Genomic DNA, 72089 nt, shown 5'->3' with positions numbered 1-72089 from the left:
GGGCGTTGGGGTTAGACATACTTTTACTTTCTAGTTTTACCGCGTTTACTGTTAGTAGAAGACTAGGTTGTTGACTGACAGCGTAAGCCTCTAAGTACTGAGGGAGCCGTCGTTCGCGCTGCGGGCGTTGGTTAGGAGGATCGTTTCGTGGAGTGTTCATCATAGGCCATTTCAATATTAATAACACTATATTAATATTACACTAATTACCCTCCGGCTCGAAGGACCAATTGTAACTGAGGGGTACAATTCCCTGACTGTATTACTAGATATGATACTTACTACCACTACCTTTGTACTTAATATTCGGCCACCCAGTACTCGGCATAAATATATTATGATAAACACTCTCACGTAGATGAAACGGATCCAACACAAATGTACGAAGTCGAAGTATGCGTTTATTACTACACAGCAATGGTGTGTAGAGCAAGCACTTAATCACTTAATTACATTTATGAATTGAAATAGTATGCACTTTTATGGCAAAGAGTATTCGTCGGTATATCAATAGAGAATGTCCAATCTCTGATGGCGCAGGCGGTAAATATACAACCTGGAATATTTAAGGAATAACAGCAATGATACTTTAATGATTATAAGACTGGATACACTAGGGGGGTAATCCGGTCGCTTGTAAGACAACAGGAGTAGGAGGGGGGGGGGGGGGGGTAGAGTCTGGCTGCCTCGTCCGGCCAAGGGTATCCTGGGTGAACCCACAGTTGTGCAGCTCGGTGCGCCAGCGATCCTTGGACCACGGATGAAAGCAGTTGGACTCTCTGTGAGCCGGCTCTCTCCGGTCCACGGGGGAGAGACGTGAAGCGACCTCGTCTTGCAGAGCGTCTCCTCACCTTGCGTCCTCTCCAGGGGGGGGGGTTCCAACACACGGCAGTGTCGGGGGTCTTTATCCATGGAATAATCACTGTATACAAAGCATAATCCGTGCCTGGGAAGGCGGGCTGTCGTCGGTAGAATAATCCGGTATACAGGTCCACTCGCTCGTCGGCTCTGGGGCTCCTCAGATGCAATCTCACATGGGGTCGACCATCCTGGATAAGCAGCCAGTTCTCTGCCCGAAACGATGGGGTACTGACTACGGTAGTATTCTCCCCGTACGAAGCACTATATATTAACAGACTATTATTAGCTTAATAGACTACGTCCAACTCGACGATATAGTGCCAAATATGACTATTCAAATATTAATATACACGATGTCTCAATACCGATGGTAGGCCGAACTTGGCCTTACTCCCACACGTGGCGTCGCGGGGAGGCTTTACGTCTGTCACTCTATTGGAGGGTAAGAAACTGGACTGAAAAAGGAAGTCCTACTTTAGTAGCGCAGTATATATACGCACTATGAACAAATAGTACCGTTAGTGGTGCGGTAGCCAGATTCCTACGCGGAACTAGGACTTGTTCGTACATGTTGAGCGGTACGTTTGAACTGGGTCTGGGGGGTATGGCAGCCTGGCACCAAGGTCTCGACCAATAGTAGAATGGGATGTTCAGTAGGCTAGAATGGATATTCAATGCATATTGTACAAGGAATATACAAGGGATATCAGGGAATATTAGAGAATATACAAATACAATTAAATATATATATATAAATAAATATATATATTCGGTTTAATCTGGCCCTTCACAACAGGTACCTTTCACATTTGAACCGATACGATTTGAACTGATACGGTACCGGTACCTGTGAATCGATACCGGTAACCAACGGTACCTTTTTTCTGTACTTTTGTAATTTTATTTACCTACCTCAGTTGTGAAAAAAATTATCCAAACTTCAAATAACTACAATTTCGACAGTTTTCGGCTTGCCATTTCTCCGACTGCTTTGTTGTTGAATCAAGTCAAATCCTAGGTAAGCATATAATTATTGTGGGTGTGAACGTTGACATGAAAAGGAAAAAAGGCAAAAAAAAAATAAAAAATGTCTCCGGTATCTCACTTGAATCGATACTCGGTAGTACCGACGTGTTTCGGTTCGGTACCTCAAAAGTACCGAATTTGGTACCCATCCCCACGCTTCTAGGCCTCTTTTCTTTTGGAAAGAATGATAAAAAAATATATAATAATAATATTTGTTTTATTTTTGTATATATTCGACTAAGAGGTTGGCCAGTCGACTACGGCTCCTTTCGACCGATTAGTCGACTAATCGACTAATAGGGGTCAACCCTAATATATATATATTAAGGCTGTTAACGCACAATTCTTTTAACGCCACTATTCTTTTTTAACGCAAGATTAGCGTTTTCTTTTTTGCTTTTTTTTTTACTAGACTTCACTCAGGTGTATTATTATTTTTTTGAGCCACTTTTTCTCCCATTTTCTATTTTTCTCCCATCCCAATTTCGTATTTCCAATTCTACCCTCCCCTGTCTCGAACGTTGTTAGACCATGCTTCCCACTGGTCGGCTGCAGTGAGGACCAGGCCTTGCATCACGTGCAGTGGTGCAGTCGTAATATGGGAACTGGTAACACGCCATGCCACGTGCGCGCGCGGGTACGTGCATGCGCACAGAACAGATTTTTTTTTTTTTTTTTAAATAGAGAAGCTGAAAAAGGTAGCAGGATGTAGCCTTCAATATATAAAGAAATTATATTGTCAACAGATATGGTTGAAAAACAAACAATGTTTTAAATGTAATAGTATGTTACAATTTCTTTAATTGAATCAACTTAAACTAGAAAAGTAAATACAAACTAAATTAACAATGTAAGTTACATTGTTAATTTAGTTTGTATTTACTTTTAGTTTAAGTTAATTCAATTAAAGAAATTGTTTTACACACAAACACAAAAGCAAACTTAAAATAATCAGACAACTTGTGTTTACTTGAAGTTTGTGTGTGCATGACTCCTAGTGCACAGCAAGGGAGGTTTGGTGATGAACCTGTGGTGCGCTCACACCCACTATACACACACACACACACACACACACACGCACGCACACACACGCACACACACACACACACAAGCGCATATACGCAAGTGCAATCTTTCTATCATACACGCTGTTCTTGCTCTCTATTTGTGTGAATGTGCGCGCGCGAGAGCAATTGGAAAGCTGGCGCGCAGCACAGCAGACGCTTGATTCAATCATAAGCAGGTAGACCCCCATCACGAATTCCGAGCCACATTAGTATTCACCTCCACTGCCGTCACACAGAATGAAGATTGATTGATTGATTGATTGAAAAGTTTATTAACAGATTGCAGAATGGGTACAGTACAGTACATCTCAATACATACAATTGTTAAGGGGATGCAGACCAGAGAAAGACTTTCGTCTTGTTTCCACCAGGGTCCCCCATTTTCAATTCATCATAACATATATGACATACATGACATACAGATAGACAGTACTGCTACATCTATACATTTATGACATATCAGATTTGCAAATACAGTACTGTTTGTGATACAAAAGTGTCCAGAAAAGGAGTGTATATACATTTGGCGTAGAAACTGTACATTGGAGGAGGTTGGTGGGTGTGGTGGTTGGGTGGGTTGGGTGAGGGCTGTACATTGGAGGTGTGGGGGGGGGGGGGGGGGGGGGGGGGGTTGGGTAGGGGACACATACACATTTTACACTGTACATTGGAATGTTGACAAAGCCTTACTTGGTCATTTACTGCACAACTAGGTTAGGACATTTGTAGGGGCCAGTTTCGAATTGCAAGTCTCACGTAGGTGTTTTTTGAGAGTGTTTTTGAAGGTGGGTAGTGATTCACATTCCTTTACAGCTTTAGGCAGGGCGTTCCACATTGATGTGGCATAATTGCGAAACGTGTTTAGTCCCTTGTTTGAGCCGAATCTGGGTTTTACATGATTTGTGGAGCTCCCTCTGGTGTTGTGATCGTGGTATTCACTGACCTTTGGGAAGTATTTTGACATGTACATGGGTACCTTGGTCGCGTAGTGTATCTTGTAGACCAGGCCCATTGCAAGTTGCTGTACTCTGTCGTCTACTCTAAGCCATCCTAGGTTGTCAAAGTGGGCAGGGGTGAGGTGGGTTCTAGGAGTCAGGTCAAGTAGTAGTCTGACTAGCTTGTTTTGAGATGTTTGTAATTTGTTTTTTAGTGCCTTTGTTTCAAGTTTCAAGTTTCAAGTTTCTTTAATAGTTGTCATACAGAAGTACAGAATACTTTTGTACAAAATGCTTCTTACTGTTGCGCTCCAGAGACTGTGCATGACAAGATAAGTATGAAATAAAAACATAGTAAAAATTAGAAGAAAAAAAAGAGGTCACAGTGTTCAGTTTAGACATATGTACAATGTTCGTAGACGTAGTTACCATACAATATACAATACTGTGCAGTGTACTAATATACAATACTATATAGTGCAAGGCATAAATGGACAAGGTGCAGTTTAGGTACAATTCACAGTAGGTGTACGAGTTGTAGTGCAAATCCTTTATCAATAAATATAAAGTGTAAGTGTGTTTGTGTGATCTAAAGTGTGGAGAGTGGGTGCTGCAGTGTGTTGTTTGTTTGAGTGAGTGTGTGGTGTGCGTGTGGGTGTGTGTGTGCTGTGTGCATTTGATGGTTGTTTGCATAGTGATTATTGTTCGTTTTAGCGATTATTGTTCGTTTAGCAGCCTGATGGCCTGGGGGATAGAAGCTCCTTCTGAGTCTTTCTGTGCTCGCCATAAGACTCCGGTATCGCTTGCCTGACGGCAGCAGTTCAAAGAGGGCAGTTGTTCGGGTGGCTCGAGTCCTTAATAATTCTCTTAGCCTTCCCCTTGCACCTCAAGCACCGCTTGAGGTGCTTTGGTACCATGAGGTGCAAGCATAGTCGTAGTACCCTTGAATGAGTGCTTCAGGGTATTCTTGTTTACCAGAGAGGAGATCCGGTACAAGAATCGCGTTCGTTGGTTGACTTTTTTTATTACATTGGATGCCATTTTGTCACAGGAAAGATTAGCCTCTAGGATGGAACCCAGGTAGGTAATTTCATCTTTCCTTGTGACAATATGTCACCCACTGTAACCGAGAAGCCGTCAGTCTTGCTGAGTTTGTTATTTGAACCGAAGAGAATGGACTCTGTTTTGCCCATGTGTAATGATAGTTTGTTGTCGGCGAGCCATATGCAGATTTTGCCTAGTTCCGAGCTGAGGCTTTTTCAACCTGTAACTTGTTCTTGTCAGAGACCAGCAGGGCTGAGTCGTCCGCAAACAGGAACAAGTTGCAGTCACAAGCTGACGACATGTCATTTGCATAAATTAGGAATAGTAGCGGTCCTAGTATGCTTCCTTGTGGAACACCACAGCTCACTGTGAGGGGGGGGGATAGGGTACCGTTTACTTCCACCATCTGTTCCCTCCCCTCCAGGTAGGATTGTATCCAGCTCACTGATAAACTATCAAAACCAATTGCTTTTAGCTTGTCAATCAGAATGGTGTGATTGACAGTGTCGAAGGCCTTTTGTAGGTCCAGCATGACCATGCCGCAGTATTTGCCCGCGTCCACCTCTTGTTTGATGTGGTCGTTCAAGTAGAGAAGGCATGTGTCAGTGGAGTGGGATGTTCTGAAGCCAGATTGGAATTCGTAGATTAGATTTTTTCCGCGAGGTATTTTTCGATCTGTTCGTATACTATTTTTTCTATGACTTTCGAGATGGATGTAAGGATAGAAACAGGGCGGTAGTTACCCGGGTCTAATTTGCTGCCCTTTTGTGCAGGGGGAGATGCATTCAGATAGCCAACACCCAGACACCTAGTCTATACCTGCGCTTTTTGTTATGTAAAACGGTGGCCGCCGGGTACTTAGTCACAACGAATGGATACAGCGCATTTTTGTGTGCGCGTACACGCAGTACACATCCGTGCGCGATCGCACGTACTTAGTTCTGCCTCAGTGATCTGGTAACACGCCGTGTAACCGCGTGTGACCACGACTGCACCACTGATCACGTGTCCCCTCCGGTACACGAGGAGGCATCTGTCGCATCTTTTCACCTGAACAGCGCAATCTCTCAGTGGCGAGGAGTAACGCGTGGGAGGCTCACGCTGCCCCCGATACTTCCTGATTCTGCTGTACAGGCGCACCAACCGACCTGTAGGAGTCGCTGTCCACAAAGTCCAATCCCCACCCACCGGCTTTCCACCCTCTAACACTGTGTTAGTATGACAACCAGCCAAGCCGGTAGCAACGCCGAGAGCTGGGCTCGATACCAGCATCTCCTGCGTTAGTGGCAAGCGCCTTGCCCACTGCGCCACTCAGCCGCCCCACTCAGGTGTATTATTGATACTATGTTTGATTATGACTCAAAGTGTGTGTGTGAGAGAGAGAGAGGAGAGAGAGAGAGAGAGAGAGAGAGAGAGAGAGAGAGAGAGAGAGAGAGAGAGAGAGAGAGAAAGAGAGAGAGAGAGATGAGGAAGGGGCAAGAGAGAAAGAGAGCTGGGAGAGTGTGTGTGAGAGAGGGAGGGGGGTGTGAGTCCTCAGCCCTTGTGTGGGTGAATGTAACAGTTCCTAACGTTTTCTTTCCCCTATTATTTCATGCACACTTTATTCATTGTTTAACTTTGAACTATTACTATTTCTTTTAAGTTATTTGTGCATCACTTTGTTTGAATTTGATGCAAATTTGCAATGCATGAGGGTCATCCTTTTGTGGTAAATGGCTGCATAAAGCAAGCATGTTGATAAGAGTATTAAAACTTGAAAAGATCAGTTTAACACTTTCTGCGCCAAAAACGCTTTACAGCGATATTGGCCGCCATGCGCATTCTGCCAATAACGCTGTCCAGCGATTTTGAGATCAATATTTCATTTTTTAGCCATGGCATTCATAATTAATATATACACCCGCAACGCTGCAGCTGGACACTATAGGTGACGACAACGACGGCTCAATACCGCCGCCTGGTGGATGGTCGGGCGAGTTACACTCGCCTACAGGATCTGGCTGATGTGCGTCGATTAAACTCATCCGGCCGTCACATATCGTTGCAAGACTCCCGACAGACACAATGTACATAATGGATCGCTTTCTAAACTTAATAATCTATATGATTTCGGCGTTTATTGCGACATACAAACCGGAAATGGACCTAGGCGATCGACGTCGTATACTTGGAATCTTTCACCGCCAGTCTCTTTGACCCACGGTAAGAGGAATATAACGTTATTTTAAACCCAATTGTGAGTTTCCTTGTGAGCAAACCGATCTGATCAATATATCACCCAACCTACATAAAGCATTTACTGATGATCGGGGAATTATAAACGACCCCCCCCCCCCCCCCCTTCCTTCACGCATGATGAAGCATAACGTATACCGATCATATACAGTTGCATTTTTTAATATAGCGTGTATGGGGGGGAAACGGCAATCGATAATCTATATATGCGTTTAGGCCTATAACTCACGTTCTAGGAATTACTGCAGAAAACGATAAAAACATACTTATATTCTAGAAGGTATTTTTGTATGAATGTATGAATGAAAAAATATAACGTTCCCACATCCTGAACGATAGATAATCGATGTTGAATGGGCCATAGTAATGTCAATTTAGCAATACAATTAAAAAATGTATAGCCCTGCAAAGAAGGTGAGCCACTCCATAGACTTATAGCGCTGGCAGAATGGGTACAGTGATGGGTACAATGGCTGGCAAGGAATGTGTTAAGGTAGACTTAGAACAGATACAAAATATGTGATTAATTTGCGAAACAAACATAGTATCAATGAGAGTATCAATAATACACCTGAGTGAAGTCTAATACAAAAACAAAAAAAGTTAAATATTTTTTTAAAGTTAATCTTGAGTTAAAAAAAATAGTGGCGTTAATAGAATCGGGCGAAAACGCGTTAATACCGGGTTAACTTTGACAGCCTTAATATATATATATGCATACAGAATATATATGTCTACAAACTATAACTTCCCTCCCCCCCCCCCCCCCCCCCCCCCCCTCACTATTGGAACTCCACAAAACTGATTTATCCTGTGCCTGTGAGCTAGCTTAGTTTACTGTAGTTAGCATCTAAAAATAGTTAAGGTTTTTACCGTAACGGGCATACAGGAATGGTGAGGATGTCATGTTAGACGCATTTATTGGAGTCGTTGCTCGAGTTTACATAGAAACAGCACGACTCGCAAGAGGAGTTGTCACAGGCTGTAGAACGCAGGGCTGAAGAGTTAGATGTCATAGCTTCTAAGATTTATGGTGGGGGTATCAGGCTCAGCCCTCCCTTCCAGCTGGAGCGCACTGTGACTGTCGAGTCCTGCGGCTCTAGGCAGAATCACGAATAGTGGTTTAAGAGAAGTTATTTATATATTGAAGGTGATTCACTGCACATTAGTTAGATTACACGTTGCGCATGTTATGACTTTGAACGACTGCCATTTCCAACACAAAAGGGACATACAATTAACAATACCATGCGTCGATCATGAACATGCAAATCGGCGAAATTTCATAGTCGATGACGTCGACATGGGCGACGAATCGTGAAAGCCCTAATCTGATGTCTTTTCTAATGAGAACAATGAGACACAAGAGAGAGACAAAGACAATACTCACTTGAATTTGGTCTCTGGTGAAGTATCTCTTCTCCGTCACCTATAAAAATGGATGTTAAAGTTAGACAATCAAAAATAATTTACATTTAGTCATTTAGCTGATGGTTTTATCCAAAGCCACTTAGAAATTGTGTAAAACAAGTCAGCAGGAGGGGTGCACCTCTGAACAACAAGTCAGCAGGAGGGGTGCACCTCTGAACAACAAGGCACCTCTGAACAACAAGTCAGCAGGAGGGGTGCACCTCTGACCTCTGAACAACCAGTCAGCAGGAGGGGTGCACCTCTGAACAACCAGTCAGCAGGAGGGGTGCACCTCTGAACAACCAGTCAGCAGGAGGGGTGCACCTCTGAACAACAAGTCAGCAGGTGGGGTGCACCTCTGACCTCTGAACAACCAGTCAGCAGGAGGGGTGCACCTCTGAACAACCAGTCAGCAGGAGGGGTGCACCTCTGAACAACCAGTCAGCAGGAGGGGTGCACCTCTGAACAACAAGTCAACAGGAGGGGTGCACCTCTGAACAACCAGTCAGCAGGAGGGGTGCACCTCTGAACAACAAGTCAGCAGGAGGGGTGCACCTCTGAACAACAAGGCACCTCTGAACAACAAGTCAGCAGGAGGGGTGCACCTCTGACCTCTGAACAACCAGTCAGCAGGAGGGGTGCACCTCTGAACAACCAGTCAGCAGGAGGGGTGCACCTCTGAACAACCAGTCAGCAGGAGGGGTGCACCTCTGAACAACAAGTCAGCAGGTGGGGTGCACCTCTGACCTCTGAACAACCAGTCAGCAGGAGGGGTGCACCTCTGAACAACCAGTCAGCAGGAGGGGTGCACCTCTGAACAACCAGTCAGCAGGAGGGGTGCACCTCTGAACAACAAGTCAACAGGAGGGGTGCACCTCTGAACAACCAGTCAGCAGGAGGGGTGCACCTCTGAACAACCAGTCAGCAGGAGGGGTGCACCTCTGAACAACAAGTCAGCAGGAGGGGTGCACCTCTGTACAACAGGTCAACAGGAGGGGTGCACCTCTGTACAACCAGTCAGCAGGAGGGTGCACCTCTGAACAATAAGTCAACAGGAGGGGTGCACCTCTGAACAACCAGTCAGCAGGAGGGGTGCACCTCTGAACAACCAGTCAGCAGGAGGGGTGCACCTCTGAACAACCAGTCAGCAGGAGGGGTGCACCTCTGAACAACAAGTCAACAGAAGGGGTGCACCTCTGAACAACCAGTCAGCAGGAGGGGTGCACCTCTGAACAACCAGTCAGCAGGAGGGGTGCACCTCTGAACAACCAGTCAGCAGGAGGGGTGCACCTCTGAACAACAAGTCAACAGGAGGCGTGCACCTCTGTACAACCAGTCAGCAGGAGGGGTGCACCTCTGAACAACAAGTCAACAGGAGGGGTGCACCTCTGTACAACAAGTCAGCAGGAGGGGTGAACCTCTGTACAACAAGTCAGCAGGAGGGGTGCACCTCTGAACAACAAGTCAGCAGGAGGGGTGCACCTCTGAACAACAAGTCAACAGGAGGGGTGCACCTCTGTACAACAGGTCAACAGGAGGGGTGCAGCTCTGAACAACCAGTCAGCAGGAGGGGTGCACCTCTGTACAACCAGTCAACAGTAGGGGTGCACCTCTACAAGTCAGCAGGAGGGGTGCACCTCTGAACAACCAGTCAGCAGGAGGGGTGCACCTCTGTACAACAAGTCAACAGGAGGGGTGCACCTCTGAACAACAAGTCAGCAGGAGGGGTGCACCTCTGAACAACAAGTCAACAGGAGGGGTGCACCTCTGTACAACAGGTCAACAGGAGGGGTGCACCTCTGAACAACCAGTCAGCAGGAGGGGTGCACCTCTGTACAACAGGTCAACAGGAGGGGTGCACCTCTGACCTCTGAACAACAAGTCAGCAGGAGGGGTGCACCTCTGTACAACAGGTCAGCAGGAGGGGTGCACCTCTGAACAACCAGTCAACAGGAGGGGTGCACCTCTGAACAACCAGTCAACAGTAGGGGTGCACCTCTACAAGTCAGCAGGAGGGGTGCACCTCTGAACAACCAGTCAGCAGGAGGGGTGCACCTCTGTACAACAAGTCAACAGGAGGGGTGCACCTCTGAACAACAAGTCAGCAGGAGGGGTGCACCTCTGAACAACAAGTCAACAGGAGGGGTGCACCTCTGTACAACAGGTCAACAGGAGGGGTGCACCTCTGAACAACCAGTCAGCAGGAGGGGTGCACCTCTGTACAACAGGTCAACAGGAGGGGTGCACCTCTACAAGTCAGCAGGAGGGGTGCACCTCTGAACAACCAGTCAGCAGGAGGGGTGCACCTCTGAACAACAAGTCAACAGGAGGGGTGCACCTCTGAACAACCAGTCAGCAGGAGGGGTGCACCTCTGAACAACCAGTCAGCAGGAGGGGTGCACCTCTGAGCAACCAGTCAGCAGGAGGGGTGCACCTCTGAACAACAAGTCAACAGGAGGGGTGCACCTCTGAACAACCAGTCAGCAGGAGGGGTGCACCTCTGAACAACCAGTCAGCAGGAGGGGTGCACCTCTGAACAACAAGTCAGCAGGAGGGGTGCACCTCTGAACAACAGGTCAACAGGAGGGGTGCACCTCTGTACAACCAGTCAGCAGGAGGGGTGCACCTCTGAACAACAAGTCAACAGGAGGGGTGCACCTCTGTACAACAAGTCAGCAGGAGGGGTGCACCTCTGAACAACCAGTCAGCAGGAGGGGTGCACCGCTGACCTCTGAACAACAAGTCAGCAGGAGGGGTGCACCTCTGAACAACCAGTCAACAGGAGGGGTGCACCTCTGAACAACAAGTCAACAGGAGGGGTGCACCTCTGTACAACAAGTCAGCAGGAGGGGTGCACCTCTGACCTCTGAACAACAAGTCAGCAGGAGGGGTGCACCTCTGTACAACAAGTCAGCAGGAGGGGTGCACCTCTGAACAACCAGTCAACAGGAGGGGTGCACCTCTGAACAACCAGTCAACAGGAGGGGTGCACCTCTACAAGTCAGCAGGAGGGGTGCACCTCTGAACAACCAGTCAGCAGGAGGGGTGCACCTCTGTACAACAAGTCAACAGGAGGGGTGCACCTCTGAACAACAAGTCAGCAAAAGGGGTGCACCTCTGAACAACAAGTCAACAGGAGGGGTGCACCTCTGAACAACCAGTCAACAGGAGGGGTGCACCTCTGTACAACAAGTCAGCAGGAGAGGTGCACCTCTGACCTCTGAACAACAAGTCAGCAGGAGGGGTGCACCTCTGTACAACAAGTCAGCAGGAGGGGTGCACCTCTGAACAACCAGTCAACAGGAGGGGTGCACCTCTGAACAACCAGTCAACAGGAGGGGTGCACCTCTGTACAACAAGTCAGCAGGAGGGGTGCACCTCTGAACAACCAGTCAACAGGAGGGGTGCACCTCTGAACAACCAGTCAACAGGAGGGGTGCACCTCTGAACAACAAGTCAGCAGGAGGGGTGCACCTCTGTACAACAAGTCAGCAGGAGGGGTGCACCTCTGAACAACCAGTCAACAGGAGGGGTGCACCTCTGAACAACCAGTCAACAGGAGGGGTGCACCTCTACAAGTCAGCAGGAGGGGTGCACCTCTGAACAACCAGTCAGCAGGAGGGGTGCACCTCTGTACAACAAGTCAACAGGAGGGGTGCACCTCTGAACAACCAGTCAGCAGGAGGGGTGCACCTCTGAACAACCAGTCAGCAGGATGGGTGCACCTCTGAACAACAAGTCAACAGGAGGGGTGCACCTCTGAACAACAAGTCAGCAGGAGGGGTGCACCTCTACAAGTCAGCAGGAGGGGTGCACCTCTGAACAACCAGTCAGCAGGAGGGGTGCACCTCTGAACAACCAGTCAGCAGGAGGGGTGCACCTCTGAACAACCAGTCAGCAAGAGGGGTGCACCTCTGAACAACAAGTCAACAGGAGGGGTGCACCTCTGAACAACCAGTCAGCAGGAGGGGTGCACCTCTGAACAACTAGTCAGCAGGAGGGGTGCACCTCTGAACAACAAGTCAGCAGGAGGGGTGCACCTCTGAACAACAGGTCAACAGGAGGGGTGCACCTCTGTAAGACCAGTCAACAGGAGGGGTGCACCTCTGTACAACCAGTCAGCAGGAGGGGTGCACCTCTGAACAACCAGTCAGCAGGAGGGGTGCACCTCTGAACAACAAGTCAACAGGAGGGGTGCACCTCTGTACAACAAGTCAGCAGGAGGGGTGCACCTCTGAACAACCAGTCAGCAGGAGGGGTGCACCGCTGACCTCTGAACAACAAGTCAGCAGGAGGGGTGCACCTCTGAACAACCAGTCAACAGGAGGGGTGCACCTCTGAACAACAAGTCAGCAGGAGGGGTGCACCTCTGACCTCTGAACAACAAGTCAGCAGGAGGGGTGCACCTCTGTACAACAAGTCAGCAGGAGGGGTGCACCTCTGAACAACCAGTCAACAGGAGGGGTGCACCTCTGAACAACCAGTCAACAGGAGGGGTGCACCTCTACAAGTCAGCAGGAGGGGTGCACCTCTGAACAACCTGTCAGCAGGAGGGGTGCACCTCTGTACAACAAGTCAACAGGAGGGGTGCACCTCTGAACAACAAGTCAGCAGGAGGGGTGCACCTCTGAACAACAAGTCAACAGGAGGGGTGCACCTCTGTACAACAAGTCAGCAGGAGGGGTGCACCTCTGACCTCTGAACAACAAGTCAGCAGGAGGGGTGCACCTCTGTACAACAAGTCAGCAGGAGGGGTGCACCTCTGAACAACCAGTCAACAGGAGGGGTGCACCTCTGAACAACCAGTCAACAGGAGGGGTGCACCTCTGTACAACAAGTCAGCAGGAGGGGTGCACCTCTGACCTCTGAACAACAAGTCAGCAGGAGGGGTGCACCTCTGTACAACAAGTCAGCAGGAGGGGTGCACCTCTGAACAACCAGTCAACAGGAGGGGTGCACCTCTGAACAACCAGTCAACAGGAGGGGTGCACCTCTACAAGTCAGCAGGAGGGGTGCACTTCTGAACAACCAGTCAGCAGGAGGGGTGCACCTCTGTACAACAAGTCAGCAGGAGGGGTGCACCTCTGACCTCTGAACAACCAGTCAGCAGGAGGGGTGCACCTCTGTACAACAAGTCAGCAGGAGGGGTGCACCTCTGAACAACAAGTCAACAGGAGGGGTGCACCTCTGAACAATCAGTCAACAGGAGGGGTGCACCTCTGAACAACAAGTCAGCAGGAGGGGTGCACCTCTGAACAACAAGTCAACAGGAGGGGTGCACCTCTGAACAACAAGTCAACAGGAGGGGTGCACCTCTGAACAACCAGTCAGCAGGAGGGGTGCACCTCTGTACAACCAGTCAGCAGGAGGGGTGCACCTCTGTACAACCAGTCAGCAGGAGGGGTGCACCTCTGAACAACCAGTCAGCAGGAGGGGTGCACCTCTGTACAACCAGTCAACAGGAGGGGTGCACCTCTGAACAACCAGTCAGCAGGAGGGGTGCACCTCTACAAGTCAGCAGGAGGGGTGCACCTCTGTACAACCAGTCAGCAGGAGGGGTGCACCTCTGTACAACAAGTCAACAGGAGGGGTGCACCTCTGTACAACAAGTCAACAGGAGGGGTGCACCTCTGTACAACAAGTCAACAGGAGGGGTGCACCTCTGAACAACAAGTCAACAGGAGGGGTGCACCTCTGAACAACAAGTCAGCAGGAGGGGTGTACCTCTGAACAACAAGTCAGCAGGAGGGGTGCACCTCTGAACAACAAGTCAGCAGGAGGGGTGCACCTCTGAACAACAAGTCAGCAGGAGGGGTGCACCTCTGGCGGCTCAGGGTACGTGGCTTTGTTATTGTAGTGCTACACATAGTAGATAGTAGGGCTGTCCCCGACTAAGGATTTGGATTGGCCGAAATTAGCCGATAGTCGACTATGAAAAAAATAAATAAGTATATATATATTTTTTTTTTTATCATTCCATTTGGGCTGTGGGGGTGCTTAACACTTTGGATGCCCAACCCGAGTTTTCTCGGGTTTACCCCCCGCGGGTTGAATGCCCATAACGAGAATTTCTTTCGTTTTCTTTTTTTTATTAGCGATCTGAATTCATATTTCATCAACCAAGTCTACCGTTGGTAAATCAGCCACTCCAGGCGATCAGATGTGAAAAAAGCACCCCCTATCGTCTCCCAGATGGTAATTCACCCCTTTGGATTGGACTCAATGAAAAGGCATGAGACAAATTTGCATGGCCAAATGCAATCATGTGGCAAGATTGTGTAGCTGGGATTATAAACATTGCACTTACAGTGTAATGTACAGCCCCCACCCACTAGGGCGGGCCATACTTTTTTTTTTTGGAAAATCAATCGAGTGGGGTATCTAAAATATGTGTTTTTTTGTGGGGAATTCAAATATGGGATTATTTTTCTAATCGGATAACTCCTACCTACATTGTTTTGGATTTCAAAATGGCCGATTTGACCATTTTTCACCCCTTGGCCATACATGGATGCCAACATGAATCTGAAGGAAATCCTAACATGCAAGGTGTCTAAATGATGTGTTTCTTAATGGGGAATTCAAATATGAGTTCATTTTTGGGATAGGATAACTCTAATCTACATCATTTTGGATTTCAAAATGGCCGATTTTACCATTTTTCACCCCTTGGCCATACATGGATGCCATCATGTATCTGAAGGAAATCCTAACATGCAAGGTGTCTAAATGATGTGTTTCTTAATGGGGAATTCAAATATGAGGTCATTTTTGGGATAGGATAAATATAACCTGCATAATTTTGGATTTCAAAATGGCTGATTTTACCATTTGAACCCATTGGTATTGTATTACAAAATTGCAAAGATAAAAAATATATGGGAAATCATTTATAATGACAAAGCCATCAAATTTATTAACAAGTGAACTGTATATAACTGGATACAACTCCAAAGATCAATAATAATACTAACAATAATAAATTGTATTTGTAATGCACACAAACACCTAAGTGCTAAATCTCGATCTCCTGACTTCTTGAACTTTGCCAGGTTCCAATATCTTGATTGGACTCATTCTTGGATGGCAAGATCTCCTACTGTACTGCTTTAGCCACCAACCTACAAACACAAACTTAAAGTCAACGTCAGCCATAAATAGGTGAGCTCTTTCCAGAACTACTCAGCAGAAACCTCTGTAACCATTTTAACAAACGTCTCAATGTATTGAGAAAATCCATGGGGCTCCATCAATCCTCTATCTTCTTAAAACATTGGAAAGGCAGGGGATGGAAAAGAAGGCAGAGAAAAGGAGAAGGGGCAAAGAAGAAAGCTTTGCAGCAGCAGACAAGGTTGCCAGGAAGGATGTTGAAAGCTTCCTTACAGTCCCTGAAGTTGAGCTCATTCCTGAAACTGACCCTGCAGCTTCAGCAAAGCTACGGAAAAATTATGATGAGATTCCAAACATCGCCCTTGCTAGTGTAAGGTATGGCATAGGTCTAAGGCCAACTGCAGCTATAGCAACTGCAGCTCTGATTGATGCAGGACTCATCTTAGAAGATGACACAAGTAAAGTGATTGATAAGAACAAGGTTAAGAGAGCACAAGAAAAGTTGATGCAAGAGCTGGGGGAAGAGTTTGAGGAGAAGTGCAGGGAGGAGGGGGGGATCTCCTGTATCCTCTTTGATGGGCGGATTGACATGACCAATGTGATGATGGAAGCTGAGGGCAGTGACCAATCTTTTCCTGCAAAGATCAAGGAAGAACACTATAGTGTTGCTAGTGAGCCTGGCAGCAACTATCTGTTCCACTTTACACCAGAGAAAGCAACTAAAGAGGAGTCCCATGCAGAGAAGATTGCTAAGGTCCTGTTTGCCTGGCTGAAAGAGAGAGGTTCTGATAAGACCTTGTGGGCCATTGGAGGAGACTCGACCAATGTCAACACTGGAGTGAAGGCAGGTGTAATGCGGAAGCTGGAGCTGCACCTGGGGAGAAAGCTGGTCTGGTTGGTGTGCAACCTGCACACTGGTGAACTTCCACTGCGCCGTCTCATTGTTGAAGTTGATGGGGCTACTCTGTCAGACAACAAATTGTCAGGGCCAATAGGACAGCTCCTTGATTCTGTTACAGACTTGGAGATCAATCCTAACTTCACCAGGATCTTTCTTGGCCCTCCGCTGATCAAGCTGCCTGAGAAGATCATTCAAGATCTCTCAACTGATCAACACTATGGCTATAAGCTGGTCTGAGCAATCAGGGATGGAGTGCTTTCTGCAAGGCTGGCTCTGCTGGAGATTGGACCGGTAAACCACAGCCGCTGGCTCACCACAGCAAACAGACTCCTCAGGCTCTGGGTGTCAAAGCATCAACTTAAAAGAAAGAACCTGAATAATCTACAATGCATTGTGGAATTCATCATTGGAGTGTATTATCCATGTTGGTTCAACATGAAGGTCAAGCACTCCTGGATCGAAGGGCCTAGGCACATCCTGTTTCAGCTGGACTGCCTCAAGTCTCAGAGGAAGGAGGTGCTGGATGTTGTGATGCCAACTGTGAGAAGATCTGCTTGGTATGCCCACAGTGAAGCCATCCTCCAAACACTGCTGTGCTCTGAGGATCAAAAAGAGAGAATTGAGGGAGTCGAGAGAATCCTGGCCATCAGGGGAGAGGGGGATCCAGACACTCAGCTGGGAGACTCCTGTGTCAGGATCAGAAGAACACCTCACATCAATAGTGACGCTTCCAGCATTGGTGGCTTAATCAGCTGGTCAGAAGATTTGTCAGAGCCACCTCTCACCTGCTCCCTAAGCACCTCCGAGGTGAAGAACTTAATCAACACCCCCATGGAGGTTCTCGACTGGCCTTGCCACACACAAAGCATCGAGAGGGTTGTTAAAATGGTGACTGAGGCCTCTGCTAAGTACTTTTCACAAGAAAAAAGGGATGGAGGGATCAGGGCTCAGGAGACCAGCAGGAGGCTGATGTCCAAGAATGAATCCAAGCAGGACTTGTGCAACCTGATCAAATTTAAGAAGATAGAGGATTGATGGAGCCCCATGGATTTTCTCAATACATTGAGACGTTTGTTTAAATGGTTACAGAGGTTTCTGCTGAGTAGTTCTGGAAAGAGCTCACCTATTTATGGCTGACGTTGACTTTAAGTTTGTGTTTGTAGGTTGGTGGCTAAAGCAGTACAGTAGGAGATCTTGCCATCCAAGAATGAGTCCAATCAAGATATTGGAACCTGGCAAAGTTCAAGAAGTCAGGAGATCGAGAATTAGGTGTTTGTGTGCATTACAAATACAATTTATTATTGTTAGTATTATTATTATTGATCTTTGGAGTTGTATCCAGTTATATACAGTTCACTTGTTAATAAATTTGATGGCTTTGTCATTATAAATGATTTCCCATATATTTTTTATCTTTGCAATTTTGTAATACAATACCAATGGGTTCAAATGGTAAAATCAGCCATTTTGAAATCCAAAATTATGCAGGTTATATTTATCCTATCCCAAAAAGTACCTCATATTTTAATTCCCCATTAAGAAACACATCATTTAGACACCTTGCATGTTAGGATTTCCTTCAGATTCATGTTGGCATCCATGTATGGCCAAGGGGTGAAAAATGGTAAAATCTGCCATTTTGAAATCCAAAATGATGTAGATTAGAGTTATCCTATCCCAAAAATTAACTCATATTTGAATTCCCCATTAAGAAACACATCATTTAGACACCTTGCATGTTAGGATTTCCTTCAGATTCATGTTGGCATCCATGTATGGCCAAGGGGTGAAAAATGGTCAAATCGGCCATTTTGAAATCCAAAACAATGTAGGTAGGAGTTATCCGATTAGAAAAATAATCCCATATTTGAATTCCCCACAAAAAAACACATATTTTAGACACCCCACTCGATTGATTTTCCAAAAAGGCCCGCCCTACCCACCCACCCACCCCACCCACCCAACCTCCTCCAATGTACAGTTTCTACGTCAAATGTATATACACTCTTTTTCTGGACACTTTTGTATCACAAACAGTACTGTATTTGCAAATCTGATATGTCATAAATGTATAGATGTAGCAGTACTGTCTATCTGTATGTCATATATGTTATGATGAATTGAAAATGGGGGACCCTGATTTAAACAAGACGAAAGTCTTTCTCTGGTCTGCATCCCCTTAACAATTGTATGTATTGAGCTGTACTGTACTGTACCCATTCTGCAATCTGTTAATAAACTTTTCAATCAATTCAATCAATCAAATCCTGCAGGTAAACACTTTAGTCCCCGCCTCCCAGACAGACATCTGTCATCTGATTGGTTCCAAAATAACTAGTTCCTCTTCAGCGAAAACATGACAGAAATATGCGTTATTTCTAAACCTAGCCGCATTTCTGGCAGACGCTCTCTGATTGGCCACTGACGCGTTTGCCCAATCGCGTGACGAGCTGTGTCTTTGCCCATTTCCACGTCAAACAGCCTGCAAACTACCTGGCGTTCTATCGCCATGCTCTAAGACAAACTCTAACCTTAACCAACTTCGAAAGAGTGACTAAGCTTAACCGTCGAAAGAACTTGCCGTCACGCTCTAAGACAAACTCTAACCTTAACCAACTTCGAAGAGTGCCTAAGCTTAACCAGTGTAGAAACAGTCGTCGGCCAATCAGAGAGCGTCTTGCCAGAAATGCGGCTAGGAAATAAAATAACGCCCCTCCCTGAGGGAGGGGACAGAGACGGGAAGTGATGTCACCCTGAGGGAGCAGAGCCATCTATGAGCAGAGCCCTTTAATTGAGGGAGGGGACTGAGACAGGAAGTGATGTCACCCAGTGAGGAGACAAGCAGCCTTGAGCCACTGGAGCAGAGCTGCAGAAACAACAACAACTAGAGAGCGTGTTGAGTAGTGAGTGTCGTCGTTACATTATTAATGTTGACTCCGTGGATCATTGTAGCTACTAATGAAGAATGATATAAGAAAACAATAGCGTTCGTTTGTTTTAGACTTTTAAATTGAGCTAACGTTAGCTAACGAAGAAAACAATAGCGTTCGTTTGTTTTAGACTTTTAAAGTGAGCTAACGTTAGCTAACGTGTGTTACATTAGTCATGTGTTAGTTAGTTAGGTCGTTCACTAACGTTACCTATTATTCCACCACCGACTAATTACCTACTTAATACTGCAAACTTAACATACTTCATACCACCTGTTACTTTATTTGTGTCTCCATATTGCTAGCTAGTTGGTTAGTATAATGTATATATTCTCTTTATTTTTATTTGTTTTAATCTCTTTGTAACACAAACAGTACTGTATTTGTAGATCTGGTGTGTCATAAATGTATAGATGTAGTAGTACTGTATATATGTATGTCGTGTATGTCATAAATGTCACTATGAATTGAAAATGGTGGACCCTGATGTAAACAAGACGAAAGTCTTTCTCTGGTCTGCATCCCCTTAACAATTGTGTGTATTGAGCCGTACTGTATTGTACCCATTCTGCAATCTGTCAATAACATTATCAATCAATCAAAGCCACCACCAGGCAACAGGAAGGCAGTGTATTGCTGTATGACAGCTCAGTCTGGCAAGCTCAGCTGGGCCCTATTCCCCGTACCTGGTTCAACTAAGTCGATCAAAAGTCCCATTATCCAGATTCAATTAACCTGATGTTTGAATCTGCGCTTTCCCTGTTCCTCGAAGGTGGATTCAGTCTCGTTAATTCAAACCAGACTTGATACTCAGGATAAGTGCGCGCGGCCGCCTCAGCTGAAAAGACAGCAGATGTCGATCGCAGAAATCTTGATTTTCTAACTGCATTGATTGATTGATTTAAAACTTTATTAACATATTGCAGAATGGGTACAATACATACGGCTCAATAGCCTCGCAGACAGGTTAAATGCATAATCTATAGGCTAATGTTGTTAAATCCCTCATTACCCCAATCAATCAGATTATATTTATTTAAATGTGCCTAATGGCAGTAGGCTTAATAGAATGAATAATCGAATGAGATCTATTGCTAGCGAAAATAATTAGTTAAACTCTTTCAGAATAAGTAGATACAAACAAGCCCAAAGAGTATATAATTGATAAGAATTAATAGATGCTTATGAGGATATCTGCATTGTATGCGCTCGGCTTAGGTAACATGTACTTTATATATAAATACAGTTTTCAAGGCGCGACCCCCGAAATAACAGAGGCTTGGAGCCGGCTATACAGTTTCACTATTAATCAGGTTTTAATCTGTTTCGGACATAATCCATATGCATTGAATTGATTAACCTTTGGTTTATACCAGTGACGCATGTTCATCATCAGATAACAGTGCTTGAACAGATAAATGCATTTTCTCAAATGCAATAGGGGTGGACGGTATGGTCTAAAATTTATATCACGGTATAATTTGAAGCATAGACGGTAACGGTATATATCACGGTATCATCGTTTTTGATAAAAAAAAATTTTATTTTATTTTATAATTTTTTTTTTTATAAAATATATATATTATATAATTAGACTTGTACTTGTATTATCTGCGAGACATCACCACCACGCAACAAGCTCCACTGTCTGTGTGTACTCTAGTAGCCTCCAGCTACGGCCAGGATTCTCCGGAGCTGCACCTGGACCTATACTCGAGTAGCCTCGAGCAGAGCTACGGCCAGGATTCTCCGGCACTGCACCTGGACCCTATTGGCATAACGTTACTTAACTGTGCTCAGCAAGCCCTCAGCTCGAATACGCATCGAATCAGTGTTATAAGACATTGAAATCTGTAGCTACTGCTAGCCGGATATATAACGTTAATACAACGCCTCAGTGAATTATTTAGTTCAATGGGACATTTCGTTTTGAACGGTGAACTAACTTGCGCTAACGTGAGCTAACAGGTAGCATACACGTCTCTAACCCTAACCCTCTACTAGACTTTGTGGAGCGTTTGTTGATGTCAGGAGCTATCGGTAGCTGGCCGACTAGATACCGTTCGGTTAGACAATGCCTCATCATGTATTAAACTAAAAGTGAATAGTTGACTGGGTCATTTTGTAACGGTAGCTAAGCTAACGTTAGCTCAGGGAGACGCCGCCGTCCTCCCACTAGACTACTAGACCCGTGTTTACATGCGTGCGGTAGGGGCTGGCACGCCCACTGCGCGAAGCCTCCTAAATAACTTTTTCCAGTTCGCACATATCTATTATCTATGACTAATTCTATCTATTTTTAGGGGCAAATGCGAGTGAAATAGTCGCGCTGTGGTTACATGACGTCATTGCTATTTTAGAGCTGCCCTACCGGTTACACGGTATAGTCAAAATCCATACCGTAGAGCAAATTCATACCGTTTATACCGTATACCGTTTATACCGTCCACCCTTTAATGTGACGTCAACGGCTCATTCAATTGCTCAAATCTGTCAAACAGCGCATCTCATCAGACATTTTAATCACAGTTACAATATCACAATAACGTGTGAGTGATGATACAATTCAACAATCCTCAGATTCCTCGTAATTCATAATCCACAAAGACTACAATCCACGCATAGACACTTCAATTTTATGCTTGAATGAAACACAATTCGGGCGCTCCGTTAAGCAAATCTACAGCGGAGAATATATGAAACTAATCAGAGCCAAACGGCCGATAGGTTTCATTCATTAAAAATATCCCAGCGGCAGGGGAGGAAATTAGGCCACTTTACTCGCCAAATGCGAGTATTTTTTACGTTTGGCGAGTGATTCATGAAGACCACTCGCCAGTCTGGCGAGTTGACAGTGCCACGAGAGCACTGCACAAGACCCGCGGACATATATAATGTTTAATAAAAGTTCCCGCAGTACTGGCCAACCCGCGGACATATATAATGTTTAATAAAAGTTCCCGCAGTACTGGCCAACCCGCGGACATATATAATGTTTAATAAAAGTTCCCGCAGTACTGGCCAACCCGCGGACATATATAATGTTGAATAAAAGTCCTGTGGTACTGGCCATCAGTCAAGGAAGCACTCGCAAACAGATAACGTTAAACACAGAAGATGGAAAACAGACAGACTGAGCAACAGGGAACTGCATCCAACCCTAGTACAACTCTCGAGTCCAAGGCAAGGACACATTTAAATTACAGAGGTGTATGTTAGTCTATTGCGCACCCGACTACGACGTAAGGTTAGACATTTTATTTCATGCTCAAAAGCCCCTGGCTTGCACATCGCAGTCACGAAAGGGGATAGCTCAACCAGTGCACAACAGCAGAGCAGACCAACCCAACTGACTTTACCACAACACTTGACGGTACTTCACAGCACTGTCGTAAGGCCACCGTGCCGTCTTAAAGGCACAGTGAACACTCGGATGCATACACATTGACGTGGCTTGACAACCGAGGTTCAAAGTTAACTTGATTGACTGATTGAAAACTTTATTAACAGATTGCAGAATGGGTACAATACAGTACGGCTCAATACACACAATTGTTAAGGGGATGCAGACCAGAGAAAGACTTTCGTCTTGTTTACATCAGGGTCCCCCATTTTCAATTCATCATAACATATGACATACACGACATACAGATAGACAGTACTGCTACATCTATACATTTCACATCTATCTATCTATACACTTCACACAACATACTTCGTTTTTTTTCTTTCACTGCCCAACCCAGTCCAACCCAGCATCTTTCACTGCCCAGTTCAGCCCAACCCAGTCCAGAATAGATCCCTCTTTCATGTTAATATGTGTTATGCTAATATTGTGAAGAGTAGAGACTGTTATTAATGTTTTATGCTAATAAATATTTTAAAGTATAGAGACACGGTGTGATTATTACTATGATTGAAAATCAATTTAGACGAAGACATACAAAGAAGTAATTATCACAATTAGCGATTTTTTTTGGCTGGTAAAAAATCAGTTTGTCTGGTAAAAAAAATCAGATACTCGCCAGTTGGCTGGTAAGCCAAAAAGTTAGTTTCCTCCCCTGCCCAGCGGGATTCACATTTGCAATACGCCGTTATTAAAATAACCACATGCAGTGTGTATCGCGACTCCGAGCGCCGTATATGATGTGCATTCTTTTATTTAGGACAAAGTAAATCTATAGGCTGAATATGATTTATTATCAGCATTTAGGTATATTTTACATTTCAAAAGCCCCCTCTAGGAAAACGAAGCACAAAAACATCATTTAGAATGGTATAATGCAGATCTACACTGGTAATTATTTCAGGAAGCGAGCTGGCACTTCTTTGCGAGGGTGTGGCCATGGTTCATCCAGCTAACTGAACTTAACCCTGCTCTGGAGTAGGGGTGGGACGATACATCGATCCAGATCGATATCGATCTATTATCAATAATCAAATAGGATCGATGCAACGTAAAAAGATCAATTCATATTGCGATACTCTTATTTTGAAAATCCCATGTGTCGTATCCGCTTGGCTCGGATCAACAGCACACAGCAGTAGCGTCTAGAGCAGGGGTTCCCAAACCTTTCAGGCCGGGACCCAGAAAATAAGGCGTCAGAGTAGGGCTGGGCGATATGACGATATTATATAAATATCGGGTACAGTTCATTAACGATACACTTTTTAAACGTATCGTGGATATCGTGATGTTTTGCCCTCGCGTTAGAGGCCGCCGCGGCTGAGATGAGACTTACAAGCTCAGTGCTAAATGCTTTCCTCTCCCTCTCGCAGAAAAAAAAAGTCAGTCACACACACATATACGCACGCAAGCGCACACACCTAGCCAGAGACAGAGAGGCGGTGGCTCGGTGCTAGGGCTGCACCCTGAAACCCAGGAGTAAACTCAGACGGTAACGGTACTGCTATCGGTAAGTTAGTCTATGAGCGGATTAGCTACGGAGCTAACAGAGTGTACCATCCATCTGCGACGCAACAGTGGCAGCAACAGTGGACACAGAGTAATGTTAACGTTATGTCGAGTTCATACTACACTACACGTATGAACTCGACATAACGTTACTCTGTTTCCATGAAGTGTTTAATTAGCAGCAATCTGTTGTTGAAAATGTAACGTTAACCGGAAAACCGGAAATGGAATGAGAGGACAGGAAGCCGTCATGAAGTCGGCTTCTGGCCCTTGTAGTCATATATATTGTAGTCTTTTAGTCTTATTAACTAAAAGATTTTAACAAAATAAAAAGCAGCAGCACTATTGGATAACTGAAGTCATGTTTGCTATGTATTTCTTTCTTTAGGGGAGTAGGACATTTGTTTCACAGTTTTAGCATGATGTTTTATAGATGGCTATAGGTTAAACACAGGTTTTTGTTTTTAAGAGGGGTTTGATTTGATTGAAGTTTATTTCAAGTATGCAACACAACAAACAAACATCAAGTACAGATATAGCCTTAAGCTGTTCAAATAATAAATGTATACATACATGTAAATAAATAAATAAATAGTTACAATATGTAATCTAATCATCTAAATCTAATCTAATATAAAAAAACAAAAGGCTAAAATGCTAAATATATAATCTAAGAATCCAATCATCTAAATATAATATATAATATAAAAATGCTAAATGCATGAGTCTTTTGTCTTTAATGTTCGCTTGCAAACTCAAATACTGTCTTGGTAAGCCTCATAATGAATTGTTTGGGGAAAAAAGGAAAAACATCGTGATGTGTATCGCCGAAAGGTCAGAAAATATCGTGATATCATATTTAGTCCATATCGCCCAGCCCTACGTCAGAGAGCCGCGGCCCAATGCACATCGTCAGGCTTTTTTTTTTCTTTTCTTTTTGCCAGGCGACCGATTTTTTAAGCCAAATATCACTTCAATCTAGGGCTGGGCGATAAAACGATAACGATAAATATCGTGATAAATTATTTCCTCGAAATAAACATGAAACGTGGTCGCAAAGTTTCGATATATCGATTTTCCAAGTTTGGCTCCGCTCAGCCTCTGCTCAACACACTCACTAACAACAACCAACGTTACGTGATGACGTGACGTGCTTACGCACCACAGCTCCAGATGCGCCACTGTTTTGGTTTAGGACTCAAGGCTGGCGCTAGGATAATTAGCTTGCACAGCTCAATGTTATATATTTACGTGCCGTGTATGCGTGTGACGTGAATTCTGATGCCACGGTTATATTAGTGTGTGGTAGGGGTGGACGGTATAAACGGTATACAGTATAAACGGTATTAATTTGCTCTACGGTATGGATTTTGACTATACCGTGTAACCGGTAGAGTAGCTCTAAAATAGCAATGACGTCATGTAACCACAGCGTGACTATTTCAATCGCATTTGCCCCTAAAAATAGATAGAATTAGTCATAGATAATAGATATGTGCAAACTGGAAAAAGTTATTTAGGAGGCTTCGCGCAGTGGGCGTGTCAACACGCAATTGTCATTTCATAATAAACACATATCACCGCGGCGCACAGCAAGTTTCAATTTCAGTTCCTGGCATTTTTAACCAGTGGAGAAAGGTAAGAGATGTCCCTATCGTTTTTCTTATATGAATTATTCTACGTTAATAAAACATACCTAGTGGCTGGATCTGCGCTGACATGGCTGACATCATGCCTCAATGACTGCTCCTACCAAGTGTCATGGAGAGGGACTCTGTCGGCCACCCGCCCCCTCCGGACGGGTGTCCCCCAGGGCTCGGTCCTAGGACCCCTTCTCTTCTCCCTCCACACTAAATCACTGGGTAACATTATCACCCTCGACCTAGCATACCGTGCGGCAAAGGGAACCGCTCCCGCCTACCTCCGGTCAATGGTCTCTAACAGGGGAGGAAACTAACTTTTTGGCTTACCAGCCAACTGGCGAGTATCTGATTTTTTTTACCAGCCAAACAGATTTTTTACCAGACAAAAAAAATCGCTAATTGTGATAATTACTTCGTTGTATGTCAAGCCGCGTCAATGTTGTGTATGCATCTGGGTAGGCACACTGTGCCTTTAAGACAGCACGGTGGTCTTACGACAGTGCTGTGAAGTACCGTCAAGTGTTGTGGTAACGTCAGTTGGGTTGGTGTGCTGTTGTGCACAGTGCACTGGTTGAGCTAGCCCCTTTCGTGACTGCGATGTGCAAGCCAGGGGCTTTTGAGCATGAAATAAAATGTCTAACCTTACGTCGTAGTCCGGTGCTTTTTTGGAAACATTATAGTCATAACAGATACACCTAGCTGGCTGCTTTGAGCACATGGGGCTAACGTTAGCTAGCAAGCAGCTATAGCTAAAACGCTAACTAGAAGCTAACCACTGTATACAGTTCCAGTAGACTAACATTACACCTCTGTGATTTAAATGTGTCCTTAGTAACTTATACTCGAGGGTTGGATGCAGTTCCCCGTTGGTCAGTCGGTCTGTTTTCCATCTTCTGCTGTGTTTAACGTTATCTGTTTGCGAGTGCTCCTGATGGCTAGCCTAGTACTGCGGGACTTTTATTATTATTATATGTCAGCGGGTTGGCCAGTACTGCGCAAACGTTTATTAAACATTATATATGTCCGCAGGTGGTCTTGTGCAGTGCTCTCGTGGCACTGTCGACTAAAGCGAACACTCAGAAAAGACGCGCACCGTTTGCCAGTGCAGTGATTGCAGAATGTTTTATTTTTTTGTATACTCGCCAGCAGGGGAGGAAACTAACTTTTTGGCTTACCAGCCAACTGGCGGGTATCTGATTTTTTTTACCCGCCAAACGTAAGAAATACTAGCATTTGGCCAGTAAAGTGGCCTAATTTCCTCCCCTGGTCTCTAACTACACACCCTCAAGACCCCTACGCTCTGCATCTTCTGGCCGCCTCAGATCTACTCCTATCCAAGCTCCCGGAGGGTCATCAAAGAGAAGCCGCCTATTCTCAGTCCTTGCCCCACAATGGTGGAATGAACTACCCATCCCAGTTAGGACAGCCGAATCCCGTCCAATCTTTCGCCGTCGACTAAAGACTCACTTCTTCAACCATTATCTGAAATGATAAAAAAAATAAAAATAAAATAATCTAACCCCGACTAACCTTACTGTCATGCACTTGTCCTAATAAACTAACCTACACTGTAACACGCAACACTTTGATGAACATTGTTACTCAGCTGATAGAGTTATACCCTTCTTGCTGTCTTGTCGCACAGAACTTGTAAGTCGCTTTGGATAAAAGCGTCAGCTAAATGACTAAATGTAAATGATACCTGGTGATCAACTACAGTTTGCTGTAAACATTATGATATGCGTGTAGTGTTATGATAACGACGGCTGCAGCGGGAGCCGGGAGGTCGGCGGCAGCAGTGGATTTGCGAATAGCATGCAGCTGCAGAGCCGCAGAGCCAGCGGCGCTTTCAGGTCAGGTCCGCTCAACAGCGCCCCCCCACCCAACGGCTGAAAGCTGTGACCAGACCTGAAAGCGCCGCTGGCTCTGCGGCTCTGCAGCTACATATGCTTCTAGCAAAATCCAGCATCCAGCCCGGCTGTTTGCAATGGGAGCAGCACGGACTCGGGACTTATTTTATTTGGAATATAATGACTTTATACGGAAAAGTAGCCTAGTTTTAAGTTAAAATATTATAAATCTACATGCCTTGAGGATGTCATTCTTTATATAGCCTGCCTATCAGGCAAAAAAATTATTCTAATGGAAACACTGATACCGTGATATATACCATTACCGTCTATGCTTCAAATTATACCGTGATATACATTTTAGACCATACCGTCCACCCCTAGTGTGTGGTATACGGTGGAAGTCGTTGCAATGTATTCTGGCGGAACAGAGTATTTTAGGGATATTTAGGACATTTGGATACATGCGTGGCTAGGATAATTAGCTTGCACGGCGCGATTTTATATATTTACGTGCAGAGTATGTATGTGGCGTGAATTCTGATGCCACGGTTATAGTAGTGCGTGGTATACGGTGGACGTTGTTGCAATTTATTGGGGCGGAACAGAGTATTTTAGGGATATTTACTAGTACATTGTCATGGGATTGTCTCGCTCTGGCTAACTGCTATAATGTGTGCGGACTGATGACGACATCAACTCGAGACATTCGCAGCAGAAAAACAAGTCCATCGGCGCCGGGCATAATAAGTTAATTAAACTTGACAGACATTATATCGACGATAATTATCGATATCGAGTTATATGAAAATAATTTTATAATTTTATCGCGATAACGTTTTTGGCTATATCGCCCAGCCCTACTTCAATCCTATTAAGTTAGTTCAAGTTAGTTATTCATTTATATGTGCTATTTATGAGAGGGCTAACTTGTTGCAAAATAATAATGATAATAATAATAGCCTCATTAAAATACTATTGTTGCTTCGGTTGTTTTCAGCGTTTTATGTGCATAGTCTGTTATTTAGTTTGAAATGTTTGTTGAAATAAGTAGATTTTTTGTTTTTCTTTATTTATTAAGTTAATATAAAACCATATACCGGTAGTCACATTTTAGAATACAATAGAATAGATTTTTTTTAATTTTTCTTTTAATCATCTCGCGGCCCTCCCGTGGCTGCTCGCGGCCCATCCTTGGGTCGCGACCCCGACTTTGGGAACCACTGGTCTAGAGCGTCACTAGAGCAAGACTAGTGTGCCTATTCTGTGACCCAAAACATGTCCCTGCTGTTTTATTCCGCAACGGGTCCAATGCATCTAACCTGCTTTGCAATTTTTTTTGTTGATTTAAATGTTACTGATTGTGTTAAATGGGCATATAATATCGTCTCATATCGATCGCAGGCACCTGAATCGAATCGTATCGTATCGTGGCAGACTGTGTGATATCGGATAATATCGTATCGTTGTCCAAAGAATCTATATCGTATCGTATCGTGATGAAACTGGTGATTCCCACCCCTACTCTGGAGCAGGTTCAAACTTTCTGATCTGTTACCATGGCGATTTAGAAAATCCGACGTCGGGGAACAGAAATGTCTGGCTTAAGTCAAGCTATGCTGAAGATTATCCGGCTAACTCAGTTAGCCAGGTACGGGGAATAGGGCCCTGGTTCATATAATTATGTCACCATCAGTATGTTTGTGTTATCTTGCAAAGCTTCAGGTCTAACCTTGAATGATGAGCCTCTTATTTTATATTTACAGATTGGACAGAAATATTCGAGGAGGTTGGACAGCAATCATCAAGGATATATTCCCACCCCTACCTCCATACTTGCCCCCCCCCCCCACCAGTTCATACTGTACCTCTAAACATCCCTCTATCTTTCAAGCCACACATGCTTTTCTTCTTTGGTCTTTTCTTACCCTTAGCTGACCTTTACACGTTTAGGTAAAAACCCCTTGTAACAACCACTGCTCTTCAAATCATCCATCCATCCTGCGACTGACAACCCTGAGGCTGCCTTCCAGCCTCCGCCTTGGTACCGCACACTGACCAGCCTGAATCTTTAGCAGGAAGATGACCGAGCCAGAGCTACTGACCGAGGTCCCCGCGTCGCTGAAGCGTCTAGCCAAGCAGGTGGTCCGGGGCTTCTACGGGGTGGACCACGCCCTGGCCCTGGACGTGCTCATCCGCAACCCGTGCGTCCGCGAGGAGGACATGCTGGAGCTGCTGAAGTTCGACCGCAAACAGCTCCGCTCCGTCCTCACCAATCTGAAGGGGGACAAGTTTGTCAAGTGCCGCATGCGGGTGGAGACGGCGCCCGACGGGAAGACGACGCGGCACAACTACTATTTCATCAACTACAGGTGCAGTGTTTCAAGAACCCATCAATGATGTTGGAATGCACGATATATATCGGTGACCATATCGGTATTGTAAATTATTTTCGGTATCGGTCAGATGAGCAAACACGTTTTTATTTTTATTTAACCTTTATTTAACCAGGTAAGCTGTTAAGAACACATTTTCTTATTTACAATGGCGACCTGGCAAAAGGCACAGCCTGTTGAGGGATAGGGGGCAGGGGGTAAAATAAATACAAAGTTAAAACAGAACAAGATTAAAACATGGTAAGACAAACAAGCAAAACAAAACAGCCACAGCACAGGCAGGCAGATACAGAAAATCTAATCAAAATCAAATGTATTTGTAAGGCCCGACAACACACGTTAATGTCCCCATGGGCCGGACACGACTTCTTTAACACTTTGGATGCCAGCGACGCGTTTTGTCATTAGTTCATGCCGACCTATGAATGCCACCAACTAGTGATGCACCGATGTGAAAATTGTGGCCGATACCGATAACCGATATTAATATTGCTGTTCTGGCCGATACCGATATTTACCGATGTCGATATCTCTGTATAGAAAACACGTTTTTATGATAATCAAATAAAGAGCTATTTTCCAAAACGCATAATTTTTTTTACTTTTGTAACTTATTTTCAGAAATGACTGATATTTTGAAACTATTTAAGGCCAAAACATGTAAAAAGAAGAAAAAAAAGATAAAAAAAAAAAAACATTTTTTTGTTTTTTTTTTATAATATCGGCCCTATCTTGATATCGGACCGATACCGATGTGTAAAAAAAACGGCCATATCGGCCGATATTATATCGGCGGCCGATATATTGTGCATCACTACCACCAACGTTATATAGCGTTTGTTTGTCGTATTTTTTTTATTGGCGATTTGAATTCATACTTCATCAATCGAGCCTCAGGTTAGTGCTGCAGAGACTCTCTCTGAGCTCAATTGGGAAGATACCGCCCCCTATCGTCTCTCCCTGTGTAACTGCACCCCATTAGTTTAGACTGATGGGGGGGGGGGGGGCAGTTTCCTTATTTTACTTTTCCGTCAAGCCAACTGAAGAGACCCTAGTTGATCGCCGACCCCAGAACAGCGTGGATTATGTATTTCCAGCACCCAACGGCCAACGCTGAATCAATAAACGCGATCGATATTTGGAATGGCGATGAGGAATTGGAATAATCTTTTTGGATAACATCTGATCTGAGGTAAGGAATCTATTTGACCAGTCTTGGGATAATCAGAGCTTTTTTCACAGATATATCAACGTGTCCTATATGTGTGTGTGTGTGTGCCGCTGATCAGGAAATGAGAGAATCGATATTTCAGCCCGCTTCTATAGCGTGCATAAGTACACATATACTATCGATAATCTAGCGTTAATTTGAAAACGATTCATAAATAGGCCGGAAAATGACAACGTTTTTGTGTATGCCAGAATATTCCAGTAAATGCCGTTAATCACGGAATCTTTATATTTTCCTGAAAAACTAGGGCTTTTCAAAATGCTATAAAACGGAAATGAAGCGATTTTAAAAAAAACAATCCGTTTCGACAATGTTGACTGCAAACAAGTCATTGATAAGCGACGGGCAGATTAGACACACAGCCATAATTTAAGACATAGTTTATGCGTTCACAACGCTATCATTGAAGTGGGTGCTGGCATTCAGCCAGGTAAGTACGACACCCCCTGGTGCTCTGAAAGTGTTAAACAAGTCAAGAAGAAACATCACAATAAATCAAGAACAAAACTAAAATACACCATGAAATCCAAAATTAAATGTAAAATAAATAAATGCAACAGTCCCAGACATACCCCACGCGAAGGTAAGGAAAAACTAGCTAAAAACCTAGCAATAGGAAAAAAGCACCACAGGCAATGTGGAGGGGAGACACCTTAGAAGGGCCGTTCAAGGGATGATCCCCCTTCTTAGATGTCTGTGATAGTAGTGTTGCTATGGACGATGAATGGTTGGAGAATAGAACCGGTGAAACTGGCCAGATATACAAACCTATATCAGCCAAACCAATACCGATACCGATATGGTCCGACAGCGTGGCTACATGAGTAGAGTTCCAGACTCATGATCGGAAGATAACCGGTTCGAGCCCCGGTCAAGGCCGTTGTCGGAAAGTGGTGTCATTGTCCAGCAGGGGGCACTCTGTCCTCTGGACTAGTCAGTAACAATTGTTACTGTTACGGTGATAGGGACACCGTATAGCTGAGAGTGCCGTCCTTCGGATGAGACGCTAAACCGAGGTCCTGACTGAATTTGGTTGTTAAAGAACCCAAGGGCGCCTATCGTAAAGAGTAGGGGGTTCCCCGATGTTCCTGGCTAAATTCCCAGTGGTCTCTGACATCAAGCCCACCTAATCATCCCTCCCCCTTAATTGGCTGATATCAATCCCTGTCATTGAGTCTGTGTAGTCACTGTAGCCCACGGTTGGGTGCTACCAGTGGTGGTGAATGAGGACATTTCCACCCTACATTGTGGGGAGCGCTTTGAGTGTCTAGGGGAGCGCTATATAAATGTAATGAATTATTATTATTATTATTATATTGCATTGTTATTTATTGATTGCATTGGTCCGATGAGCAAAACTAAATAATATTGACTGGAATTGTGTTAAATTAAATATGAACTAAGTTAATAGAAGCACAATAGAATAGAATATAATTATGAAAAAATAGGCCAGTGCTGTACAAACTAAAATAAAGAGGTTGAATGAAATAAAATGGGATATAAACTAAATTAAATATAGCACAATAGAATATAGTACAATTATAAGTAAAATATATAAATAAGAATAGGCCAGGGCTGAACTGTGCAAGGTGTGGTCAAGTATATACACTAATTAGAATAAAAATAACAATACAGTGGGATGGGATAATTAGCAGGGCTGTGCAATTGACTTGATTCGACAACAAAGCAGTCGGGGCAATGGCAAGCCGAAAACGATCGCAAGTGTGGTTACACTTTACAAAGCTATATGCAGACAATGCTCGCTGCAATATTATATATTATCAAATTGTTCTAAATAAATAATAATGATAATAAATCATTTAAATTTTTGAATTCTTTTTTTTACAACTGAGGTAGGTAGATAAAAAATGTTGAGACTAAAGTACCGAAAAAGGTACCGTTTGGTACCGGAATCGATTCACAGGTACCGGTATCGATTCAAAGGTGAATGGTACTAGGGATGCACAGATCCGATATATATTTTTTTGGTCTACTTTTTCTCCCCATTTTCTATTTTTCTCCCATCCCAATTTCGTATGATACAATTCTCCCCTCCCCTGTCTCGAACGTTGCTAGACTGTGCCTCCCACTGGTCGGCTGCAATGTGGACGAAGCCTTGCATCACGTATCCCCTCCCGTACACGAGGAGGCAGCCGTCGCATCTTTTCACCTGTACAGCACGATCTCTCAGTGGCGAGGAGTAGCACGTGGGAGGCTCACGCTGCCCCCGTTGCTTCCTGATTCTGCTGTACAGGCGCACCAACCGACCTGTAGGAGACGCTGTCCACAACGTCCGATCCCCACCCACCGGCTTTTCCCCCACTAATACTGCCAATTGTATTAGTATGAACGACCAGCCAAGCCGGAAGCAACGCCAAGAGCTGGGCTCGAACCCGAATATCGGCCTGACTGGATCGGGTATCGGTAAAAAAAATTAAAATATCGCAATATCTTCTTTTTTTATGTATTATAATAAGAAATAGCAATTTAGTACATTTATATCTGTGTTAATTTGTTACATTTAGTTTCACTAAGTTAAGAAAGTAATGTTTTAGGTCAAGCCTGTGCCTTGCACAAAATAATGATCCGAGTCTCTTCCACACAGTGAGGCATACAGTTTATTAACTCTTTCAGCGCCAGCCGGTTGTCCATCGTTTGTTCCTACCATGCCAACGCTCTAAGAGATAAGAGTGCCTCACCTTGTTTGTAGAGCTATATATATATTCTATATTATAGCTATGGATACAATACTATGGCCCATTTGACAGCAACTATATCGTTCAATATGTGAAAAAGAACTAATTTCTTCATCCATACGTTCCTGTTTTATACCGTGGTGAATATAAGTATAGTTTTAGAGTGATCCTGTCTAATCCCAGAAAACGACGATATGCAGCAATACGTGCGTTTAACTTAAAGCGTTGCCGTTTCTCGTCTGGACACGCTACTATTTCCAAATCAAATATATATGATGATAGGTATTATGTTTCTGTTTCATCATGGATGCATGAAGGGGGGGGGGGGGGTTGTTTTTTGATGCTTTGATCGTCACCAATGGCATACGTCGTGGAGTAACGTTACACACACACGGTTGCGATCGAGGTGAAGTCATGGTTGGATCAAAGCAGGATTAATATCATTTAGTCCTTACCTTCACTAGGATGTACCCCAAAAAGAATATTCCAATTATCTGATTGCGAGTCCCAGTATTGGTGTCGATCATGTCACCAACATAATCCGCCACACATCATGCATCGGGAGCATTTGACGCTTCTCAATCCGATCGGGACAACCGCTCCACTCGCCCGACAAAGAAAAGTGCACCCGGAGACATTTGAACGTTACACAGGCCAAGATACAAGGTTTCAAAGGGTGCTCGATACTGCCACCTGGGAGGATGTGGCCGCTATTGCACTTTGGCGATCTCAGGATGATTCCCCATGTTAACCCCGATGTCCGTGTGCCTGTAATGAATAGAAATATCAAATAAAAGAAATAACGATGAAAACCCGACTATACTCGGGTCTGGCACTGAGCGGTTGGCGAGTTAACCCGACTATCCTCGGGTCTGGCATCCAAAGAGTTAATTGAACAATTTACGTTTAGTCATTTAGCTGACTCTTTTATCCAAAGCGACTTACTAGTTCTGTACCACAAGTCATCAGGAAGGGCACAACTCTATCAGCTGAGTAACAATGTTCATCAAAGTGCTACAGTGTAGGTTAGTTTATTAGGACAAGTGCATGACAGTAAGGTTAGTTAGGGTTAGACATTTTATTTAATTTTTTCTATGGCTGTCAAAATGAATGCTTTAATTTAGGAGATTAATTAAAATTATTTAAAGCATTAAAATAAATTAATCTATGGAGTGAAAAATCTTCAATGTTCTGAACATTCAGCAGTATATTTGCTTGTTCTTTTTTTTGCAAGAGAAACTATTCAAAGAAAGCTATTAAAATAGTATTTGAATCTAAATATACTTTCTTTGTGTTGATTTTACATTAATTCCATGATTTTACTCAAGTAAATATCTGTTACAAGCTTCGGTCTTAAGTAGAAAAATGCTATTTTTAATCTAGATTAATTACAGAAAATTGTGAGATTAATTAGTTAATTTTTTTTAATCTATTGACAGCACTAATATATATATATAGATAATGGTCTGGGTACCAACACTAATATATATATATATATATCTATATATAGAGAGAGATAATGGTCTGGGTACCAACACTAACTCCTCCGTGTTGTGAACCTGCAGGCTGCTGGTGAACGTGGTGAAGTACAAGCTGGACCACATGCGGCGGCGCATCGAGACGGACGAGAGGGACTCCACCAACCGAGCCTCCTTCCGCTGCCCCTGCTGCTCCTCCACCTTCACCGACCTGGAGGCCAACCAGCTGTTCGAGCCCATGACCGGTAACGGGGGGGGGGGAATCTCCCATAGATAGTATTGGTATTGGGAGATATTTATGCACCATTTATCATTCAGGGACAAACAGTTCGATTCCCGGGCAGCGTGTCGAAGTGTCCTTGAGCAAGACACTTAAATGGTGCATTTATATATCTCTTTTATCCAAAGCGCTTTACAATTTGTTCCTCACATTTACCCGTTCATTCACACACCGACGGCGGAGGCAACCATGCAAGGTGTCTTGCTCAAGGACACTTCGACACGCTTGCCGGGTAAGAGCGGGAATCGAACAGTGAGCCTCTGGATTACCAGACGACTGCTCTACCTCCCGACCCACTGTCGCCCTCTACTTAACCCCTAACTGCTCCCGATGAGCAGGTTGGCACCTTGCATGGTCGCCTCCGCTGTCGGTGTGTGAATGTGAGTGAATGAGTCAAATGTGAGGAACAAATTGTAAAGCGCTTTGGATAAAAAGAGATTTATGAATGCACCATTCACCATTTAAAGTGGAATTTTCTGTGACGATAACTCTGAATGGCTTTGTGGAGTGAGTGCTCTTGCCCACTTCTCTTTGAAATCCCAGTGTGATGTCAGGACAGCCTTCTACACTACTAGCCCTGTTGACATCGTCGCCTGGTTATCTTTATTGCATGATGGTTTATTTGATGGCTCTGCATAGAGTCTACCGTCTGCTAGGGGTGGGAATCACCAGAGGCCTCACGATACGATATTATCACAATACTTTAGTCACGATACGATAGTATTGTGATAAAAAATATATTGCGATATGCTGAGTATTGCGATATTAATATTGCGATATATTGTGATTCATTACCTTTTTTCAACTGCATGCAAAGTAAAACTGTCAACATGTTTTATCTAATAAAATAAAGTTTTCAGTCTGTTCATCTCACTTCAATCATTTTTATTGCCACAAATGGGATTTTCTCAAGCAGACGTCAACATTGTAATAATCTGTGTTGCATGTACCTGACAAACTGAACTGTTTGTATTACAGTCATATTCCAACTTAACTGAATGCACATGTGTGCGTGTGGACTACTGTACTATTACAGGTATTGAAATGAACAATGCAACTTCCTTATACAAAAAAAAAAATAATACATTCATAATAAAATATCGGTACTTGGCGTCCTTGTATCGATAGAGTATCGCCACGCAAAGTATTGCGATACCTCTACGTATGGATATGTTCCCCCACCACTAGCGTCTGCGTCGAGCTAAAGACACCGCGGTGGATCCAGCCATCATCCAGGGGACAGATCCTCAGTTATAGGTATCAAACTATGCAACTCTTTGCAGAACGATGAAAAGAGTTCTACTAATATATTTTACTTCAAAAGGTTGTACAAAGAAAAGATAAATAGACAGTATAGCACAGTTTAGTATAATATTGCAGTTTAGCATAACAGGATAACATAGCATAGAATTGCAGTATAGGCCAGTATGAGTATAGTAATATAGTATATAGCAGCGTAACATAGAATAATAATATATTAAAATATTGTATAATACTGTACCAATATGGTGTAGTATAAATAGTATGATTTAGTTATAAAATAAAAATTATATAGAAGTATAATATAGAATACATTATATAAATGTATAGATACGTGTGTGTGTGTGTGTGTGTATAAATGAATGCACCTAAATATGTAGTTTGACTGATAGATACACAAAATGGGTTTATTTATATTGATTTAATTTAGTTGTGTTGATGTTTCCATTTTTGCAAAATGGGTACTTTATTCTGTTTGGTTTTACGCAATAAGTATCTGTGTGTACGAGCAGGTATATATAAGAATCTTTCTTCCTGTTCCTTTCGGCCATGGAATTTGGTGAATTATATTAATATGTACTGTTGGACTGGTGATTCCATGTACGAATAAATAAATGATGATGTATTAGTATGTATGTAATTATTTTCCGAGGTTATGCCAAGGTAGATGCTAGATGGGACGGGGTCATCGGGGGGGGGGTCATCTCTTAGTTGTGTGAGTCTCTTGTGGGATGTCCCCATAGCAGGTACGAGAGAGAGAGCCCCTATTTGTGTCCTTGTATTTGATAAAACAGAAAGCTGAGAGCGTTAACTGGGACAGGGAACATGTGTTGTACAGCAATATGCCTCATCGTTCTCTGCCATGTATCATTTATACAACCTGCAGTTCAGCCTCCATCTACACACACCTCCCAGAATTATTTACTAAGAGTGAGCAAGCATGAAAGAGCTCTCTGTCTCCCTCTCTTGCTCTCTCTCTCTCTCTCTCTCTCTCTCTCTCTCTCTCTTTCGCTCTCTCGCTCTCTCGCTCCCTCTCCCTCTCTCTCTCTCCCTCTCTCTCTCTCTCACTCAATTCAATGAGTTTAAAAAAAAACAATATTGCCAAAGCAATGAAGTACAATCATTTTTTTTGTTAAAATCTCCATCTCTCTCTCTTTTTCAGCTAATGCTAGCAAGATCATAATTGATTTTACAATAGCTGGTTTTAGCTGTATCATTTGGTAGCTGACATAGCTGCAATGATTGGTGCAAATGTGGATGTGTGAGATGCATTGTGGGATGGATTTGGAGGCAGCCATGTTACAGTTGCCCATGCTGACACGTCGTGTTCACCCCAAGGCACTACGTAGTAGACGTGGGGCTGGTGATGGAAATTCAATACCTTTTATGGTATCGATTGAACTGCTTCAATAATATTGAGTATCTGAACATGCTGTGTCATTCATTCGATACCAAATTTAAATACCTAAGTACCGGTAGTTCCTCTCATCAGCATCAGTGGGCCAATAATCATGTTTGTTCCAAGATCTAAGGCTGGTGATTGGCCATGTTATCTGTTCAACCAGTCCAAAATGTAACAAAAGCATCTGATCTGGCTAATACATCACATGCAACGCAAATCGCGAAGTAAGGTATCGTTAACCCCTTAACCCTTTGGTTGCTGTTCATGAGAATTCTTGTTTCTGTGGCCCAGCGGTTGAGTGCCGGGAACAAAGATTCTCGTTTTTGTGTAGTTTTTCCTTTTTTTTCTCGATATTAATATCCTATTTCATGTCACCGAGCTGTATTTTGCATGGAAAAGGCATATTGGGACTCCTAAGGTGCAGTACCGGCCAGATCCTGGTAGTGGCGCTGTCTCGTGAATGCAGTAACCCCTGTTGCAGACCTGGTGTCGCACTGTTTACGCTCCGGGCGGACTTTTCTGTTAGCCTGAAGCGAGGGCTTCACCAGATCGCATTGGATACTTCTTGGGACGCCGGATTCATTATGCTGTATAAGGTTATGGCGTGTGCCAAATGCACTTATGATCTACCAGATGGCGATCAAATAATTGGAAAATTCTTTTTGGATTCCAACCAGCAGTAAGAGCAATTTGACATCAATTTCAGCTTGATCGTGCAAGGATTTCATAGCCATACCCCAGATAACGTGTATGTTGTGGTAATAACGAATGCCATTATTGGCAATCAATAGTGATGCACGATATATCGGCCGCCGATATAATATCGGCCGATATGGCCGTTTTTTTACACATCGGTATCGGTCCGATATCAATATAGGGCAGATATAATTTTTTTTTTTTTATATCTTTTTTTTCTTCTTTTTACATGTTTTGGCCTTAAATAGTTTCAAAATATCTGTCATTTCTGAAAATAAGTCACAAAAGTTAAAAAAAATTATAGCGATCATATTTATTTGGATTTTTAACTGTAGCGTGTGTAGGGACGAAATGCCAATGGATTTAACTTTATTCGTGTAGAGTTCCGTGTTCCTTCGCTCTCCATGTTCAATGTAGAGGGTTCTGTTGCTTCGTCATCAGTGTTGTTCAATGTAGAGGGTTCTGTTTCTTTGTCACCATGGCTCATATCTTATCATATGTATTTATCCACACAAAGAACGCCTGATCCGTTTTGTTTCTTTTATGTGAATAGTTTATTTTTACAATAAGTGAACCAAACTTCTCCTCCATTACAAACACCCCAAACATACCCAGCTGTGACACACCCCTTTCACCCCTGTGCGCATTGACAGCTGACCGATGACAGCTGACAGCTAGATATACGTGCTCGGCTTCCCGCCACTGCGTCATACCGTCATGTCTTTACGTACTGCAAGTACAAGAACAAAACACAATACCGTACTTTTCGAACTATAAGCCGCGGCTTTTTTCCCCATTTTTCGACCCTGCGGCTTATATAACTGTGCGGTTTATATGTGGACAAAACCCGAAAATCGAAATATTGCTTTTTTTACTGCATTGAAATGTTATTTATCTGTTCCCTTATTTGCTAAACTTAATACAACTTGTAAATGAGTTAATGTTATTTGTCCGACAGTATTGTGTCCCAATGGGAGTCATTCTCTGTAGAGGTGGGAACTTAAAGCTCAATATAAGAACGGCCATGCACCACCACTCACAGAATCGAGAAAGAGCAATCAATCTGTCAATCCTTTCCGTGTCCAGGCCGGGTGAGGTTTCCCGTGTTGAGTCAAATTAAGCCGCAGGCTCCACTCCTTACATATGGTAATTAAACATTAAAACACATGCGGCTTATAGTCCAGTGCGGCTTATATATGTACGCATCATTCAATTTAGCTGCTGCGGCTTATAGTCAGGTGCGGCTTATAGTGCGAAAAGTACGGTACTTAGAATAGAGTTGCACCACATTTCCAATACAACACATGTCTATGAACGTCTAGGCTACTCACTACAAAACATAACAACCATAACATGTGATTATCCATTTTCAACATATGAGAACATATATCTCAACAATTCGCATTGCGCCTTATAAATAGCCTCACAGGAATGATCCCAGATCATTCCGATATAACACTCATATTCACCACGGTATAAAACAGGAACGTATTGATGGAAAAATTATTTCTTTATGGCATATTGAACGGAAGGTTCATACTGTCAATTGACAATGATATTGGATCCATAGCTATAATATAAAATATAGGTTTAGCTCTACAAACAACGACGCACAGTGAATTTGTAATGGAAAGCTGGCCTGACAACAGTGTTAATACATTCTGTGCCAAAAACAAAAAATTATGTGTTTTGCTCGACAAGCGTTTACGTTTTTGGATCGCTTGATCTTTTTACTTTGATCCCCGCTCTACAGACTTGCCCGGAGCCATCTGCATCACTGTGGCACATTCACATACACTAGAACTGCAATGCCGATCGACTATCACCAGGTGGCAGTATCGTCCGTGTCTGAACTGCAATGGATTAGGGTTGATACACAGCCTCACTTTTTTTTCCCCCTTGGTAGTGGCCCCTCCTCCAGCTGGAACAGAAATTCACATTGATCGCCTCGAAATTCCGTTGCCTAAGCGTACCGTAATTCCTCTAATAGTAACCCCGGCTTGTATTTGTTTCAACTGTAGCGGGTACCAGGCTTGTATTAGGAGGAGGCATGTATAAGAGAGAGGCCTATATTTTTTATTTTCAAACGGATCATAATGAATAAATCAACATTTTGTGTCAGTTTGAACCCAGTAAAATGTACTGGGTTCATTTATTGAAACAAAGTACTGTATGAAATAGTAAACAGTGCAATTACAGGTGGTCACTGGTCATTTCAACGTTTTCAAAGTGAAAGCAAGTAACTAGCTCAGTATATTAGTAACCCGGCTTGTATTAGGAGGTCGGCTTATAATTGCTTAGCTCAAGAGCGCACCCGGCCATTAATAGAGACCCGGCTTGTATTTGAATACCGGTTACTATTAGAGGAATTACGGTATTTGACCATCGAAACGTGTATAGACATATACACTGGTAATCACAATGGCGATGCAATCACTTGGAATTATTCTTCTTGGAATACCTTCTGGCTAAGGTAAGGTACATTCTATGTCTATTTTACAGAATCTGAAAACGTGATTTTCTAACGATCACAGTTCTGTGTTTCACCGGATGAAAAACATGCTCGGCAAACACGATCACAGTTTTGAGTTAAAACGACCCCCCGATTTTGTGAAGGTACATATATACCTGTCATATACCTTTTTGATTTGGGAGTATTTGGGGTTTCAGGGGATCAGCCAGAACGGTTTGGGCTTATTGCACATAACATGTTTTATCTCGTGATCTATGAAAAAAGACTGGATTATCTTGGAAATGTGCGATGTTTAGCGTGTAATAAACTACAAACTACAGCGTGTGAAAACAAACTATTATTCCCATTTTGCACTACAAGTAATGTTTGTCAAAATGAACCACACCATGTCTCTACAGCTATAATACAGAACACAAACATAGTGAAACGAATGCGGAAACGACTATCAAGCTGGCAATCTAGGTAGAGCCATATGAAATCCATTAAATTTTTTTCCAAATTCCATTTAATTTCTTTCCAAATTCATTTTTTTTGTTTTAATATTTCAGAATTCTGTATTTTGCTTTGTACGCTCATTTTACCATCATAAATAGTGTCTAATAAGTGCGAATGAATAAATTTAATAAGATATAACAGTCCATTTAATGTTTATTTTTTTGTATTTTATTTTTTTATAATTTTTTAAACAAACGCATAAACAAATCACATTTTAGTTAATTGTCTTATATAGGATATACCCTTAATACCTGTTATCTAAAAACCTACACACATATGCTCCAGCTCGTACCCCCCCCCCCTTCCGGACCCCCCATTGGATAATCCATCCATTTTCCCTCGCTCCTAAGTCCTAACCAGACATTACCATTATATGCTAGCTTTTATTTTCTCCACCACTTCTAACCACTGTCATTTTGGATTCATTGAGACCCAAAATTCTTGCTGTAGATATTTCTTGATAGATCACATCGAGATATGTAATAATTAGGGCTGTCAGTTTATCGCGTTAATTAGATTAATTAATTACACAGCAAATTATCGCGTTATGAAAATTAACTCAAAATGAATTACAATTTTTTTTTATCTCATTCATTCCATGAGAATGTAGAATACACATTTACAGACTTTTTTTTAATATGGTCCATTTGCATGTTCTTGGTATCTGATTCTAGGGACATCTATGAATCTCAGGGAATGTATTCCCAGTGTCAGAAATACTGTGGGCTAGATCCACAAAGAATGGATTGCACGGTGCAAGTTGCACCCTTATTTACAATTCATTATGAATTGAAAATGGGGGACCCTGATGTAAACAAGACGAAAGTCTTTCTCTGGTCTGCATGCCCTTAACAATTGTGTGTATTGAGCCGTACTGTATTGTACCCATTCTGCAATCTGTTAATAACATTTTCATTCAATCAATCAATCTGCGCTGTGATTGATTGAATGAAAATCTTATTTTGAGTCAATTGTAATGAACCAAATGAGAATATAATTTTTTGACTGTGAATAACACCATGCTCAAATTGACCAGACCTGAAAAATCTAAGCAAATTAATAGATGGAAGATGATTAAACAGAAGGTTTTGTAGATACAGTACTGAATTCTGCCATCTGGACACATGCAATTTGAAATATGATTATAGAATATAGAATATCAGGCATAAAATGGTTATGCGATTAAAATGAGATTAATTAGATTAATTAATGACAAATCCTGTAATTAATTAGATTAATATTTTTAATCACCTGACAGCACTAGTAATAATCCAGACCTTTCGGCACATTTTTTCCGGTTGGAACCATCGTGATGCTATCAGCTTTTTAGCCACTGTGATACCCGATAAAACCAATCTCTTTAGCTGTGGATGTACTGCACACTCAAAAACATCATTCAGCAGTAGTAGAGAGGGGTGTACAGGTATATTCCAAGTTAAGAGATTTGATAGTTGCTGGGTCACCTCTTTCCAGAATATCTTAACTGGTGGGCAGTCCCAGTACATAAATGTCCCCTTGTCCCCATTTGTACATAAGGAGCATTTGGAGTCTTGTATAAGATCCATTTTTTTCAGTCTTATAGGAGTCAAGTATGTCCTGTGAATATAGTTAAGATTGATTTGTTGATGGTCCGGGTTCCTTGATGTGAGTCGAATATTTGCCCAGACTTCTTGCCAATCAAAATCACTTTCCAGGTCTGGTATATCCCTCCTCCAGACGGAGTCTAGGTGGAGGGTTTCATATGAGGACGTTAATAATTGATGATAAAAATCTGAAAAACAAAACCTCTTGATGTCTCTCTTTCATAGAAGAATTTGTGGTATCTGTGGTGTACAATTGGTATATTTAATGGAACACCGTGAGCCTTCAAACATGCCAATAACTGTGCGTAAAAATAATATGTGGACTTGGTGAGATAAATTGCGTAATTCATTGAAACTAAAAAAACCCTGTTTGTTGAAAACGTCTTCTAATGAGTGTATGCCTTGCTTTTCCCATCTAGGGAATCTTATAGGTTGTTTTCCTATCAAGAGTGCATTGTTATTGAATAAGGGAGACGGGAGTATGATTATGCCATTTATGTAGGGTAGAATATATTTTTTGTGTTTCGCGCCATATCCGGATCGCATGAGTGATTATGGGGCCAAATTTCCGTTTGCATTGCTTAATTGGTAATTTGGTGTATACTATGCCCTTCAGCTTATGTGGAGCTACTATATTTTCTTCTGAATTTCTCCAGGATACTAATGCTTGGGGATCAAACCATGTTGTTAGTGGTCTTAAAGTGTACGCCTTAAAGTAGTGGTAGAAATCTGGAAATGCCATACCTCCGTCTGCTTTGTTTCTCTGTGCGGTGGATATTTTTATACATGATGGTTTGTTATTCCAAATAAATTTGTATGTGGAGGAGTGTAATTCTTTCCAGTAACCCTTTGGAGGGGGTAACGGTAGCATTGAGCTGAAGAAGTTGATTCTAGGTAGGACGTCCATCTTGATTATTGATATCCGTGCCTGTACTGAGCCATTTAATGTTTTTAAGTGCTGCAACTCAGAAATACAGTTACATTTTACACTATCTTTCAAATAATATTGTGACAAAATAAAAATACACTTCAAGTGTAAACAATAGATACAGTTACTACTGACATTATCACAATGTAAGTAGCCTAGCTATATCTATTCTATTGTGATGAAATATAGTAATGCATAATTTAGGCACCTTTAGTTTATAAAGGACTGTGTACTGACAATAATTTGCATTAAACAAATAGATGGGTGCACCAGATTTAGCAAGAAGCTATCATTTCTAGTCCTATGTACTGTAACGTTAGTAGCTATTTCATCACAATAGTGTCAGTGATTAGCCTCGCCTTCTAGCTGTATCTATTGTGATCACCAGGGATCATCGTTAGAGAGCTGGTGTGTATGGGGCTGCGGCACTGCAGATATACCCTACTCTGTTTTGAAGCACAGTGTTTTTCCCGTGTTCCTGACATGGCTTTTGGAGAGTGATCTTCGCACGTGTTTTGCGAGTCCAGTCCACGGTATGTTGAATGTATGAATTTGCAAAACACCTTATCACCGGTCATATACAAGTCATTAGGATACTGCTCTGCTCTGAATTTAGGGCTTAGTGTGGAATTTCTTCTGACGTTAACATTAACACCGAAGCAGCCAGACGCTTGGATATTGCTGCGTGTTGTGTGTAACACGCTGTAGCGTCCCCGGTCGTGTTTGCTTTGCACCAAACGTTCCATGTTCTTCCGAACACGGAATTTCAGTCCAGATTAGGGCAAATTCTGCAATAGTCCACGTTTACAGTTGATTCCATTTGTATTGGTCAATTCCGCAATTCCGTCCGCGATTCCGTGAACGCGGATTTCATATGGCTCTAATCTAGGGGTATAGATAAGCGATACGCGCGGCACTCAAAAGTGTTAAGCCTGAGTGGTCCGGTACCCGTACAAGATACATTTCACGCCATAAATAGATCAATACAGTCCGTATTAATTAATTTTGCGTTTCTTTTTCAAATGTAGCCAAGAGTAAAGACCCTAAAGGCAGGCATTAAAGCGTTCCGTCTTGAGACGGATTTCCGTCTATTTGATTATATGTATATAATATTTTAATTGATAAATAAAAATTACTTATTTTTTTTACTTTTTATTTTTTTTATATATATATATAAAGTTTGCCAATAGGGATGTTTCAGTAGTATTGGCACTGGTAGTAGTCGTAATAGTAATCCAGTCCAAATAAACTAGTTCAACACAGGCAACCACTTTTGCTTAATTTCTTTGATGGCTCAAATGTATGTTTTGAGCACAAAGATCATCATAGATCTAGCCTCTTAATTTTGCTCTCAAAGTGCACCAGATTGATGCATTTAACTTTAAAACGTAATTTTATTTTTTTTTAATCCGAGGGGGCATGCCCCCGGACCCCTCTGGAGGGGCAGAGGTTCACCCACCACCACAGTCTCACTAAATCCTGTGGGAAACACTGAGGATTCAAGTTGTGGCATAATTGCGAAACGTGTTTAGTCCCTTGTTTGTATGATAACAAGCCTTTTAGTTCATGGTTCAAAGTAATGGGAAAGGGGTGCTATCTCGCCATCAATCAGAAGCTAGCCACAAGACTTGCATTCACGCTCTCCAGCACACAGCCTCCCTGCCTGGCACAACAACCACAACAGTAGGGTCTATAGTCACAGTCAGGACAGTAGGCTCTACAAGTAGGCTCCCTTAAAACGCTAACGCTATTAAAAAAAATACAGTGGAGGTTAAAATAAGAATAGACTTGGCCTGAAAAAAGTTCAGTCAGGAGATATTTTTTTGCTTTAATCCCTGCCCTAAAGGCCTCTACATGCTACAGAGACTGCAACGCAACTGCAACACAACATCAGCACGACTTCAACGCAACATGTTGCAGAGGGTGTTGTAGAGTGTGTTGTGAGGATGTTGCGTACCTCTCCCCAAAATCTAATCTGAACAACCTTGCGTTGATGTTGCGTAGCAGTTGGTTAGCGAATGGGGGCGGGGCTGTCATAGAATAATATTGGTCCCGCAGCGAGGAATACCATCCTCCATTGTTGTAGCCAGCCAGCTGAGCTAGCCTTGATGCTATTCAATGCTCTATCATACCCAACTAATGTTAATGCCATTCAGAATTTATTAACATAGCTACAACAACACACAGTAACGTTAATATAATTACATGCATCATTGTTTACAATGAACGGTGGGGCAGTTCGAAAGGACTGGACACAGACAAGTTGTTAAACGGCAATCAATTAATTTAATATAGCGGGTAGTTCGAGCTGCATTTTCGTGCCTACAACCACAGCCACAGGGATATATCCAGCTTTGACGAGCTCTCTCTCCTCCTGCCGATTAAATTCAGCAGCTCTTCCTCGACCTCGAGTGCCTGTAGCTGCCTGCATTTGCACAAAGGCGTCCATCCCTGCTGCTAACTTAGCTAACGTTAAAACAAACCTAAAGTTACACAAGCAGAATACATCACAAATACTTCTGGTCGGGGGATTTCAAAATAAAAGAGCGATGTCTAAAAGCACCGTAAATACGTTTATTTTGTACATTATCTAACGTTAACACAAACCTAAACAAGTTAGTTTAGGTTTGTGTTAACGTTAGATAATGTACAAAATAAACGTATTTACGGTGCTTTTAGACGTCGCCCTTTTATTTTGAAATCCCCCGACCGGAAGTAAAAAAGTATGCTTCTTTTCTTTTTCTGCTTGTTATCAATGGGTTGGTTGAGAAGGGAAGTTTCATCTATCAGGGAACCTAGCTACAATGTTGCATAGGCTGCACGTCGATGTTGCAGAAGCATAAAGGCAGAGTGTCTGCAACACCGTTGCTTTGTCGATGTTGTGTTGCAGTTGCTTTGAAGTTTCTGTAGCATGCAGAGGCCTTAAGAGAGAAGATACCCAGGGCTTTTGATGGAACTACCCAGCTCACACCAGCCTCTTGTCAAAACTGTTGAAAATATTATTAGGGAAAAAGTCTGACGTTATTTTTGTCATATCTCACAAGTCGAACAAACCTGAATGTTATTATTGCCATAAAATAGAATGTAGTTTGTTTCTTTACTTTTCTGTGAACGTCTCCCTAGATACCTAGGACCTTGGAGAAGTGGAGCAATCTTCCATTTACTTAGGTATGTACTTTTAGGCAAATGTTTTGAAAACATGGCTTAACAGGTTAATTATTTATAAAAAAAAACTAGTCTAATCTCATAAAACATATTTATTAACCTGCCCTAGCCCAATTTTCTGATAATCCGCCTAAAAATACATACCTAAGTAAATGGAAGATTGTTCCACTTCTACAAGGTCCATTTGCATGTTCTTGGTATCTAGGGACATCTATGGATCTCGGGGAATGTATTCCCAGTGTCAGAAATATTGTGTCTGTTACTAGGCTTGAGTAAACTGATGAAACAAAGGAGAATATAAATTATGATTTTTCTTTGCATCTTTGACAGTGAATAACACCATGATAAAAATGTCCAGACATGAAAACTGAGCTCGTTCAGCACCTTCTTGAGATCATGTGTACAAAAAAAAGATTTCATTCACGGTTCTTCAGTGCACGCCTGGAGATACTTAATACAAATTTAACTCTGCCATTTGAAAGAGGAGATTTGGCCCGATCCATAGATGTGCAAGTTGTTTAGTATTAATAGTCGGTCGTAACAGTGTTTAGTATTAACCTGTTCCACCCGTGGAATATTTTTGCCTAAAATATATACCTAGGTAAATGGAATATTGCTCCACTTCTACAAGGACCATTTGCATATTCTTGGTATCTAGGTACATCTATGGACCTCAGGGAATGTATTCAGTGTCAGAAATATTGTGTCTATTACTAGGCTTGCTTAAATTGTGATGAAACAAAGGAGAATATGAATTATGATTTTTCTTAGAATCTTTGACAGTGAATGATAATAATGACCAAATAAAAAAAACTGCCACTGATCTTGTTCAGTACCTTCTTGAGATCATGTGTACAAAAAATCTAAGGAAATTAATAAAGGGATGATGATTAAACAGAAGGTTCTGTAGATACAGTACTGAATTCTCCCATCCGGACCAATGCAATTTGAAATATTATTATAGAATATAGAATATGATGCTTATAAATTACCTTATTATAGCCAATTCGCACTATATATACATATATTATCTTTCAAATGCCCGAGTTCAATTTGGATTTAGTATCACCAGGCGTGCATAAGAACTAGGGATGTCCGATATTATCGGCCTACCGATATTATCGGCCGATATCGGCATTAAAATGTGATATTGGTTGATATCGGTATCGGAAATTAAGAGTTGGACAATATCGGTATATTGGTATTGGTAAAAAAAGCCAATATAGAGCATCCCTAATAAGAACAGATAATGATATCTACTGTAATTTACTGTACCTTTTTATTTTCACCACAGTGCAACCATTTTGAAACTAATTTCAGATCTAATTGTTGCTACATGCTACATTGCTAACAATATGGAGGAGAAACTAACTGCGTTTCAATATTTGTCAAAAACGTTACCTTGTGTGGCTTATTATCCCGAATAATAACAGTTATTGAAATAATTCATTCAGAACGCTGAACTTTGAACCCCCACAGTATCTGACAGGAAGTGTAGTTCGGAATAATTCCAACGCTGATCCACAGCTATGCATCCCCTCGACAAAATGGCCCATGATTCAAATTTTCCAAAATGGTCGCCGTCTTGTAATAGACTTCCTCAAATCGAGAAGTTAAAATCTAATGGCACTTTTAACCTATTGCTAAACTAACGTATTGATGATAATATACATTCTACATGCTTTTGTGACATGTTGGTGATGTTAATACTTGAAAACGTTTGATAAAAAAATCGCAAAAAATATGCAACACTGAAAGATATTGATTTATGACCATATGCCATTTTGGGTCAGTACCGACCCCGTCGGGTGGAACAGGTTAAGAGTCGGTCCTAATAGTGTTTAGTATTAACCTTGTTAGCCCGAGCGGTCCGTCAGCGGAGCGCAAAAATTACATCACGCCATAAATCCATCTCTACAGACTGTATGAATTAATGTTGCGTTTTTTTTCTTCTTCAAATGTAGCCAAGAGTAAAGACCCTAACCCTGTCAAAACAGCAGTCATAGTGTATATTTTCAGTTTGTTTACCAATAGGTTAAACTGTTAAACTGAAATATGAGTTTATAAATATCTCAGCGCATCTCAGAGAGCGAGATGGGGAGAGAGAGAGAACACAAGCTTTGGCAGCTCACTAAAAAGAAGGCGATGGAGGCTGTCACTCCTAGTTTGTTCTTTCCTGTGGATGTCAACAAAACATGTTCTTGGCATCTCCACCTGTCCCATCTCCCCATCCATCCACCTGTCCAGCTCTGTGATCCCCCCCTTCATACACTCCTGTTTACCACTGTGTTACTGACAGTGGGGCAGCCATGATGACAGGCCCTCCTCTTGTTAACCTACCAGAGAGCCGCTGGCCATTTGCTGTCAACAGTCTCTCTTTCTCTCTCATCTCGCTCTCTCTCTCTCTCATCTCGCTCTCTCTCTCGCATTGCTCTCTCTCTCTCTCTCTTGCTCTCTCTCCTCGCTCTCTCTCTCCTCTCTCTCTCTCTCTCCTCTCTCTCATTGCGCTATCTCTCCTCTCTCACGCTCTCTCTCTCTCTTGCTCTTTCTCCTCTCTCTCTCACGCTCTCTCTCTTGCTCTCATCGCTCTCCCTCTCTTCTCCTCTATCTCTATCTATCCTCTATCTATCTCATCACGCTCTCTCCTCTCACTCTCTCCTCTCTCTCTCATCACTCTTGCTCTCTCCTTGCTCTCCCTCTCTCTCGCTCTCTCCTCACTCTCTCTCGCTCTCTCCTCTATCTCTCATCACTTGCTCTATCCTTGCTCTCCCTCTCTCTCGCTCTCTCCTCACTCTCTTGCTCTCTCCTCTCTATCTCTCATCACTTGCTCTCTCCTTGCTCTCGCTCTCTCCTTGCTCTCTCTCCTATCTCTCTCTCTCTCCTCGCTCTCTCCTCTCTTTCTCCTCGCTCTCTCTCTCCTCGCTCTCTATCTCTCTCGTTCCTCTCTCTCTCTCCTAGCTCTCTCCTCTATCTCGTCTCTCTCATCGCTCTTTCATTGCTCTCTCCTTGCTCTCTCCTCGCTCTCTCTCCGCTCTTTCCTCTCTCTCTCCTCGCTCTCTCTCTCCTCTCCTCGCTCTCTCCTCGCTCTCTCTCCTCGCTCTCTCTCTCCTCTCTCTCCTCGCTCTATCTCTCTCTTCTCTTTCCTTTCTCTCTCTCGCCACTCTCTCATTCTCCTATCTCCCATCTCTCCTCTCTCTCTCTCTCTCTCTCTCTCTCTCTCTCTCTCTCTCTCTCTCTCTCTCTCGCTGTGTTCGCAATGTTACAGCCTTTTGTGTCCCTAAAACAAAACCCTGAATGAATTATATGTTTGTAATTGTAACACAGTATACAAATATACAGTTTTCTTTAGTTTTCTTGTTCGCCCAATGGAAAGACACACACACACATGAACACACACGCTAACGTTCTCCCGCAGACTTTCTCACAGCTGATCGGAGAAGGAAAAAAAAGCACTACATACTTTTCGGACTGATCATCTGAGCTCCTCTCCAGTTGAGCTGCTTCAGTGTTTAAATCCAAAATATTGATAAATCCTCTGCCATTTTTCTGTAACATGTCATCTGTTCTCTACTCTTCTTCAGTCTTGGCTTCACCTAAAGTTAAATCCTCTCTACAAGTGAAGACGCCTGCGAACCCCAGCTACTAGGACAGAGAGGCTTAGGCCAGGCATTAAAGCGTTCCGTCTTGAGACTGATTTCCGTCTATTTGATTATATGTATATAATATTTTAATTTATATAAAAAAAAATAAAAAATTACTTTTTTTTTTTTACTTTTATATATATATATATATATATATATATATATATATATATATATATATATATATATATATAAAGTTTGCCAATAGGGATGTTTCAGTAGTATTGGCACTGGTAGTAGTCGTAATAGTAATCCAGTCTATTTTTTTTTCTTCTAAAAAATAAACTAGTTCAACACAGGCAACCACTTTTGCTTAATTTCTTTGATGGCTCAAATGTATGTTTTGAGCACAAAGATCATCATAGATCTAGCCTCTTAATTTTGCTCTCAAAGTGCACCAGATTGATGCATTTAACTTTAAAACGTAATTTTTTTTTTAATCCGAGGGGGCATGCCCCCGGACCCCTCTGGAGGGGCAGAGGTTCACCCACCACCACAGTCTCACTAAATCCTGTGGGAAACACTGAGGATTCAAGTTGTGGCATAATTGCGAAACGTGTTTAGTCCCTTGTTTGTATGATAACAAGCCTTTTAGTTCATGGTTCAAAGTAATGGGAAAGGGGTGCTATCTCGCCATCAATCAGAAGCTAGCCACAAGACTTGCATTCACGCTCTCCAGCACACAGCCTCCCTGCCTGGCACAACAACCACAACAGTAGGGTCTATAGTCACAGTCAGGACAGTAGGCTCTACAAGTAGGCTCCCTTAAAACGCTAACGCTATTAAAAAAAATACAGTGGAGGTTAAAATAAGAATAGACTTGGCCTGAAAAAAGTTCAGTCAGGAGATATTTTTTTGCTTTAATCCCTGGGCTTAGGCTCAGCTTCTTCCCCCAGGCCATCAGAGCCTTGAACAATGAACATTGAGTGCCACAGAACACTGAACTATCCACACACAAGCACACATGAGCACACACACGACACGCACACTGAGCACGCTCACACACTAGCAGCCACTTTAACATGAGCGGGCACACACTCATGCCGCACACAACCACACTTATGGCCAAAAGGAAAGGCCACTTTAAATTAGTATAGCAACAGAAACAGTGTATTGCACTACCAAAGCTACCTAGCATGTCCTATATGCTCTGTAAATAACTATGTACAGATACCGAGATGTCACACCATGTTACCTGTTACCTGTTATTGCACAATGTTGTTTTTATTGGATTCTATTATATGTTGTACCACTGTATTGCACATCGTTGCGGGCAAGACCACCCGCATTTCATTGTATACTTGTATGCCGTGACAAATAAAACTCTTGAATCTTGAGTTGTTAAGGGGGCAGTAGGCAATTAATTTACTCAGTGGATGCCTGAACACAGAATGACACCAGTATCACCGACTACCACGGCAAGTCTGTGTGAGATTCCGTCATAAACGGCATTTATTGGAATATTCTCGAATACACTAGACACGTTGTCATTTGTCGGCCTATTTATGAATAGTTTTCAAATAAACGCTAGATTATCGATAGTATGTGTAATTCTCTAATTTCCTCAACATCACACACAGTGAATACAGCTCTGATTATCCTAAAACTGGTAACAGGATACCACAGACTCCTTACCTTAGATCAGATGTTCTCTAAAAAGATTATTCCAATTCCTGATCGCCATTCCAAATATCAATCACGTTTATTGATTGATTATTGGCTGCTGTAAATATATATTCCACGCTGCTTTCCATCTCGCGATCACTTCCCTCATCATCAGATCCCTCGCCAGCATAATGGAGCCAGTTGGCTCCCCCCACAGGGATCCATCAGTATAATCGAATGGCCTGCAGTTACACAGGGATAGACGATAGAGGGCGGTATTTTCCCATCTGAGCTCCTAGAGCAGGGGTGGGCAATTATTTTTCCCGGGGGGCCGAATGAGCACCTGAAAATATGTTGGGGGGCCGGGCCAAAATTCCAAACTCAATTATGCATAATATACATTTTATTTCTATATAAAAAGCAGTAAATGGCATTGTTTTGACCCCTGGTAAGAGTGTATGTTATTATTTGGCAATTAAAAGGTGAGGTTATAGCTTTCAAAAATATCATTTATTCAAATAGAATTTATTTCCAAAATGATAAACAAAATGTGAAACATTAATAACAAAGGGAATTTTGAGTTTCATATACTATTGAAACAAGGATTTTCTTAGCTTTCTAAAGACATCACATCATCTTATAGCAAAAATAAACAAGACATGTCACTGAACTGTGTAAAGAAAAGTGTCCCAGTTTTGTAGCCTTTTTTACTTTACATGCCTATACTGTGCAAAAAAAAGAAAAAAAAATATCAAGTGTCCCATTTCACTTGTTATATTTCCACATTTTAGTGTTCTTCAGTTCTTTTTTTTCATTCAGTGTGAGAGATCCAGTCTCTGTTGAGCTTTAACAAGTCCATCAAAGTCAGGTTGCATGTCTGAGGTGGAGATGCGAAGCACAGCTGCCAGATGTTCATCAGTGAGAGAGGATCTGTACCTGGACTTGTTAAACGTCATGACTGAGAATGTCTGTTCACATATGTAGGTGGATCCAAAGAGAACCAACATCTTCTGAGCATGTCTCCTAAGCGTATACTGTGCGTGTGAACGTTGACATGAGAAAAAAAAAGCAAAAAATAAATATTAAAAAAAAAAAATGTAATTTTTTTTTAATTTTTTTTTATTATCATGTAATCTTTCGCGGGCCGGTCAGAATCATCCCGCGGGCCGGATCCGGCCCGCGGGCCGTACAATGCCCAGGTCTGTCCTAGAGGGTCTGCTGTACCAACGGGAGACTCGGTTGATGAAATATGAATTCAGATCGCAATAAAAAGACAATTCGCGTCGTCGGCACTCAACGGGGGGCATGATAAGACGACAATACACGTCGCTGGCACTCAAAGTGTTAAGTACAGTAGCCTATTTGAAAATGATTTTGGTCAGTCATGCACATCCCTAATACGAACCTCTCCTTAACACTCTTCCTTCCCTCCTCCTCCCTCAGGGACATTCCGCTGCACCTACTGCCAGAACGAGGTGGAGGAGGATGAGTCAGTGGTGCCCAAGAAGGACGCCAGGACGATGGTGGCGCGCTTCAACGAGCAGATCGAGCCCATCTACGTGCTGCTGCGCGAGACTGAGGACGTCAACCTGTCGCACGACCTGCTGGAGCCCGAGCCTGGCGAGATCCCGGCCCTCAAACAGAGGTTCGGTGACGCTGTAGCGGCAACAGCTGCTGCTACTTAACTAGTGTGCCAACCATACCATGGTCTTCTGGGGGGGGGGGGGGGGGGGCGGCAGGGTCAGCGGCGCTGCGCGAGGACTTTACTGTGCCGCTTGCTACGCACATATTGAAATACACATGCTCAGATTAGCCCCTCTGATCCAACACTAAAAGACACGAGACAAGCGCAGCTGCGCATGGAACCAGCGCACAATAACCATACCATAGAACATTTATAAATGAGCAATGAGGATAATAATACAGTTACTGTAATTAGGAAAAGCAGGTCTTACCTTAAAAAAGAAGCAGATGTTTTGTTTTTTCTTCTGATAAAACGTAGGTGAAGTTTGATTTGTGCCTGCAGCGCCGCCACGCTCCGATGGTAATGGCAAGAATAGCATCTATTATGGCGAATTAGTGAGCAATCATGAATCATACATTTTGTAATTTTACGCATTATACACGGTGATGACAATATAGAACATTTAGAAAAATAGAAATGCATGGCAAAAATAGCATTTATTGTCAGTAAATTTCACAAATCATGTTTTCAGGGGAGCTGATGTCTCATTAAGTGGAGCTATGGCTCCCCTAGCTCCCCCGTGGTCCGCACCCTGTACTTAACTAGTTTGTTTATACCAAGGTAGAGATTTGTTTAGTGCTGCACCTGTACCCTCTGTGAACATTTATTTGCTGCGAAGGACAAAGATATTCTCTTTTTTATTGATCTTTTGCAGCCAAATCACTCTTATGTAACTTCCACACTGGTTACATAGCCATGGGGGAATCAAGCAGTAATTACATTTCCTACTGTTGTTTTTACTCGGTGTTGGTAATGATTTTCTGTCCTCTACAGAATCTATTTGATATGGGTTCCTGTTCTGGAAACGGCACCAGGGTACTCCCCCTGTATTCATCTTTTACAACCAAATCACGCCATATTTCCTCCACTAGTATACAGCCGTGAGGAACCAGGCAGGGCATACTCCTGGCACCTTGTTAGTTTTCCTAAAACTTTGATATTTTTTTTCCTTTATTACTGAGCTGCTGCTGCTGCTTATCGATAATAATCCTACAAGGCATCTCAGGTCCTCTGACCAGGGCCTCTTGGTCGAAGCTAAAATCAAAAGATGATTTACTTCTGCAGTTGGTGCCTCTAGATCCGCCTGCCCATTAGTAACGTATCGGCCTATTAAGTCCGATTTCCATAAAGCCTACTCACAGGTGTTTTCTTAATCTGTTATAATGTTTCTGTATTTTTCTTTTTTATTTTGATCTTATCTGTTGCAGAGCACTTTTATGACTTAATCGTATTGAAAGACACTTATTTCTGCGTGTGTCCCCCCCCCCCCCCCCCCCCCCCCAGCCGTGAGCGCGCTGCAGCCGCCGCAGGACTCACCGGCCCCCACCGTGAGGCCTGGTCCACCAGGGCCTCCTCGTACGCCGATCTCTACACCCAGAACGTGGTCATCAGCATGGAGGAGCAGGACGACCACCGCAAGCAGGTCAACGAGGGGAAGCCCACCAAGGAGAGGCCCGTCTGGCTGACTCAGAGCACCGTGCAGGGGGCGTACGCCGAGCCCGAGGTCCAGAACCGTGAGTAGTGCACTCTTCACTCTACAGCAGGGGTCTGGAACCTTTTTGATATCAAGTGCCATTTTAAGATGTTCTTGTTAATGAATGAATGAATGAAAAACTGGACTTTGCAGAAGTCTTTATTTGTAGCACATTGCTACATCATCATGCAGCGTACACACTCACATTCGGGATGGGCGAAACATAGGACACACACAGACATGCATTTTTTGGGTCACCGTTGAAATGTCCTCTCTGCGCTTGACCCATCCTGTCGTCCTTCCCCAGCCGGGAAGCAGACCAAGTACTCCTGTCCATCTTCGTCAGGGACGCGACATCGTTCTGTTCTGCATGTTTTTCCATTGGGTTTATCTCTTTTTCTGGAGGGGAAACCCTTGCGAGCACGGGGGGAGAACATGCAAACTCCACACAGAAAGGCCCGGAAGATACCCCACTGGTGTAACTGGCAACCTGGTCCCCAAGGACCTTCTTGCTGTGAGGCGATAGTGTTAACCACTACACCACCGTGCCGCCATATCAACATCAACTGGCTGACATGGGGTCTGTTATTCTTGGTTTTATTGTATCTTTGTTTGGAAGCCATCTCTTAGTATGCTCGCTTTTCCCACACCTGGACACGGCACGTTTGATGGATTCAGCCTTGTCTACCTTATCCTTGATGGATTAAGCCTTGTCTACCTTATCCTTGATGGATTAAGCCTTGTCTACCTTATCCTTGTTCTCAACATTCGGCAAGTTAAAGTGTTCAAGACATAAAGTCCACACAGCACCGTCCTTGTGAAACCCACTCTGCTGTCCACGAGGGCTGGGATGCCTGAACCTTTCCTTTACCTTTCTTAGCTAGCGGGCCTGCTCCCATGCCCGTGTCGGCTTCAAAATTGTGACCGCAGAATTTGTGATCATTCGTTGCTCTCTGAGACTCTCGGGTAATCAGCCCTCGCAGTTTTTCCTTCAGCAAATCTCTTGCATCAATATTGTGCTGTCAGAACAGTCTTTATGTTTGCAGGTTAAATATTTAATATGTTCGCTATGGCCCAGTTGATACATCTAGTGATCTATGCAGGAAAACATTATTTTGGAATTTTAAAATGATGGTTAGGGAAGAGACCAAGAGAGAAGAATGCCAGACCGAGGCCGACCCTCGATTGTATGAATGGAACCGCGTCCTTGCAACCGGTGCACGTTTTCAGCTGTCCACGGTTGAGGAATGCGGAAAGTATGTCTTTATTCCAGGCAAGGCCCACACTCCTGGTGAATTTTTTTTTATATAGCATTTTTATCCAAAGCGCCTTACAATCTTGTTCCTCACATTGACGCATGCATTCACACACCGATGGCAGAGGCAACCACATACGTTTCCAACCTGCTTATCGGGAGCAGTTAGGGGTTAAGTGTCTACATGCTGCCCGGGAGGAGCGGGAATCGTACCAGGAACCTCTGGATTACCAGAGAACTGCTCTATCTCCTGAGCCACTATCGCCCCATAGGATAGGGTCAGGAAGAATTTGCCCAGGATACCATTTTATTTCACTTCTCTCTGGAATGGGGTCTCTCTTTAGCATGTACCCCTTTTTCGGGGCAAGCGCTCGGCTCCCCTTCACTGCAGCCACTCCATCGAATTGAGGCGACCACGGGCCGAAGTGATCTTTCCCCCTTCCAGAGGCCACTCCATCAGGAGGCTCCATCAAAGGCTATGGGACATTTCTTCCACCTTTTTGGAGGCAAGAGCTAATGAAAGGTCCCCTTCCTTCATCCTCTTCCCTGCCGAGTGCACCTGCCCGGGAGCACACAGCTCCAAGTGCCTCCTCCCCAAGCGGCCAGCCACAGGATGTTGCAACTTTGCATGAATACATTTCAGTTTCGATTAAGACTTATTTCCTGTGTCTGTGTGATCGTTGCTGTGAGCCGAACTAGTGGATCGATTTTGACTTTAATCGAATGAATTAAACTTGATCGACTGCGATATTGACGCATTCCCTTTTGACTGCCTGCTCCTCTGTATCAAATCAAGTGCTCCTCATTCCTCAAGCTACATTGTCTGACCAATGTTAATACTATTCAGGTGAGAGGAGTGGCTGGGGGGTATTGTTCACGCCCAGCCCAAAACCGGCAGAAGTGTTCAAATCTGGGCAGTTTGAGAGCAGTTTTCTCTGCTTTAATCTTCTAGAAAAGTCTAGTCTTACTAGATTCAAATGAGCACACCTTCTTCAAACATTCTCAGATCTCAACGTATGACACATCATTAGAAAGCGTCCATTCTGTACTTTCACAATTTGTAAAAATCTGGAAATTGAAAATGGAGACATGTGGCATCAATCGCTGGTCAGGGTCACATATTGTAAAGCGCTTTGGATAAAAGCTGTTATATAAAATGCACCATTTACCATAAATACACCATAAACATTTGTTTCCCCAGTCTCACATGATAATAAGTCATTGAATAAAATATCTAATGAAAGGCGACGCCTCTTTTTCTCTCCTCCCCCACAGCCGGAGACGGCGCGGCGGGCGCCCAGGACGGCCTGGCCGGCGCCGGCCAATCGGACGAGAACGAGGAAGTGATGCGCGCCCTCCTCATTCACGAGAAGAGGGGGGGCGCGGTGGCCGGGCCCACCGGGGGGGGAGGAGTCGGCGGCGGAGGCGTGGGCATCGCCGCCTCCAGAGCGCTCACGTCCTCGTCCACCAGCGCAGCCAACAACGCCAGCGACTCCGACAGCGACACCAGCGAGTCGGACGAGGACTCCCCCGCCATGGCCCCCGCTCTGGCCGCCTCCTCCCAGCGCCGGCCGGGGGACATGGAGGAAGACGAGGACGAGGAGATGGAGGAGGTGGGGGATGAGCCCATGGTCCAGGTGGGGGGTAAGGCCTTCTCCTACAGGGAGGTCAGCCAGAGGCCGGAGCTGGTGGAGCAGATGAGCCCGCAGGAGAAGGAGGCTTACATCGAGCTGGGCCAGAACCTCTACCAGGACATGTACTTCTGAAGGAGGCTTACATCGAGCTGGGCCAGAACCTCTACCAGGACATGTACTTCTGAAGGAGGCCTACATCGAGCTGGGCCAGAACCTCTACCAGGACATGTACTTCTGAAGGAGGCTTACATCGAGCTGGGCCAGAACCTCTACCAGGACATGTACTTCTGAATGGACACGTTCACAGCTGTATACACACACACGCACACACACACACACATATACACACACACAGGGCCGCCTGGGAGAAATGCGAGGCCCTGTGCGAGATTTAAACGCAAGGCCCCCCCCCCCCCCCCCCCCCAAAAGGTAATTTTTTTTTTTTTTTTTTTTTTTTCATACAGTCAACATATTCTTAAATAATAGCGCTGCCCGAGGCTAGGCATGATACAGTCAACATATAGCAAGAGAGAGAGCGAGAGAGAGCTCCCGTTCTACAGTCAATATACAGTGTTATCGCTGCACAGACCCGGCAATGCCCCTGACCCTCCACCAGAGCAAGGCCAGAGAGAGAGAGAGAGAGACACATTGGAAAGAAACAACCCAAAACCAGAGCAAATTGAAATGCTATTTGGCCCTAAACAGAGAGTACACAGTGGCAGAATACCTGAGCACTGTGTCTGACCCAATACTAAGAAGATCCTTGACTAGGTACAGACTCAGCGAGCACAGCCTAGCCATCGAGAAAGGCCGCCATAGGCAGACCTGGCTCCCAAGCGAAGACAGACCCACTGCACACAAGATGAGGTGGAAACCGAGCTCCACTTCTTAACAACCTGCCCACTATACCAAGACATATACTTCCCACAAATTGCAAACACCCAAAGAGACTTTGAAAACATCGACAATAACTCAAAACTCCCATACCTACTGGGAGAAATACAAGAATGTGAAATAAAGCCCATTTGAATTGAAGAGAGAGAGATAGATAGAGCATGTCTGTGTGTGTTAGAAAGAGAGAGATAGAGAGAGCGCATGTCTGTTTGTGTGTGTGTTAGAGAGAGAGCATGTATATGTGTGTTAGAAACGGAGAGAAATATATAGAGAGAGAGCATGTCATTTTGTGTGTTAGAGAGAGATATAGAGCATGTCTGTGTGTGTTAGAAAGAGAGAGAGAGCATGTGTGTTAGAGAGAGAGAGCATGTCTGTGTGTGTGTGTGTTAGAGAGAGAGCATGTATGAGAGAGATAAGCAAAGATGAGCCCCTAAAGGATATTCAACTTTTAATGGAAGAACAAAACAGAAGGAAAAGATAACTTCACAAAGGCAACATGAATATACATAGATCCAAAAGGACAAAGATCAACACTTAAATCCAAAGAGAAGAGGGTCTATACCAGAGAAAACAAAGTCGCAAGGAGCCAATGGCCGACATCAGCTAAATAGGCTAACTGCAAATAGAGTAGCCAGGTACTGACACCAGGCCACACACCGTTAGCTACTACAACAGCTAGCCGGCCCGTTTGGCTCAATATAACGTTAGCTAGCCGGCCCGCTTTGGCTCAATATAACATTAGCTACAACAGCTAGCCGGCCCGTTTGGCTCCCGAGAGAGAGAGAGAGAGAGAGATATATCCACGGCGGGAATAGAATAGAGTGCATTAAAAACTCACCAAATGTCCAAGAGGATGGAGACAACCGCGTGGAGTTGACGAAGTTCATCTGCCGAATGACCGTCCTCTTCATCTTGGCATAACAATGCTGCACGCGCTCTCTCTAGGTTAGCTAACGCTAGTTAGCCTTTAGCTAAGCTAGCTACTAGCCGACATCATCATGGCTATCCCGACTGAACCACACGTTAGCACTCGATATTATAACGTAGCTAAAGCTAACTAGCTGTCCCTGCCTTTAGATAAGCAGACATGGCTAGCCTGACTGAACTGTCTAACATGCAACAACTTTCATCTTCAGTCCATCTGCCGAATGACCGTCCTCTTCCTCTTGGCTGGCATAACTAAGCATAACCTCCAAAGCTGCACGCGCGAAATAGTCAAACGCAGCTGATGCACGCCGGCGTACACATGATGTAACCCCTCCCTTCGTTGAAATCAATAGTATGTCTGCTGCAGAGCCCCAGAGCTCCAATAGTGAGTGTCTGCTGCAGAGCCGCAGAGCCAGGAACAAGTCACACACATTCTACAAACGTGTCTAATGTGAAATATATAAGCATATAAGCAAAACTAGATTTTAGGTCTGTGATGAAAAAGGGCCTCGCGGGAAGGGGGGCCTCGCAAATAATTGTTTTTTTTTTTTTTTTTTTTTTTGCGGCCCCCCTTCCCGCTCGCACACCCCCTGAGGCGGCCCTGCACACACACATACACACACACACACACACATACATACACATACATACACGCACACACACACATTCACAGATATATACACACACACACACACATTCACAGATATATATACACACACACACACGCACACACACATACATTCACAGATATATACACACACACGCATTCACAGATATATATACACAAACACACACACACACACATACATTCACAGATATATACACACATACGTATTGCAAACTGAAACTTTTGGGTCGGTGAACGTTGACGATGGATTCTCAAACACACGCTCGCCCAGTAGATTCTCTTTCGCTCTCTCGCTCGCCCAGGTAGATTCTCTTTCGCTCTCTGTCTCTCTCTCTCGCCCAGGTAGATTATCTTTCGCTCTCTGTCTCTCTCTCTCTCTCGCTCGCCCAGGTAGATTCTCTTTCGCTCTCTGTCTCCCAAGATTTCAAGGCTAAGACAACATTCAAAGAATAGTGCGTTTTTTTCTCTTTCTCTTTCTCTCTCTCGCTTTCTCTCTCTCTCGCTCTCTATCTCTCTCGCTCTCTCTCGCTCTCTCTCGCTCTCTATCTTTCTCTCTGTCTCGGCCTCTCTCCTCCCTCGTGCTCTCTCTGTCTCTCTCTATATATATCTCGCTCTCTCGCTCTCTCTCTCCTGGTATTCAGATCCCACATAATTTCCGACAGTGTTTCTCTTCTGGCTCCAAGTATTTTATTGTGACAGTGTTTCTCTTCTGGCTGCAAGTATTTTATTGTATTAGTATTTGTTTAATTTCAGGTGTTAATTAAAGGGGAATACCACACATTTTAGAATCCAATGTATATTATTCCTGTGGCCCAATCTCACTGAGAAAATAGTATAAATAAAGTACTAATTGGCCACAGGAAAAAAGGTATACATAAAGTACATTATGTTATAGCCGTAAGTAATATATTTACAATTGTATTGAAAATGTAACGTGTACGTATTACAAATAAGTACATATACTGTGTTTCTTTACTTTTTATGTTTTCAGAAACATTTTAAGTTCCCCTGCTGGGGATCTTACCCTAACCTTAACCATAGATTTATGTCTTAACCATAACCGTTAAACGAATGTTAAAACTAACCTCAACTCTAACTATAATCATAGTTAGATAGTGGTGAGAGAACTCGCCGGCTGCGACTGCAAAGAATTTTGTTTAAAGGGGAACTCCAACATTTTGGGAAATTAGCTTATTTAACATCTTCCCTGGAGTTAGACAAGAAGATACATACCTTTTTTGTCTCTGTGCGTACATTTTAGCTTTGGGAATAGACGCTCCGTTAGCATAGCTTAGCTTCATCACTGGAAGTGGGGGAGGGTTAGAGCCTTACAGTGCCTTACAGTGTATTGCAAGGTCTGACATTGACCAAACTTGATATGCATGACCTTGGTGGGCTCTAGGTCAACTCCTGAAAAGGGGGTCAATGTCAGACTTTGCAATCAAAAGTTAGGGGGCTAATAACCCTTGCCATAATTTCAGTGCGCCCCTAACTTTTGATTGCAAGGTCTGACATTGACCCCCTTTTCAGGAGTTGACCTAGAGCCCACCAAGGTCATGCATATCAAGTTTGGTCAATGTCAGACCTTGCAATACACTGTAAGGCTCTAACCCTCCCCCACTTCCAGTGATGAAGCTAAGCTATGCTAACGGAGCGTCTATTCCCAAAGCTAAAATGCACGCACAGAGACAAAAAAGGTATGTATCTTCTTGTCTAACTCCAGGGAAGATGTTAAATAAGCTAGTTTCCCAAAATGTTGGAGTTCCCCTTTAACTCCTGGTTGCTGTGTTTGCTTTGAACCTTTGTCGATGCAATACGTAGATAATATTACTTATGGCTACTATAACATCATTTACATTATGTACCTTTTGTCCTCTGGTCGATTAGTACTTTATTTACATTTTCTGATGAGACCATGTTGCTGTGGCCTTGTGGCAGTACAGTGAATATGTGTGATCATGCACCACTCTTCTAAATAAACCATCCATGTCAAATCTGGGGCTGCTCCATAGAAAATGTATGAAAATAACATGTTTGTGTGAGCTCTTGCATCCAAATAACATGTTTGTATGAGCTCTTACAAATAACATGTTTGTGTGAGCTTTTACATCCAAATAACATGTTTGTGTGAGCTCTTACATCCAAATAACATGTTTGTGTGAGCTCTTACATCCAAATAACATGTTTGTGTGAGCTTTTACATCCAGATAACATGTTTGTGTGAGCTCTTTCATCCAGATAACATGTTTGTGTGAGCTCTTACATCCAAATAACATGTTTGTGTGAGCTCTTACATCTAAATAACATGTTTGTGAGCTTTTACATCCAGATAACATGTTTGTGTGAGCTATTACATCCAAATAACATGTTTGTGTGAGCTCTTACATCCAAATAGCATGTTTGTGTGAGCTCTTACATCCAAATAACATGTTTGTATGAGCTCTTACATCCAAATAGCATGTTTGTGTGAGCTCTTACATCCAAATAACATGTTTGTGTGAGCTCTTACATCCAAATAGCATGTTTGTGTGAGCTCTTGCATCCAAATAACATGTTTGTGTGAGCTCTTACATCCAAATAACATGTTTGTGTGAGCTTTTACATCCAAATAACATGTGTGTAACATGTTTGTGAGCTTTTACATCCAAATAACATGTTTGTGAGCTTTTACATCCAAATAACATGTTTGTGTGAGCTTTTACATCCAGATAATATGTTTGTATGAGCTCTTACATCCAAATAGCATGTTTGTGTGAGCTTTTACATCCAGATAACATGTTTGTGTGAGCTTTTACATCCAAATTAGGTTTAAATTCTGGTTCAGACCTACTACCAATGCTAGAATATAAACCTCATTTGGGTGCAAGATCTCGCACAGAACAGCCCCATTGAGACGATATGTGAATTCATAACACGAGTGGTATTACTCCTTTAGTCCCCTCTGGGTTCTGGGTGAATCTTCACACTGTGAAACATACTATACTCTCCTCTCCGGTCAGCTTCACAGCGTGGCGTTATTATGTAGTTATGATTTCATATAAGTTACACCTGGGTTAGGGATCAATTCCCATCAATTCAGGAGGTACTGTACATTCTGAAAAGGTTTTCATCATGAAAAGGCTCCTATTGACAAGTAGATGAGAATGAATGTTTTATCAGGAAGTAAACAGGAATTAATATTTTGAATTGATTTTTAACACTTTGAATGCCGACGACGAGAATTGTCGTCTTATCATGCCCCCCGTTGAGTGCCGACGACGCCATTTGTCGTTTGATTTTTTTATTAGCGATCTGAATTCATATTTCAGCAACCGAGTCTCCCGTTGGTACAGCAGCCCCTCCAGGAGCTCCGATGGGAAAAAACCGCCCCCTATCGTCTATCCCTGTGTAACTGCAGGTCAGTCGATTATACTGGGAGATCCCTGTGGGATCTGTAGAGGTGGAGCCAATGGACCTGTCTCAAAACCCTGCCCTCTTTTCTTGATCCTCCAATCACAGCTGTCGCTTACCTCTGACTTCCTCGTACAAACAAAGTTTGTACGAGGAAGTCCGAGGTAAGCGACAGCTGTGATTGGAGGATCAAGAAAAGGGGCAGGGTTTGAGATAGGTCTATTGGCTCCATTATGCTGGCGAGCCATCTCATGATGAGGGATCTGATCGCGAGACGGAAAGCAGCCTGGAATATATATTTACAGCAGCCAATAATCAATCAATAAATGCGATCGATATTTGGAATGGCGATCAGGAATTGGAATAATCTCTTTGGAGAACATCTGATCTAAGGTAAGGAGTCTATGTTACCAGTCTTGGGGTAATCGGAGCTGTATTCACTGAGATAACAGCGTGTGCCCTATGTGTGTGTGTGATCTTGAGGAAACGAGAGAATAGATTTTTCAGCCCGCCTCTATAGCGTGCATAAGTACACATATACTATCAATAATCTAGCGTTTATTTGAAAACGATTCATAAATAGGCCGACAAATGACGGTGTCTAGTGTATTCGAGAATATTCCAATAAATGCAGTTTATGGGGGAATCCTTCAATTTTCAGAACATTTTCGAGAGAACGATAGCTTTTCGAAATGCTATAAAAAGGATATGAACCGATTAAAAAAAAATAAAAATAAAAAAAAAATCCGTTTCGACAATGTTGACTGCAAACAAGTCATTGATAAGCGACGGGCAGATTAGACACATAGCCATAATTGAAAACATAGATTATGCGTTTTTAACGCTAACATTGAAGTGGATGATGGCATTCAACGGGGTAAAAAGGCATTGATAGTGTTAAAGGGAATTGATCCTAACCCTGAGACAGACACATGCACACATAAACACACACACATACATACACATGAACACACAAACACAATCTCTCTGCTCTGGAAGAATTCACTAATTGACAGAATTACAACTTTGATGCCACCACAGTACAACTGCCTTTTCTGCTCTCAAAAAAGAGTGGTCAAATTCTCCCTAAAAGCTACTGTAAGACTTAACCACAGTCTTGACATTTACAGAACTTGTTGTGGTTTTTTTGTTCTTATTTTCACCAAATGTTAGCAATAATGTAACAGTGAAGCTGTAGTCATCGGCATACACTAGTACACTGCAGCAGTAGTGGTGTTATCTGCTATGGTGTTTGTTTGTTTCTCTCCTGCAGTACTTTCCCAATGAGCAGTATTTCACCTGAGAGAGATAATGGGGGGGGGGGGGGGGGTTGATGATGATGGGAACATGTTTGATGTGAAACTCTTGAGAGAAAAATAGATAGTTTTTTGTACAGTGGTATTTGGAACTGAAGCAAAAAAAAGTACTTTTTTTTATTTTGTCATCAAACAGGCTTTGACACATTGAGTTCCCCTATTATCCTCCTGTGTTATGATTTAACCCTTTCATTCAGTCTTCAGTAGGTTCACCTCCATCCACTATCGGCTCTTTTGTCACATATCTTGGTTTGAAGGCTGTCAATTTACGACACAATCGGCTCCCAAGGTTTGAGTACTATAATTTTGTTCTGTATCTTGTTTCTGAAGAGGTATTAAAAGTGATGGTCATTTTGTCTAAAAGTGTCTTTTTGAATTATTATAATCTTTTTGTTTTAATCACTATGGACCATTTCCAAAAGTTTTACTTTTACATTCAGACATTTAGCTGACTTTTAGTATAGAAAGAGTAGCAATGTACATTAAGGTTTCTTTTTTATATATATTTATTTATTACATAATAAAATACACTATACAAACACAACATCTTAGCATGCGCCGACCCGCATATGGGATGTTTTTCGGACTTTTTGCAACCGGCACTTTGGCGACCCCTAGTGGCTCGGGTGTGCATATTTTGTAATACAATATATATATATCGAATTGAAGGCTTATTTGTTGCCTGTCGATAGCGGCAAAATCCGTTCAGCGGTTCTCGAGTTACATGCCGGTATTTGAGGCTTGCACAAAATACTACTCCCGACTCAGGCTGCAGTAGTTCCGTCAATCTAGATCTGATCTCGAAAATGATTGTGGATCGTTGTAGCCAATGTGTGTAGCTTCCAATGATACCCCATGTGGGGATGTGTGAATCAGGGATCTAGGTGAACAACTAAATTATTTAACAGGAAGCCAAATGAATTTAAGTCTGAGAAAACTGAGTTTTTTTCTTTCTACACAGTTGACCAAAATCACTCCTAATCACTCATTTCTGAATGGATCTTTATGAAATTTGGTTTTGTACTACATAAGGCTTCAGGCTATGGCTCCATCTGGATTTGTAAGCCATACCACCTTCTGGGGAAATACTACCTCTGGACTACTAACTACTACAGAAAAACCTGAGTAACAAGTTTTTTTACAACTCAATTTCTCAAGTCTCATGGTACTCTATTACGTTAGCACTAAAAGTGAATATTTCTTCTGGAATCAGAATGTCATCTTTCAAAAGAGACCAGGCTCATGCATGTGCTATAAGTATAAAGTTTTTTAGGGATGCACGATAATTATCGGACCGATATCAGCAATTATGACGTCATCCCGATAAACCCGATAACATTATTGATGGCTCCGATAATATATAATAAATTTTTTGGTTAAAAGAAATCCGGTGTGGGTGGATTGGGATGAAGGGCGTTTGTTTTTACTGTAGGCTCCTCCCGTTTTGCCAGTACTGTGGGACGACTGATAGCGTGTGGTTTAGGAAGAGGGAGTTTTTCACAAATCCAGCGCTCCCTTTCTCATGCCTGGCTGTCACATAGCCACGTAAGTTTCAGAAGCAGCACAGATAGTAAACAAACATGGCGGCGTCGGTAGTGTGGGCCTTTTTCAAAGTTTCAGAGGAACTATTGCTTGCTATTTGTAACAAATGCAGAAGTTCCACGAGGAGGGAAAGGGGCAACAAGCTATAACACATCCAACCTAATAAGTCACCTGCAACATCACCACCGCTACGATGGTGTATTAAATCAACGACGCGCGAGCAGCTAAAGGCTAAGCTGCTGCGAATCCAAAGCCAGCTGCAAAGGAACCGGCGCGGCTTGTACCTATTGACGAGGCGTTTGCAAAATTAAAGACGTTTGACAGATGATTTGTTTGGTTTATTTAATTCTTTTTGAGGCGTGCTGTCCTATAAATGCCAAGTAATAGTTGTTTCATGGACCAAGACCACAACAGTCTCCTCTCCTATAGCGTCACATGTTTTATCTGCTGACAAAGCACAATACCTGTTGGTTTTTAGTTCACTCATTGTTCAAGGAAACACATTGTTAATGACATTGACGGATTGTGAATTTTGTGATTGACTCAAATTATATTTATTTGGAAAAATAAATATAGTCACTTTATTTGAAGAGTCAACTGTTCTCTTGGCTTTGTTTTGTTCATAGTAGTAATGATAAATCTGGTTAGGTCAAAACTACAGGAATATACATTAAAAAAAATATTATAATACAATAAATATATTATCGGTTATCGGTATCGACCTTGAGGAGCAGAAAGTTATCGATATCGGGGTAAAAAAATCAATATCATGCACCCCTAGTTTTTTTGGTTTGCAAAAAAAGTATGCAGTCCACGGAAACGAAAATGGCCAGGAGACTCATTGCAGGTTAACAATTAAGTCCAGGACACATTGGGGAAATTGGAGATTTGTTTTAGTTTAGTAAGCCTGTCGGTTCTTAACTATTTCTGTGCCAAACCCGACTGTTGAGCGCCAAACCCGACTATTCTCAGGTTTTGATCCTTTGATCTTTTTCCTTTGATCCCCATTCTAAACACTCGTGCGGACCTCCCTGTATCTCCCTTGCACCGCTGCCTACGTTAAAATTGCAATGACGATCTAATCCTGCCATAACTGGGATAGTTTAGTGTGGGGAGTGTCTGCAAGAATTCCTCCCCCTCAGGGAATCAGGACGGAACAATCGCTCTGAGATTTTATCGCTTCAAACCTATTGTTTCCCGTATACACGAGTAATCGCGATGGGATCACTGGGATTATTCTTTTTGGAGTACCTTCTGGCTAAGGTAAGGTATATAACGCAATGCATATAACGCGTCATATGTCACAATCTATGAAAAAATACTGGATTATTTTGAAAAGGCCGATGTTTAGCGTGTAATAGCGCACAAACTAAAGTATGTAGAAATGAACTGGTTTGTCAATGTTGGACTATAAACAATGCCTGTCAAATGAGCCATACTATTGTCTCCATAGCTATAATACAGAACACACGATGGGTTCACAAACATTACGAAGATGGTCACTAACGCTGGTGCCATTGAGTAGAGATGAGAAAACAGCGTGGCGGTCAATGAGTTAAAAAGAGACTTGAATACATTAGCTGTCTCCAAGGGTGTCGGGGAGAGAGCTCCGTTAAAGGAACCAACTTTTTGGGAAATTCGCAGAAAGCAGATACCCATTTCTTCTCTGTGCATGCATTAGGCTTAGGGAACAGCCACACCCTTAGACTAGCTTAACATCATTCACTGGAAGTAGGTGTGCCAGTGTAGCCTAGTTCCCAGCAGTCACGAAATACACTCCAAAACTTTCCTGTAAACATGTTGTGACCTGTGTATTTACCACATTACAATAATTAGACATTTTCGTTTTCTAAGCAGATATATACTCTGAATTTCTTTTTGCTGAACCACTGCTGCCTGGGCGCAGTGATTTCATCACCTCAAAAGTTTTTCAAAAACTGGGCTTTTGAGGTGATGAAATCACTGCGCCCAGGCAGCAGTGGTTCGGCAAAAAGCAGTTCCCATATATCTACTTAGAAAATGAAAATGTAAAAAATTTCTCCACGTGGGAAGTACACAGGTCCCCCATTTTACCATTTGTAACCCGTTGGCCATACATGTGTGCCAACATGAATCTGAAGGAAATCATATCATGCAAGGTGTCTAAATTATGCATTTCTTAATGGGGAATTCAAATATGACTTAATTTCTGCGATAGGATAACTCTAACCTACATCATTTTGGATTCCGAAATGGCCAAATTTACCCAAAAGGATTGCTGGGTGGATATTTAAATATACGAAGCATCCTTTCCAAAAGTGAACAGGTGGAACACTTAATGACGGACTGTCTTTAACCCTTTCACTGCCACACAACAGCCGGTTAACCCTTTCACTGTGACAATACAGAAGGTTAGCCCTTTACTATCACACAACCGACGGCGATGCTCCATCATTATCATGCTAATGATGCAGCATCGCTGTCGGTTGTGCGATAGTAAAGGGTTAACCTTCTGTCATGTGGCAGTGAAAGGGTTAATGTCCCTGGCAGTAGCGGCTCGTGGATGCTTCGCCACTAGGGGCGCTATACCAAACATTTTGCAAACATGTACAAGGCACGCATTGGCGAATATTATCACCATTGCCATCGATCAATATATGATCAGTCAGTCAAATGCAACCACGTTTCCAATAGCCCAACACAAACACGCACAGCTCTCTCTCTCGCTCTCTCTCTCTCTCTCAGATGATGTCAGATCCATTCAATAATAAACACATTTGTATGTCTCTTCATTTTAAACAAGTTACCATTCATTGTCTGAGTGGTTATGCCCCACACGCGGCGAAATTAGAGAGAGAGAGAGCGAGAGAGAGAGAGAGACTCACTGTTTAGTTGACACGTCCAGGGCAGGAGGGCTTGCCTTGATAAAGTGTATAATCCACTGTTGATGTATTCCAGACCACTGTCCACTGTGTCCAGACTGCATCCGCCATATAGCTTGTTAGCCAAGTGTTAGCTTGTTAGCAGCACCACACAACACAAGTACTTCATTCCTTTGTCCATTTCCGCGTCGAACAGACTGCAAACTACCTGGCGTTCTATCGTCATGCTCTAAGACAAACTCTAACCTTAACCAACTTTGAAAGAGTGCCTAAGCTTAACAGTCTAAAGAACTTGCAGTAACGGCACGCTCTAAGACAAACAGCTGCATGCATCTCACAACAACACAACTATCTCTACCACCAACGGACCAACCTAGGAATAAGCTAGAATTGGAACATTAGAAATTGGATTCGGCCAATCAGAGATCGTCTCTGTGAAATTCTGCTACGGAAAAAAATACTGGCGTCGGCCAATCAGAGAGCGTCTCCGCGAAATGCGGCTACAGAAATTCTTGGCGCTACTGGCTAGACCGCTTCAAATCGCGCCCGGATTCCAACATAATAGTCATATTTCAACGCACAACACGTTACGCACTGATGGCTGTGACGGATACAGCGATCAAACCGTGACGCGCACTCAGAGCGCTATCGCGTCTAGCCCGGGCCGAGAAATACAAAAAAATAATAAAAAAAAAAGAAAAGTGAGTCACTTCCTGTTCAAGAAAACAATTTTTTTTTTTATATATAATGTTATATTGTGCATTGGAAACACAAACATACTTAAAATGAGTAAATATTATTAATTTTAAACATGTTTATATTATTTATAGGGCTATAAAACAAAAAACTTAACTTATTTTTCTTCTTCTCTCATATAACCAGGGTAGGGCCTGAGGGGGGGCGGCGCCCGAGCGCCCCTAGTGGTAGAGCCGCCACTGGTCCCTGGGTATAACATCTTTAGAAAATATAGAAATGCAGGCAGGGGTGGTGGGGCAATGTTGATGTGCATCAGAGAAAGCATTAAGTGCAGTTGTATTGAGGGTCAGATGATATCACGCTTGAATGCATTGGTCTGAATGTTTCACTTTGCCCACAAATGTCCCTAATTCTCATTGGTCTATACCCCCCTTCATCAGACAGCACATTCAATGAACAACTACGTACCATT

The 72089-nt window shown here is 43.0% G+C and overlaps 1 protein-coding gene across 3 annotated transcripts; it reads left to right on the top strand.

Annotated features, from left to right (window-relative positions):
* The first annotated feature begins 19418 nt into the window (after window positions 1–19418).
* On the top strand, window positions 19419–59764 carry gtf2e1 (general transcription factor IIE, polypeptide 1, alpha). Of its 3 annotated transcripts, none has more exons than XM_084315060.1 (6): window positions 19419–19492; window positions 30003–30299; window positions 35816–35973; window positions 54700–54901; window positions 56285–56514; window positions 59005–59764. In XM_084315060.1, the coding sequence occupies exons 2-6, from the start codon at window positions 30010–30012 to the stop codon at window positions 59493–59495; spliced, it is 1371 nt and encodes a 456-aa protein (XP_084171186.1). In that variant the 5' UTR covers window positions 19419–19492; window positions 30003–30009; the 3' UTR covers window positions 59496–59764. The 3 variants fall into 3 exon arrangements, with proteins under 3 accessions (XP_084171186.1, XP_084171185.1, XP_084171184.1); XM_084315059.1 differs by having other exon boundaries at window positions 19456–19492; window positions 29694–30299; XM_084315058.1 differs by lacking the exon at window positions 19419–19492 and adding an exon at window positions 29776–29880.
* Window positions 59765–72089: the final 12325 nt, after the last annotated feature.

The sequence above is a fragment of the Notolepis coatsorum genome (genome assembly GCF_963971535.1).
Source record: "Notolepis coatsorum genome assembly, chromosome: 5".
In the NCBI taxonomy this organism is placed as follows: domain Eukaryota; kingdom Metazoa; phylum Chordata; class Actinopteri; order Aulopiformes; family Paralepididae; genus Notolepis; species Notolepis coatsorum.
The sequence above is the reverse complement of the archived record's forward strand: the minus strand, read 5'-3'. Positions and strand labels throughout refer to the sequence as shown.

Bases quoted from the DNA above. Each gene is read 5' to 3' on its own strand.
- gtf2e1 (XM_084315058.1), top strand. From the start codon at position 29,828: ATGCTTTTCTTCTTTGGTCTTTTCTTACCCTTAGCTGACCTTTACACG. The intron at 29,881-30,002 runs GTAAAAACCCCT...CTGAATCTTTAG, and splicing joins GCTGACCTTTACACGTTTAG to CAGGAAGATGACCGAGCCAG. The intron at 56,515-59,004 runs GTGAGTAGTGCA...CCTCCCCCACAG, and splicing joins CGAGCCCGAGGTCCAGAACC to CCGGAGACGGCGCGGCGGGC.